The sequence below is a fragment of the Mirounga leonina genome, unplaced genomic scaffold, assembly GCF_011800145.1.
Source record: "Mirounga leonina isolate KUSES-001 unplaced genomic scaffold, KU_Mleo_1.0 Mir_178, whole genome shotgun sequence".
Lineage (NCBI taxonomy): Eukaryota > Metazoa > Chordata > Mammalia > Carnivora > Phocidae > Mirounga > Mirounga leonina.
The window spans coordinates 9,684,319-9,754,849 of NW_023270464.1; the positions used below are offsets into that span (position 1 = coordinate 9,684,319).

The window sequence follows — 70,531 nt, forward strand, 5'->3', positions numbered from 1 at the left end:
TGGGGTCAAGGTGAAGGCCAGCGGGTGGGACTCACCAACCCTACCTCTCACGACTGCCCATCAAAGCAACTCCACTGTTAACTGCTACATATGCTCCAGGTAGGAATTCATGCAGGCCGCTTAAACAAATAAATAACAATATATAAATATGACACATTATGTTTTTCAAAGGGCTGAAGCCCACTAACTCCCATCATGGCAGATGGAAGGACAGGCACCAGTCCTTCACCTCTGTCTGCATCCACAGCCTGGGCGTGGCCTCCTCGTGGATGGAGCTCTTCATCTGCGGGGCCCCCATGTGACTTGCTTTGGCCAAGGGCAACAGCATGCCATTCTGGGCCTCGACCTTAAGAGACCTGGTGTGTTTCTGCTTTCTTCACTTGCATCTCTGCCGCTGGCGGGGGGGGGGGGGGGGGGGTGGAGAATGTCACTGACATTCACGTTTATCACTCTAGCTAACATGCAGTCAGCAGTGACTCCTTAACCTGGAGCCAGAGGTAACAGGTCTGTTCATTGTCCATTGGCCCAGCTCCCAAGGATCTGTAAGACTCGGTGGGGATCCCCGGGCCCCTCAGAAAGCCATCATCTCAGCCTTGCAACTTGGTGGGTAGACCAGAACATCAGCGTGACCTGGGAGCCTATTAGAAACACGGAATCTCGGTGTCCCCGGACCTACACAGTGAGAATCCGCATTTCACCAAGATCCCCAGGGGACTTGAGTATATATTGCAATTTAGGAAGTTCTGTTCTAGGGGACCCAAACATTTTAGACCAGTTGATTCTCAGCCCCAGCTGCACATTAGAATCATGGGAAGGGGGTGGAGAAGTTTTTAAAAATGCCCATGCCTGTCCTTCCCCCAAAATGCTGTTCCAATGGGCCTAGGGGGTGCCTGGCATTGGTAGACATAGACACCCCAGTGTTTCTGGGGGCCAGGGTAGAGACCTACTCATTTAGATCACCAACTCTTGACCAGGAAGGGGACAGGGCAGATCCCCTCTGGGGCCTTTTCATCTGACACAAGCACCCACCCAGTGAGCCCCAACATCGCCATTCTACCCTCATTCCTCAGGATCGCTAAGAGGAGAGACAGGTGGAATAATGGAGCTGGAAAGGACTGGAAAGTAGATGTACTACTCAAAAACTGGATAACATGTTCTACTGCAGGTCACCTTGATCTCAGGCTAATAAGGCAAAGCCTTTCTAATGAGTAATAGAAAACAGACATATGTCTGTTAAGAGAGAAATACCTTTTCGAGAGCTGCAAGTCGAACGTTCTGAGAACGTTTAGTGCTGGGCAATGTCGAGAAATGAATTCTTTTCCCATTTCATAATTTGATTTACGTGCAAAGCAATCTTCCAGAAACATCACTGTAATTAGCTTTGGGACATCTTCAGCGGAGAGAGACACGCAAGTTACTGAACAAAGTGTCTGCTGAGCCAGGTACAACGCTGCGTCGCTAACTTCATGGAGGGTACAAACACCCTGGCCCTCTCAAACACAACATACGGGCCCTCTCAAACCCCACACGATGGCCTAGACTCTATGGGCGAGAATTCTAGAGTGAAGACAGGGTTCAAATAGCAGTTCTGCCATTTACAAATTTTTGACCTTCACCGAGTTTCTACGTATCTTTTACTCTCAAGTTCCTCAGCTATAAAGTGGGGATAAGTGACCATTTTCTAGGTCGTTGTGAGGATTAAATGAGATGATTTCCCAAAGCACTGAATCCAGTGCCTGGTATGCACTCAGGGCTTAACAAATATTTATCGTTAACAACAGTGTCAATGCCAACCTCTTAACTTGTGTTAAAAGTGGTACAACTCTAGCGGAAACCTGCCAATACATAGAAAGAGGCTTAAAAGTGTTCAAACCTAATAATCCCACTTCTATAAATATATTTTATGGAAACAGTCTCAAAACCATGTATAAAAAGATGGGAATGGGATGTTCTCGGTAAGAGTCAGCAACTAGAAGCAACCCGAACATTCCCACACATCCAACAGGGGAGCCAGGACTAGGTCGATCACTTTATACAGTGTTCCCACATAAGATGATCATACAAGCTAGGTGACTGGCAAAGTTAGGAGAAAACAGTAGGATACTAAACTGTATACACACTATAAAATTAAAACAAAATCCCTGAAGCCTAGAGAAGCAGACTGGATGAGAACAGACCAAGCTATTAGCAGTGCTGTGTTTAGGCCACGGGGACTCCTGGAGATTTCTTTTCCCCTACTTCTCTCTCTTTTTCTTTTTCCTTTTTTCAATTTTTCTTTAACAAACATGTATTATTTTTATCATGAGAAAACAAAACCAAATCCCCATTAAAAAATCTTTTTAACCAACATGAAGTAATGCCCTGATTCTTAAGATCTTTGCCTCCATAATAAATTTTGTCCCCCAGCCCCTTGATGTTTAGAATTTAAGTGAGAATCCCAAGATATACTTTATAGTGAGACTTTCACCAAGTAATTGGCATTTTTAACCTTCCGTCAAAAACCCTTTGTCCTGGACTCCCCACAGGACGGCAGGTGATGCCCAGCGTGCCAGGCTGGCCCTGCTCTTACCATTACGGGTCTCCATGGCACGTTCCGGACACACAGCTGAGCCCTCTGGCCCCACACACCAGTACATGCTGGGCAGTCGCCGAGACATGCCAGCCATCGACTCTTGGGTGGCTGCTCTCCAAGTCAGTCCCGGCCGGGGTCACCGCCGCCACCGCTCCCCAGAGGATGGACGAAGGCACAGACACACAGTCATGGCTGAGCAGAAAGCTGTCTCGTTCTGGTGCTGAAAAACATCATAAAATCAGAAAGTGTGTTCTTAATTGTCAAGTCCCTTCCTGTACCCTTGCATACATTTATTATTTATATATTGCACCTCGGTATTCTTCTCCTGGGCAACATTCCTCCTCACATTCCATCTGTCTAGCCACGCCCAGTCTGGTGGGGGCAGTGAAAGGACAGAGCTCCCCCCACCTCACCTTGCACCCCATGGGTCATGTCTACTTAAAAAACAGTCTCGAGGGGTGCCTGGGTAGCTCAGTCAGTTAAGCGTCCGACTCTTAACTCTGGCTCAGGTCATGATCTCAGGGTTGTGAGATCGAGCCCCACACTGGGCTCCGCAGTGGGTATGGAGCCTGCTTAAAATTCTCTTTTCCTCTCCCTCCGCCCCTCGTCCCTGTGCATGCTCCCCTTCTCTCGCTCACTCTCTCTGAAACAAAAACAAAAAACCAGTCTCGAAGCAATCCCAACAATTGCAGACACCCACTGGTAAAGGGTTCATTGTTCAATCAACACATAAACGTTGTCTGTTGCCCAGCGACACCAATACAACTAAATGAGGTTTCTGCTTTCAGAGGCTCACACTCAAAGCTAGGGTGGGGCAGACACACCTAATAACTGATCACGATATAAGGCCTTCCCTTTGCCCAGGACAAAGTCTTCTGGAAGCCCAGAGGCAAGATTATAATCGCAAAGAAGCAAGCAGGCGACCATCCCGAAGAGAAGGGGTCTGGAAGGCGTTGGTACTCGTTATGAAGACAAGTCCGTCTGAGCCCTGGGGGATGACAGGAAGGAGCCCCACACATTCTGCCTGCCTGGGTACATCTGGCCATGGCTGAAGGCATTTCTGGTTGTCACCGCTTGGGGTCTGGGGTTCTACAGGTATCTAGCGGGTAGAGGTCAGGTTCATTACTGAACATCCTACAATACACAGAGCAGCCACCCACAACAGAGAATTATCTGGCCCGAACAGTTCCAATCATCTGGAGAAACTCTGAGTTAGATTAAGATTTATCTCCCCAAACAAACAAGGCTGTGATAACTGCTGAACCAGGGTGTTGCTCTCTTATGCCGGGCTCCCACTGAGCCTGGGGCAGGGGGTCCCCAACACAGGTACCCATCCTGCTATGATGATTAAATTTCCAGAACTGCCTTGAGGGCAAGACCCAGGTCCAGCTCAGGCCTGGCACGGGATAAATCGCACAATGGGAGGGGATTACTATGTGAAATGCATGTGTTTCTACTAGTGTTTGCAGAGAGTCTATACTATAACTAAGTACAGGGTCATTAGCAACTATCCTCTGAGACAGATAACTGAAATGGAGAGTGATACAAAAAAAAAAAAATCAAGGTCATGTAAATCATGCCCAAGACAATACGGAAAGGAAAAAAGCACAGTCTGGACATCAAAGGCTTGGCCTGTCTCTATCACATGTCAGCAGTGTGACCTCAAGCCGAAACTTACGTGTGTCTCAGTTTTCCCATCTGTTAAAAATAGACATGCACCCTCTCACACAGACGACCTCGCAGGGTTGCTGTGTGATTTGAAATAAGGTAAATTTTCCGCAGTCACTTTCTATAATAGGGGCCAGAGGTGGTTCTCACCTACGGTACCAGTGGGAGGCCTGGGAGACTGATTAACAAGCTCAGAGTATCAATGCTGGAGGGCAGACACACTGTCTCCCCACCGAGCAGGTTTTAGAAGGTGCCCTGAACAATGTGGGCACTGAGCAAGCTACAGAATAAGGCTGGGAGAGCACTGGAACTTTCTCATCTTAGATCCTGGAAATCAGGCCCAGGTAGGCTGTACTCCTATAGGCAGGGGAAGGTCAAGGAGCTAGGAAACCCCTCCCCCAGAGGCCATGTCCATTACGACCCCCCACCTTTCTGAACTAAAGAGTGAGAGGTTTCAGCAAACCATACATAGAAAAACCTGTGTTTGGAGTATGGGAGCCTGAACAATCCAAGGAGGAATGATCAATCTGGACAAAATTTAGGAGACCATCAGAGCTCTCTAAATTGTAAAATCTGATTAGGAAAACCAGCTTGAAACAAGTACACGGAAAAGCAGCAAAACCATCTCTGTTTTAAACTAAAGGCTCCAAATCCTACAGTAACATTCAGAAACCAAGGAGCACGGTGGCCATCTGCTTTTAAAACACCTCCTAAAATCAGCTACCACATCTACCTAACAACCCCTTAAAAAAATCCAAATGCTAGTAGACGTTCCTTCTGAAAACAGAAGTGTCTTACCATAGAATGCTTTTTTTTTTTCCCCCAAAAGATTTTATTTATTTATTTGACAGAGAGAGACACAGTGAGAGCAGGATCACAAGCAGGGGGAGAGGGCGAGGGAGAAACAGGCTTCCCGCGGAGCAGGGAGCCCGACGCGGGGCTCGATCCCAGGACCCTGGGATCATGACCTGAGCCAAAGGCAGACGCTTAACGACTGAGCCACCCAGGCGCCCCCCATAGAATGCTTTTAAGTTAAAAAAAAAAAAATCTTTAAAATATTTTAGGCCAACCCTTGCCCAGCACTTTTGTTCCCCTTTTCATTTTCAGTTTCCTTTTGAAAATCTCTTTTACCAATGGAGGATTTTACGACTGGCGCAGTTTTTCAATTGTAATTTGTATGTTGGCTGAGACTCTAAGGTAGAAGTTTTAAAATGAGGTGACTCAACTTTTGCTTAATCTTTGCCCTCCAACGGATCTTTGCTTCCTCGGGCTTCTTTTGGGTTCAGACCAATGCAACAAATCCTGGTTGCAAGTTACATGTCTTGTTTTCATTACGGTGGATACATCCTTAAGAGGACTTCAAGAGGTTTTCTGTCATGATTATTTTAATACCTTTTAAAACCTCACCCATTTTTCGTTTGCCAACTCTGTATACTTGCATTAATGAATAAACCTGAATACTTAATGAAAAATTAAAAAAAAGGGGAACCTGACATTCACTCGCAAATGTTTCTATTGGGCCCCTCCTATGAGGACTGAACTCCACAAGTTCATGAAACTTACAGCTGGTGGGGAAGGCGCAGTTAAGTAAGTGCTTGCTACAAAGTTTCTGACAGAGGAGAAATATAGGAGACCCAGGATCTGCTCACCTCTCTTTTCAAGAGGCTTGGAAGGGATTGCCAGTACCAAAGGGCTGGAAGACGCTTGCAAATGAAGCATGTTAGCCACGCTCATCTTCTCCAGTAATTTTTTGAATGAAAAGCATGGTAGAGATGGTTGATCCACAGTCCTCGATATCCCTTTGGTACTACTAGCTTCCCCTGATCAGGTACTGGCTTGTCTACAAAATGTGTTTAATGGATGCATGGACATCAAAATATCGAGGAGCTGCAGACAAGAGAGATGTGCAGGTCTCAGTCCCAGATGAACACCCAGGGGTCTGGGAACAGAAGCCCTTCACGAGTCTGAAACCAGAAACAAGTTACGACTGTCCATTAGCCATTCTATCCCTGTGCCAGTGTGTACTAGGCACCTCTTAGTTCTGGGAGTGAAGATGCAGCAGTGAGCAATGCTGGTGCCTAGGAATGGTCTCCGGACCCTGGAGCTCCAGTCGAGACTGCGAGGCAATTAAAGGAGAGAGCAAATCAATGAAGAGGGACCATAATACCATTGGAGACTCCAGAAGGAGAGTGAGCGAGGGATGTGAGAAAGAGGCTGGGCTTAGAGGGGGGGTGGCTGGCCATGTGAAGAATCAGGGGTCGGGCGCCTGGGTGGCTCAGTTGGTTGGGCGACTGCCTTCGGCTCAGGTCATGATCCTGGAGTCCCTGGATCGAGTCCCGCATCGGGCTCCCTGCTCGGCAGGGAGTCTGCTTCTCCCTGACCCTCCCCCCTCTCATGTGCTCTCTCTCTCATTCTTTCTCTCAAAAAAAAAAAAAAGAATCAGGGGTCAACACTGCAGAGACCACATGCTGGAGAGCAAGATGGGCCAGGGTGGCCAGTGGCGGGGGTTGGGGGTGGCAGGGGCACTGGCCAGCTGGTTGATGATGCCAGACCCCATATCAACCGAGGGAAAGGAGGTGTCCTGGATTTCATGCCAATCACAAGGAGAAATTATTGCAGAGTTCTAAGCAGAGGACTGACCCATTCTGATTTACCTATTTAAAAAAAAAATCACTCTGGCTGTCAAATAAAGAACTGGAGAGTGGAGAGGGAAGGATTGTAATCATACCGGAAATGGATACTGGTACCTTGGACTAGGATGGAGACTGTGAGAAAGAAGGGTTGGACCCAGACACACAGGTAAACCCAACAGAACTTGTTAACAGACTGAATTCAAGGGATGAGGGTATGGGATAGAGGAAAATTCCCAGCAACTGAGTTGACCATGGGCCTATTCCCTGAGATGTGGAAGCTTGGGGGAAGGAACGTTTCGCTGACCCCAAAACCTCCTTTAGGGACAAGTCAGGTGTGAGGTTTGTATGTTTTTAACTTTTTTTATTCTTCAGGGACAGAAGCAAAAATAAGTAGTCAAATGACAAGAGGCATTTAATGTTAATGTTTTCCAAAATCATGCCTATTTCTAGGTGTCCCTTTAATGTCTGGGCACTTTGTCACAATGCTGAGTGGCTTGCAAACTCTAAAAAGAGGGTATTCAGTGAGAGCCTTGCTAAAAACTTAACTGCAGGCTCCTGTTTTCTCTACCTCTCTGACCCCGGCTGATGTGTCTGGGGAGAAAACTTCCTGGCCTCCAAGTGTGCAGGGACAGGCTGGGCTGGCCAGAGGTCCCCCGATTCTCCCTCACCATCTCCCTCTGGCCTCCAGCCTTCCCAGGCTCCCCTCCTTGCCCCGTCCCGGACCTCACTCATCTCTGCACCCCTGCCAGGCAAGGTGGCAGAGATGGCGGGCTTTACCGGGACCTGGCCAGAGCCGCATCCGGTGGGCAGAAGCCCGGCCCAGGCTTTGCGGGGGTGGGGTGGGGTGGGGTGTGCAGGCGCCCTCGGCACCCCTCAGAAGCAGCCCCCCCACCCCCGCGGAGGCCAGAGATCCCGGGCAGTACCTCCCCAGGCACACACGCACTCACACTCACCCGCACACTGGCGCGCTCACCCTCGGCCCCCTCCGGGCTGAAGGAAACCTGTGGACGCCCTGGTGGATCTTCCCGACTTTTGTTTTTCTCCCCTGCTCCCCCGGCTCCGACCCCGGCCCGCGCGGGGTTTCGGGGGTGGCCCTCTGGGGCCCCGCACCCTCCCCCACTCGGCGGGCCGGGGAGGCCGCGGGGCCGCGAGACGGGGGCCGCCCGCGCCCTCGGTGCTCCCCCCACCCCACCGGGCAAGGGCCACCTCGGGGGAGCACGCGGCCGCCCGGAGCGCGGGCGTGGGCTGCGGGGGGGGGCCGGGGCTCCCCGAGACCTGGCGCTGGAGGCAGCCAGGCCCCCAGGCGGGGCGCGGGCCGGACCGGACGGGCGCTTACCTGCGGCGGCGGCGGCGCAGGGCCCGGGGCGCCTGGGACGCGGGGCCGGGCGCGCGGGGCCGGGCGCGGCGGACTCCAGCGGGCCGGGGCCTGGCCGTCCCCCTGCCCTCCGCCCCCTGCGCCTCCGGCCGCGCGCGCCGGGGCCGGGCCGGGCCCAGCCTCACTTCCTCAATCCTGCGGCCCGCGGGCGGGCGGCGCGGAGAGCGCGCAGGGCGAGGATCGGCCGCGGCTGCTCCGACCGGCGACGGGCGCGGGGAGGGGGGCGGGGATCCCTGTGGTGGCCCGCCTCAGTTTCCCTAGCCGAAAGCCGGAGGTGCCCAGAGGCACCGCGCCCGCCTCGGGGAAGCCGGGGCCCGTGAGCCCTTGTAGCGCGAGGTCTCCCCCAGGTTTGGGTACCCTGCTCTGTCCCCGCGGGGCAGGCGCGGCGACAAGATTGGTCGGTTCTCAGCTCAGCCCAGCTTTCACTGCCCCTCGGCTCTGCTCGGCGGGCAAAATCCAACGATTAACCTCTGACTCGTATTAGGCGTAGACTCGCAGTAAATATTTAAAAATCAGGGAATATTCATTTATGTACGATTCCGTATAGGGCAGTATAGAAACAGATGTTTGTAAAGCTTTCGTATTTTGCAAACTGTGCCCCTCCCGTCACATGAAGTTATTTAATTATGGATGTATATAGAGAGATGTCACTATTTGGTGAATCATCTTAAATTGTGTGGGGTGTTTTGGGCGGGGGAGTAGATAGCCCAGGGCGGAATGTTGGCAATTGATCATGTTTCGACTTCAGGTAAGTACGTTCATCACGCCATTGAGGCCATTATCCGAAGGCAGATCATAGGGACGCACGTCCATGCCGCGGGCAGCCATCAGATCTGGCTCCACGTGCCAACCCCAGAAGAGAAGCCCGCTCAGAAAAAAGCAGATGGTTCTGCAGCCTGGCAGGACCCGCGCACTGGACTCTTCTCACGTAATGTTAGGACTGGAACCTTCCCAGATTTAGCGCAAGACGGAGACAAATGCCCACCACCCTCACTGCCATCTCACAAAGGCCCGGCAGACGCAGGGCCCCCGCACGACCCCCGCACGACCTCGCGGGCGCTCTGAGCAGTGGCCCCTCGGCGAGGGCACCACCGGGCGGCTTTGCTTTGCTCCCAAGAGGCCTCCAGCTCTCCCGCCACGGAACGCCCTTGCAAAAGGGTGGGTGCGGTTTTGCAATCCTGTCCTCAATACTTCGGCCCTAATTCCAGTACTCAAAAGGCAGCAGTGTGATTGCTACCGAAAAGTCCCTAATAATTCGCAGGGCGTGGCGTCGCAGTGCTGAGTGAGCCGGGCAATCGCGGCGCGGCGCGGCGCGGCGCCTCCAGGGAGCGCGGCCGCGCCATCTAGCGGCACCGTGAGGAACAGCAACCCAGTGCCCGGGCGGACGCTGAGCTCCTCTGGCCAATGAGGCTGGGGCAACTCAGCTTCCCTTTTACATGAGTTTGGGAATAGGCTAGGGAATGTCTCCAATGTAAAAAAACAGCCGAGTGGACTGTTTTGAGCTGGTTACATCCCAACATTTAACTCTATTCATTAGGCATTAGTTAATCACAGGTTTGCATGGGAAGGTTATTACAGGTCAGTTAAGATCTCTTCCTGCTGCTTCTTGCCCCCCACTCGCCCCCCCCACCGGCCTCCCCCACCCGTGGTCCTCTAGCTTTTGCTCTGCCTACCCAGGTTCTCAGCATCTCATGTTGGAATGACCCCTTCTAAGGTGGAATCAACTGGAAGCTACCTCCTCAACCTAACATTTCTGCCTTCTGAAGGCCTAGTGGCTGATTGCTACCCTCCCACCCCACGCCCACTGCCTTCTAGTCATTTCTTCAGCTGGGAACTTAGTTTCCTCAGACATTCTTCCCTGACGCTTTATTAAAAAATCCCTTATCATCCACGTTTAAGCTCAAGTCAGATATATGTAGGAGCAAGGACAGTAAAAATTCTTTGTCCATTATAGGGAAAAGCTAAGGCATTCAAAAAGGTCCACTGTTAGAGAATGTGCCCACCTCCTGTGCCCCCCACCACCACAAGCACACAGGTGCACGCGTGCACATGCACATGCATGACAGCCAGTCTGTGTCCCCAGAATGGTTCCCTTCAGAGAGTAAACCAATTGAAGGAAAAGGCCATTTTCCTAGAATGTTCTGCTCACATTTAGATTGAGAAATGAAAGTTTTCTAAATAAATAAGTACATACGTAAGTGCATACATTAAGAGAGATCTGATCCAAGCCTCCTTTACGTGTTCTCTTAAAAGATGGCACCTCGCTGCCCCATAGTCAGAGTGATCATGGATGATTAACATCAAATACACAGGTGCAACTCGATGAACCTAACCAAGTACAAGGGATATTCTTGATCCAACCTCAGCGTCAGCTCACGGCTTGGTGATTGAGGCTTCTTAGAAACTTAAGGTAGGCTAAACCCAAACACCTAGATCCCTGTGACAAAAATGGAAACGTGTGCACACAATAGCAGGATGCAATATTTTCCCTAAAACCCTGTGCAATCCTCCCCACCATTTTCCGGACTCACCCGCTCACTAGTAAAAGGACACTCGGGCAGCTTAGGTGACAGCTTACGCTTCACCAACTAAGATGCGGAGCCTCTGAGGCCGAGCTCCCTGCCTGCTCAACCTTCAAACCAGTGGGTTTCACGCTCAGACTAAATGCTGAATTTGAATCCTCAGCTATCAATACTGCTTTATTACAAGCCATTTTGTACAGAAGCTCTGAGAAAGAGAAAGGTCAGCCACAGAATTACAACGAGTTTCATCGTTAAGTGAAAAAACGTAATGTTTGTCAAATATCCGATTTTATTTTATCATTGTTGTATTGCCAGACGCGATCTGTAGTTGGGGTCAGAATTCCGAGGCCAATAGATTTTTTTTTTGAAACCATACCACAGGAATAAACCTTAAAAGAAGTGAAATCTAATACTATATAGATTTCCATTTCTAAATACAGTATATTACAGAAGGTTAAATATACCACCTCTGTTTACTTACAACTATAAAAAGATACATTAACTATACCAGTTATAAATAATGTAGCATTTCATATTAAAGGCAGCATTGTACAATGAGAGAATAAGAACCCTCTAATGTATTACTATCAAGGTTAATGTCTATAGTTGCTTGAGATAAAATCCCGAAAATTCAGTGTATGAAGTCAACTCCTGACTTAGCCGACAGTTTAAGTGATAAGTGTTAACTGATGTAGAGAAGGTGAATTGCATATTGCCTATTTCTGACAAGAATGACAACCCCATTCCATGTAGGACTTTCTTTCATCCATACACTGGTTTTGATGTTTATTTTATTATTGCCCTCCCCCAATTTAATCCTATAAACATAATTTAATTCCCAAATATAAGCACCATCAGAAAAGTAACTAGTTAATAACAATGAAAGTATCCAAATAACGCAATTACGTTTGGTTTTGTTTTTTAAAAGCGTGATCTGGGGAGCACTTTAAAACTTGGGATTGCACAGCGTTTGCACATATAAAGAGGAAAAGAAAAATTCACAACATGTTAGTGCAGTACTCAGGCCACTTTAGTAGGAGACCCAGTTCTTCCATGGAGTCTGGGTGTTATTTGTTAATTAATCATTGACATCAAAATAGGACTTTAAAAAACCAAGCTGTATTAAAACAACAGCCTTTCCAGTTGCGTATGTTTTGCTAATCTAAAATAGATAACCAAACTGGAGACAAAGAGAGCTACACAGGCTGATCAGAAACCATTAATGCAAGTGGTAGAAATTCATAATTTGTAAAAGCGAATTATGGCTCTGGTTTGTAAAACGCAGTTGCCAAGCTGTTGTCATGTCAGAGTACCGGGTCCTCAGCAGTGATGGAAACACTAGGGATGTTCTCTGCCTGAGAAAGTGCCTTGGTTAAGGTAGACCGTGACATAGTTTTAGATAAGCAAGCTGGCCGTTGATTCGGTCATATTCCAAAAGGAGTTTTGGTTTTAAGCTGAGTCCTGTGGTCAATGTCAAGAAGCAGTCCTTGAAGACCCACGCCCTTTCACACCCAAGTCCTTCAGTACCTTTCCATGGTACTTGCTTCCCCAAAGCTCCCCACACTGGATCCTCACAATCCTGTTTTTGTTTTGTTTTGAACTTAGTCCTGTTTCTTTCCCACTAACTGGTAGGAAGGGCTTGTTCTGTGGGCAGGTAACCCCGAGGAGGCCACAGATGCAGGGCCCTGTTTGCAGAACAAGCCGGGCTTTTTTCCAAGTTCTTATTGGAGTCAGAGTCGGCAAAACATTTTTAAGTGACCGCTGGAGACTTCAAATACCACTTCCTGTTGGCCTCGCCCTGAGCCTCTTCACTGTCCCTGGGGGACCTGGTTGGAAGGGAAAAACGGAAGTGGCCCCTAGCTCCATCCCCAGGCAGGACTTCAATGCCACATACACAACATATTGGTCAATGAAACAGGAGTGTGAGAGGAAAACTCAAATCGTTCAAATCCAGTAGATTTAAAGTCTCCAGAGCAGAGTAACCCGGGGAGGCGGGAAATGCAGGTGTTCTTCGGCAGAGTTCCATCTGCCACATTCAGCTGTCAAAGGTTTGAGGAAGGAGCCCACCTTTCTTCCTTCAGGGGCTCTTGTCATCAAGTTTGATGGTGACAGTTTTCACTTCTGTGTATTCAGCCAACGCATATTCACCACTGCGATCACAGGAAAGAGGAGAATGTAAAACGGGCATGTCACCTCGCCTTTCGTTGCCAACTGTGGTCTAACGCTTGATTGGTCAATTACTCTGTTGGGCAGTTTGGAGTCGGTGCAAAGAGTCAGAATGTGATGACTTAATAAGGGAATAGCCACGAGCATCACACCGTTAGTGCATTTAAGTAACTTCAGTTTAAATATCAAGTGTTTTGATGTGTGATGCTTTGGAAATATTCAGAAGGACTAAGTGTTTGCCTTTAATGGATGAAAGGGATGAGGGGGGCGAGAAAAAGAGGTGGATTCCCTGGGTGGGGAGTAGAGAGTGAGAAGAGGGCCCACGTGGGTGAACAAGGAGGGGAGCAGGGGATGTGGCCAGAGGATCCACAAGGAACAGGGACACGGAGGGCCTGGAGTTGACCTCAGAGCCCACAGCTGGCGACCAGTTGTAAAAGGAGTAAGCCAGCCCAGAGCAGCGAGGGGGGCAGACATTAGCACAGACCGGACACAAGTGGGGGACCACGACCTTTGAGTTCGCCTCTTTGGTATCTGTCCCTTCTTTACATCTTGCAGAGCCCGGTGACCCTTCTCAGGTGTCATGGGCCATCGTCAGGGCAGCTCCCCTTCCCAGAACTGAGATATGGCTTTGGGTATGTTTAAATGCCTCCGTATCGCGGGGAAAAAATAAATAAATAAATAAATGCCTCCACAACACGTGCTCTGCTGTTAAGTAAATAAAAATGTGTCCTTGTTGGGGAAAAGAGGTAGAAATTGAGGTGGCCACTGGAGGGTCTGTAGAGTCCCATGTCATCCCTTCGGTCCGTGGTTCTCAAGTGTGGTCTCAGAGCCTCAGCAACATCTCAGACCTTGCACAAAATGCAGATTCTCAGGCCCCTACCCTGCCCCTGAGGTACTGGGGTTGACAGAATAATGCCTCCTCATCAATCCTCTGAACCGGTTAGGTTACACGGCAAAGGGGGATTAAGGTTGCAGATGGGATTAAAGTTGCCAATTAACTGGCTTTAAAATACGGAGGTTATTCTGGATTATCTGGGTGGGCCTGAAGTATCATAAGGATCCTTAAGAGGGTAAAAGGGAGGCAGAAGAAGAGAGTCAGAGGGAAATTAGACTACAGAAGCAGGTTTGGAGAGCTGGAACAGTGTTGCCTTTGAGCATAGAGGAAGGGACCACCAGCCAAGGAATGTGGGAAGCCTCTAGAAGCTGGAAAAGGCAAGGAAACATATTCCCTCCCTAGAGTCCCCAGAAAGGACTGTAGCCCTGCGCATGCCTTGATTTCAACTTAGTGAGACCGTCAGATTTTTAGCCTACAGAACTGTATTAGGTAATACATTCATGTTGTTTTATAAAAAACTAATACACCTATTGCAGTGGGGCCCAGAAATCTGTGTTTTAACAAGCCAGAGGATTCTGATACAGCTCAAATTGGAGAACCACTGGCTTAGACCTATGTAGGCAGGTCCTTAGCCTTCCCTAAGCCTCCAACTCATGATCTTTAAAATGGGCGTACCATCACCTCCTTGTCGTTATAACGATTGGAGATGATTTATTATAGAGCTGTGTGTACAGGTAAAAAATAAAGAGTAGAAAGTAATATTATTATCTCTTAATTAATATGTCACTGGGATTTTTTTTGGTAGTTCCTTAAAACAAATAGTTCAAGAACCCGTGAGAATGAGTGAAGTATTTTGTAATCTTTTCTAAACATAACACAAAATATAAAAGCCATATGCAGAATGGTGAATTCAACTTCTGTGGAGCGGAAAATCCATTTCAAAACCCCCCCAAAACAAATGAGAAACTAGAAAAAAATTACATTCACAACACTGTGTGAGAAACAGTGCCGTATTCCTTCATATACAAAGAGCTCTTAAAAACCAAGTAAAAAACCCCACAATCAAAAGGAAAAATCAGCAAAGGGCATAAATAGTCAGTTCACAGAAAAACAAACACAGATTACCAGTAAGTGTGAAAAATATGCTCAACACCCTCACGATAAAAGACTTGCAAACCAAAGGAGTGGGAGCTCATTTTTCACCTTCTCTCTTTTTTTATTGTTATGTTAATCCCCATACATTACGTCATTAGTTTTAGATGTAGTGTTCCATGATTCATTGTTTGTGCATAACACCCAGTGGGAGCTCATTTTTCATGCAGCAGATTACCCAATTTTAGGAATTTATTCTGAAAACAATCTCCCACTAGTGCATAAAGATTTATGCACAAGGAAGAATCATGGTTTGTAATAGCAAAAGCCCTTGGAAATAACACAAAAGTCCATCACGGGAGACCCTTAATAAAAAGAATAGAGGCATATCCAAAGCCCATTCTCAAGACCACAAAGTAGTTTGCTCCCATTTCATTTGAAACAGAAAAGAATGCACATACGTACATCCACTGTATGCAAAGAAAATGCCCAGTAATTCTAAAAGTGAGCATCTAGTGTTGCGCTGTTAAAAATTCAAGGTAGTTAATGATTTATCAACTTCCTAAAGAAAAGTAAACCAAATGATGAAAGCATGTTCGGCGAATTAGCCCATTAACTAATACAGTCCAGTCTTAAACCATTCCTGTAAGATGAAGTACACGAATCACCTTATTCTTCCTATTCTTGCAATCACTGCCAAAGTTCAAGTTCTTGCTGCTCTTACTCGACCCACTGCGGTGTCTCCTAATGGGTTTCTTGCCCAGTCATGACGGTCTTGGCGCTCAAGGCCATCCATGAGCCCAGCCCTTCTCCATCCGACCTCACCAGAATGTTGGAAGGGGGAGGGGTGATCACTGCTCTGGGCTCAGAACCCAGCATGTGCCCTAAAGGTCCTCATTAGATATTGGCTAAGTGAACAAATGAACAAAATGGGTGATGGAACAGTGGTTATCTCTAACAAACGGGATTGAGGATCCGTGAAGGGAGGCCTCACTTCCCACACATCTTGTGTGGATTGTGTGGATTTTTGTTGTTGTTTGTTGTCATTGTTACCGCAAAACCAGCAAGAAAAGTGTCCAGGAGGAAGAGAACTTGGAGGCTTCCGCCCGAGACGTGCGCAGGAGCAGATGCCCGGAGGGGCCTGTGGGTGGGCGGCAGAGAGCCAGCCGGGTCCAGGCGGCCTGGGCTGGGGAAAACCATGGAATCCCCCGCACCGTGCTCCAGCATACAAAAGGAGAACTGGATGCGACATGAAGGCATTAATCAGAGACCAGTGAGAATGGAAATTGGTTTTCAAGTCAGTGTCCAGGCTCCGTGTGAATTATGTTAAAGTGCTTTATGAAAAGCCTTGGGGAAATATATGCCAAGGGTAAAAAACAAAAAACACATTGAAAAAAGTCCCGGCTGTGGGGATGAGACCCAGGCTGTGCTCTGCGCCAGGTGGGGGTGCTGAGGCCCTGGAAGGGCTGTCGGGGCGGTCGGGCGGGGAAGGGAGACAGAATGACACAGGTGAGGAAAGCAATAAACCATAGGTGGTGTGAGTCAGTACACACTGGAAGTCAGGCGGGCCCCAAGCACCCTTCCTGCAGCTTGGACCTCCAAGGCCGTCTGTGTGCGGCCCAAAATTCTTGCTGTAGCAGGAGGCCACGCCTGGCCTCTGGGAGGAGGACCGTGTGGGGTTCCGGGTCCCCCTCGAGCGGTCATGACCTGCCTGGTTGAAGGCAGCTGATCAGGAGAGACAAATGACCACGTATGCCCTGGCTGGCTTCAGTCCACGTGGCTTACAGAGGTGACACCCCCGTTTGGCGAGGTGTTATGGTGTGGTGGGTCCAAGGATTCAACCCCACCTCTGTCACTTACTGGCAGTGTGACCCGGGAAAGGCATGGAACCTCCCCGGCACCCCTGGGTTTCCTCACCCAGAAACAAGGGCAGTTAGTGGTAGTAGCCATCTACAATGGACCGAATGTTTGTGTCCACCAAAAATTCATGCACTGAAGCCCTACAACTCTCAATGGGAAGGTATTAAGAGGCAAGGCCTTTGGGAAGTGGTTAGGTTAGGAGAGTTGGAAGCCCTCATGAAAAGGATAAGCGTCCCTATAAAGGAGACCCCCAGAGAGCTCCCTCAGCCCCTCCACCATGCGAGGCCATGGTGAGAACAGCCTGCTGTGAACTAGGAGGGGAGCCCTCGCCAGACCCCACATCTGCTGGCACCTCGACCTCAGGCTTCCAGCCTCCAGAATTGTGAGGAACCAGTGTCTCTTGTTTAAGCCACCCCGTCTGTGGTATTCTGGTGGAGCAAGCAGAACAAAGTAAGACACCGTCTCGTGGACTGTCGTGAGCGTGGCATGAATGGACACATGCAAAGTGCTCACACAGAGCCTGGCAGGGTCTGTGCCCAGCACGTGCCAGTGGTCATGAGTACTACAGCTGTGGGGAGGCTCTGACAGGGACCCAGGTGACCCCAGCCCAGGCCTCATGTCTCTCTCAAGCAGGAGGATGTAAAAAGAAAATGAAGCAGAGGCTTCTAGAACAGAACACAAACAAGCCATCTGGGGATGAAACATGATTTCTGCAAAGGGTTTTCATGGCTGAGAATTTACTGAGGTTCCCTGAAAGGGAAACGAGTCATAGGAATTAGAGGGACACCAATGGACATATTTTACTCAGATGTTCAGATGTTTCTAGCATATTTGCCATGACTCAGGAATGGATTAGAAAGAAAGACCAAGATGGGGGAAGGGACCCCAGTTCCGTGGAGACGGGTCAAAAGCATTTGTTCAGGGAGGGAAGCCAGCCCCATTCTCTCATAACATCTTTATGAAGAATCTGGAAGGGGAGCTGCCCAAGCCGAGGGGAAGCATCTGAGTGCTCCCACTGGACGACATACAAACAAGAACGAGGTAATGCATTTGTATATAAATAACACAAACTGTTTAACTAAGAGTAAGAGCTCGGGGCCCTCTGAGATGTTCCAGGAGCAGTCTGCAGTTGTCACAGATGGTCCTCCTGGGAAGATGGATCCCACAAGCTGTTTGCCACAAAGGCTAATAAAACGCCAAGCACCACCAAGAAGGACGTGGGAGAGAAGGCCTCGTCCAGCTGGAAACTACAGTGTGTCCACTCCCGGAACGCTCTGTCCAGCTCTGTGCCTGGACCTTTTATCTTGGGCCAGACACAAGAAGGCCTGTCCATGAGTCTACGCCTACGGAGTTCATCTTCCCAGCGGGCAAGATAGAAAGCGACCCTTTAGGAGTACGCGGTGGATTTGATGGGGCCACAGAGGACATGGCAGTATGTCTCCCACAGAGGCACTGAGAAGGAGTCAGAGTAGCCCCGAGTCTGTCCGTAGAGCTTCTGCTAGTGGGGCAGCCAGGGCCAGAGCCTGACCTGGGAGAGAGCCCATTTTCCTTGCGGAGGGCTGGGGTTTGTGTGAGCCTAGCAAAAAGTGCACTTTTCCAGTTCCGCCCCTGCCCTCATGTGGGAAGCCTGTGCCAGATGTCTACTGAACACCCCCATGTGTGGTAGCTGCTGGGGAGGACACGGAAGCTGAGGCTAGAAGTTGGTCCTGGGGCCGGAAGGAGCGCGGTGTGAGGATGAGGGTGGAGGGCGGCAGGAGTGGGAAGGCGGGAGGGAGACAGGGGATGAGAGGGATCCCTCGCAGCCCCAGAGGGAAAGGGCCACCCGCCTTCCTGACATGGCCGATCTGGCCTGACAACACAGGGGCGCGGGGCAAGGTCAGTGGCCTGGCGTGAATGCCCCCCGCCCACCCTGCGAACGTAGTGTGTGTTTTGTTCACCTGCCAGCAGGCATGCGGTAACAGATACTTACAGTTCTCTGCCGTTTCCTGACATTTTAAAGCCACCAAAGGGTGCTTGTGCGTAGATGGCATTATAGCAGTTGATCCTAGAGGAAGAACGACAGATGCTCACGATTACCTGGGGAAGACCCACCCGGGTCATGGGTGTCCCGGCTCGCAGGGGCTTGAAGCAGACCCTCGCCTAGAGAATGACTTTTCGTCAAAGTTTTAATAATGCAAACAGCGCGTTTTCAACTTCTGCCTTCTCATTCTTCCCACCAGAAGCTAAAATTTGAATATTCCTAAGCATAAAACTTTTCGCTGGGATAGGAGGGAATGTCAAGGTGAGAAGAAAGGAAAGGGAAACTGCGGCACTGGGGACTAAGATTTAGCTTTGAAATGCACCAGACCTGACCTCAAAGCTCTCCTGCTTCTTGGCTCTAAGGATTCTGGGCTTGCTACTCAGCCTCTCTGAGCCCCGATTTATATTTATCAGCATTATCATCTTTCCAGGGAGGATAATGTCATCTGCAGGATGCCTGGTGAAGCAGGGACTTGGGTCCTCACTTTGAACAAGACCAGGCACTGCTTTTAGAGTCAGAATAAAAAATAAAGGTGGAGGGAGTGGAGTCCAAGGGGCAGCACAACTCTCTGGTCCGGAGCAGGGGTACCAGAGCTGGCCGGCTGGCTCTGGGCTCTGCTCTGCCACGTACTAGCTGTGTGACCCTAAGCCAATCACCCAGTCTCTCTGTGTCCCCATGTCCTCCCCTGTAAAATAGACACAACGATGGTGCTTAGCTCAGAGGTGGTCATGAGGACGGAGCACAGCTCTAAGGCAGCCCTTGGCCCAGATGATGTGACTGGAAGCTGTCCGTAGAAGGGCCATGAGGCTAGCAAGCCAGAAGCTCAGGAGAGCCGAAAGACACACATCTGCTACTCACCAGACAGTTCCGGACTCCAAGGCAGAAGCCAGCTTCAGGGCTTTGTCGAGGTTTTTTGTGAACACGGCTGCCGTGAGTCCATATTCAAGGCTATTTGCCCTCTTTATCACTTCTTCGATATTTTTGAACTTTAGTATTGGCTGCACCGGTCCAAAAATCTACGAAGAATTGCAAGAAGGGCAGTGAGAGGTGCGTCTGAAGGAGGGGCATCCGCTCTGAGCCAGCACCGACTTCGTTTTACCCAGAGTGCTCACACGCGTGAGGAATGAGGACTGGGGACAAAAGAACCTCCAGAGATCTTTTAAGCTACTCGACGGTTGACATCTGAAGGGAAGGATTACGATTAAACCAAACTTAAAATACCAACTGAAAGCACGTTTCAGGCTTCTCTCTCTTAGTGTCATCAGGGCTTCTGAGAAGCCCCAGCCCTCTGACGTGCACACAAGACAAAACTTTGCAAGTTTTCCTTGGAAAGTTATTGCTGAGGGTGTTTGAGGGGCATAGCTGTAGGACCGTGTGCCCCGACCTCTTGGTGGGACGTTTTCCATCAACGAGGATGCCTTAAACTGTCTCCCTAACAACTCCCAGGGGAGGGAGGGAGGGAGACACTGTTCCTTGCTATGTAAAACAAAAATAAAAACCCCATAAAAGTCTCTAGGAGAAAGTCTATAAAATACCCACACAGGAAGTACTCAGCAGTGATTCACTTTCTCTCGAGTCCCAAAAGACCACAGCCCAGCGTCCAACCACCCGGGGCCCTAGGTGGGAACAAGTGTCCATCCGGATTAACGGTGAGATTGAAAGACAGAGTTAGAATCCCACTCTTATGGGGGTCTCCTCAATTTCCACCATTTTCAAGGATGCTCCTGATGGAAAACTTCAAAGAGAATTCCAGCCACAATGTGTTCTTTGAATGAACACACCCGTTGTTTTAGTTCAGTCTAGGGGCCGTGAAGGCAGCCTTGGGCCGTGAATCCACTGGTATAACCCACTGGTGGCAAGAAGCCTCCACGATGGGCCACCCCAAGAATGTGTTAGAAGACAGAAGAGGGACTGTCGCTCCTCAGAGATGCATGGAAAATGGGGGGTTTAGGACAAACTCTGCTATACAGTGCTTGGGGTTCCCAAAGGCAGATAGGCAAGATGGCTTCTCTCAGGACCCCAAAGGAGAGGAAGAAGGCCATAGGAGAAAGGAAAACACTCCCCTCACAAAGACTTCTGGGGTCCCTGAGCCCTAGAGAAGACTTCTGTTTGTGACACCCACTCCTCTCACCCCCCACACCCCACAAGAGTCCCCTTGGGATGAAGCTTTTCCTGCAGCCCCCAGTACCTCCTCTTTGGCAATGCGCATGGTGTCAGTAACTTCTGAGAAGACAGTGGGTTTGATGAAGAGCCCCCTGTCTTCCATGGCTGAACCCCCACATTCTAGCTTGGCTCCCTCCTTCTTCCCACTCTCGATCAGATCAAGGATTTTGTCGAACTGCTTTTGGTCAATCTGCAAAACACAAGGAGAAGTACAGCTTGGGTTCCTTCGGGGCAGTGGCTGCCATCTGATGGGTCCAGTGGGCTTTCCCATGATCAGCTGTCCCGCCCCTAAGTGTTCTTGCCAACTCATAATTCATGGGACAGATGTGCCTTGCATGCAAATATTCCTCCGATGCACAAGTCTAGGCTCTTTGGAGCAGGGGAGAGATGGGGAGATAGGCTCTCCTCATCCTCTCCAGGTGTACGGTCTGTTCATACCACTGCCCTCTTCCATGCTGTTAAGCAAATCCATGAATGAAACAAGAACTGAAGTGGTCACTTTGCTCTCCCAACTCTTTGCATCCTTCCAGGGTTGCCAGATTTAGCAAATAAAACCACAGGGCACCCAGTTAAATTTGCATTTTTGAAAGACAAAGACTTTTTTAGCATAAGCATAGTGTTTGGGATACGCTTATGCTAAAAAGTCTTTCCTTATTTGGGATATGCTTATGCTAAAAAAATCTTCTTTGCTTATTTGAATTCCAATCTACTGAGTGTCACAAAGGTTATCTGGAAACCCTGCTCCCTTCTCATAGGGCACGATGGATGAGGGTGCTAGTTACTGGAATTGTCCATCCATGGTGCAGAGGAGAAGGGAGAAGGAAAGCTGACCATCTTACCCAGCTGCCCTGGAAATAGAGTGGCGTGAGCTTGAAGGTGAGATGGATGAGCTTTCCTTGTTGGTGAGGAGCCAGATCATCAGGAAGGCTCTGCCTTCTGCCATCTTGTCTAGGGATCTCCTGAGCCAGAGTGCACCCTGTACTCCCCCTCCCCCTGCCTAATACTCTGCTTATAGACAAGGCACTCAACCAGCTGTCAAAGGGCACCCTTTTGGGGAGACTGTACTCAAGGGAAGAAGTGCTCTCCCCATCCCCAATGGTCCTTCTTCCTGAATCCATGAGTGCCCTGTTCTTGACCATGACCCTGTTGCTAGTCCCCTCCCTTTGGCTGAGAGAGACAGAGTTTTGATAGGTTTGCTATAACTGAGCTTTTTAGATAAAAAAAAAAAAACTGGTTTCATTAAAACAACTTTAAATAAAATTAAAAACAAACAAACAAACAACCAAGCAAACCCAGTGGTGTATTTGGATGCCTGTCTGTTCCTGAGGGGCAGGCTAGCTTTCTCAGAACCGGTGGGCACAAACCATACAAGTCACTGGACCAGTCATCTCCTGACGTGTGGATCCAGTGTTGAAATTCCAAGTTGGATCCATATCTCACACCTGTACCAGCATAAATTCCAAACAGATCAAAACTTTAACCGTGAAAAATGGAAGTTTTCAAATTCTCTCATGTGGGGAAAAAGCCTCTCTAAACATGGGGTGCTGATGGTCTTTTTATGACGTGAAATCCGGAAACCAAAAAGAAAAGATTGATAAATTTGACTGTGTTGTAAAGAAAAAGGCAAAGGCGTCGTGTAAACAAAGTCAAAGGCAAAAGCACAAACTGGAGAAAACCTGACGAGTCATATCATAGAAAGGGAGCTAATCTCCCTCACGTTTCAAGAGTTCTTGGAAGTGTAAGAAAAATGACCAGCGATACAAGAGAAAAATAGGCACAGCACATGTGCAGTTGATAGACAAGAAACTACCAGTGGCTTTTAAACGTGATACGATGTTTTGCCTTAGTCATCATAAGACATACATGCATTTTTTTTTTTTTTAATTTATTTGACAGAGAGAGACACAGCGAGAGAGGGAACACAAGCAGGGGGAGTGAGAGAGGGAGAAGCAGGCTTCCCGCGAAGCAGGGAGCCCAATGCGGGGCTCGATCCCAGGACCCTGGGATCATGACCTGAGCCGAAGGCAGATGCTTAATGACTGAGCCACCCAGGCGCCCCAAGACATACATGCATATTAAAACCAAGTGATCGGATGGGCATCAGATGGGCATCAGATGGGCAAAATCCATGCTCTGTCAGTATGGCTGGAGAAACAGACAAGCCCATACGAAGCTGGTAGGAACATAGGTTGGTTGATCCTCTTGTAAGGTAATTTGGCAACACTTAGAGAAATTACAAATGGGCTCCCACTCAGGAATCCCACTTGAGGACTGTGTCCCACGGATTTCCTGTGTGTGCAAAATGATGTACTCTGAGACATTGTGCATAACCGCACACACCCACGCGTTTATCAGAACATGTTATCTGAATTCTGGTGAATTCGTAGGGCTGAACTCTGTTTACATATGAAAAAGAATGAGGCAGGTTCTCATGACCTGTGGTATGGAAAGCTCTTCCAAGTTTCTAACGAGGGCACAAAAACCAAGGTGTAAAACAGGATAGATATCACAGTTATCTTTTGGGTAAAAACAGGGGAAATGAGAATACATATTCATATTTGATTATATATCCATAAAGAAGTTTTGGAGGGATACATGAGAAACTACGACCGTGGATACCCATGGAGGGAAGGTTAAGAACCAGGCTTATGAATGGAGGGGGGAGGATGGAAGAAAGCCTTTTCTCGACTGACCTTTCTATGTGTTCTGGGTTTTAACCCCTGTGAATGTACTCCCACCTAAAAAAGTAATTCAAACAACACCACAGATTCTAGTAATATCTCAAGGTTCTCTCAACTTCTCTCTGGGTGAACCAAGTCTTGGGTTAAAAGTTCCAGGACTGCCCTTTCCTCCTCCCTGGAGGCCAAGAGGGCTTGTAGGGCTTCACCAAATACAGGTCCTGAGTGGCTGTGACCATTTTCTACCTGTCTGTCCTGGGGGCAGTGCTGGGTCCCCGTGGAAAGCCTGCATATCCAGACTCCACTCTTCCTGATGAGTCCATGTAAACACATTGTCTCAATCTAATAATCCCCCAAGAAAAGTCAGCTGGTGCCTTCCAGTGCTGGAAGGAGAACCTTCCAGAAGTGAAGGACACGGCTGGGCACACCACCAGGGACAGAGTCAGACAGACCCCAAAGGACAGGTCGGAAGCTGCACTTGGCTCTGCTGAAGAGGGCATCGGATCCTGCCCCCACCCGGTGGCTTGCGCAACGTTTATGCGCCTCATTGCTCAGTTGCCAAATAAACCTGAAAGATTCTGGAGCATTCGGCTGGCGACTGCCTGCAGTGGACACCGATCTAGGTCAGCGAGCTGTTATACAGGCAGGAGACAGACAGGACTATTTAGACAGCTGTAAATCCTCTCTGAGTAAAAATCTTATTACCGTAGATGAAAAAGCACTTTGGGAGAAAAAGACCCAACAGCGTCCTAAAATAATATGCTGAGGTTAGGCGGCTTAAGTGAGCTTTCAAAAGGACTTCTAGCTGCTGCATGAAAAGCACCGATGAAATCAACACCCATTCGGCTTGGATCTGCTCTCTTGGAAGAGAGTTCTGTATCTGGCTTCAAAAGCCAAGCCCGGAGCCTTGGAAAGAAACTTCTGAATAATGATGGGGTGAAAGGTTTCCTTAGTATGCGATCAGCTCGCATATTTCCCACGGAGTCTGGATTAGCTTTACAATCACGGTGGATTTGATAATGGCTTGTGGCCATGTTTGCATTCAGACCGGAAATCCAACCAAGGCCACTAGACAACTTCGTGTCACTGGCCACTGGGTTTGGAGTTGAGGTCTGGCGGGGGGGGAGTTTTGGCCACAAGAGGGGATGCTTCTCTCCACCAGGGTCACGTGGCATCGGAGCCGCAGTGCATGTGGGCTGGGGCAAGGCAAGGATGGGCACGGCGGCCAGAAATGCACCTTTTCCACGTGGTCCTCCCCCTTCCCCAGCCAGGACATCCCCATGGGATGGTTAAGCAAGACCTGATCGACGTGGCCTGAAGTCATGCACATTTTTGGCCACCTGGATCGGGGAGCCTGTCATTGAATGCTCCCCCCTCCCCCGCCTTTAAAAAATAAAGACTTATTAGGTGCCTTGAAATATTCACAATATTTATCCATCACTCCCATTTTCCAGACGAGGAAAGTGAGGTTTGGCAGGAGCTTGGGACTTTCACAAAGTCACAGAGCCAAACTTGCGTGGCTTCCCGTGTAAACATGTGGTGCCAATGCAGCGGGGAAGCAGCGAGCTCCCGAGATGGACACAAGTAGGTGAGTCTGGACATGTGATTTGCAACTTCGTGGCTGGGGCAGGACTTCAGCTCCAAGCAAAGTGGGTTGCTGTCGAGCTCCATTTCAATAATGCGTGGGATGGTCAGGCTGCCCTCTTTTAAATATTTATCCATCCGCTGCACTGCATAATTAGTAAGAAAGTGATACAGGATGTGCCCTTTTAAAGAGGTTATTAAACCCCGCGGTTATAATCATTTTCATCCCGTCGTTAGTTTCGAAATCCAGGCCTCTGGAGAAGTGTTCCTCCTGCCCAGAGATGCAGCCCTGTTCCCTGAGCCCTCCCCACTCCCTCTCCACTGGGATTCTTTGGTTTCTGACGGTCACCTTGTCCTATAGCGCACGTGAGCTCCAGGGAGGGCCTGAAGGCTGAGACTGTGGGCTCGAGGTACTTAGCCTCCGCCTTTACTTCGCTGCCTTTCGGCCAAGGTTACAACCCCTCTTCTGCAAGGAGACTGGCCAGGTAAGACAGCCTCTGCCTGAGTCTCTCTTCTGGGGATCCTAGTGGCTCAGAGACTGGACGGTCCTCTTGGCTGGAGGGTGCAGGCATAGGGCCTTAGGAACTGGGAATGCCTCCCTCCTGCCGAGGCCCCGAGCTTGGCATTATCAGCCGCAAAGAGCAAAGCCTCTGTGTCCACTCCCGCTTCATAACCCCATCGAGACCCAGTGGGACCCGTACCGTTGATGGTGTCTAAACCAAAGCAAGGGGCAAGGCGAGGCAGCCTCCCCTCTGCTTTGAGAGGGACCCCGAAATCAATCGAAAAGCAGCAGAGCTGCAAGGGGCCAGGGCCAGAAGGGCTGCCTGGTTCAGCCCCCTGCGGGTTCTGACACATCAGTAGGTTACCTGCGGCCCCTGTTCCGTTCTGACGTCGAAGGGGTCTCCGACGGGACGCTTCTTGGCGTACTCCACGCTCCGCCTGACAAACTCGGCGTAGATCTGCTCCTCCACGAATACCCTGGAGGCAGCCGTGCAGCACTGACCTTGGTTGAAGAACACCCCCTGATGGGCGCACTCCACTGCCAAGTCCACTGGAGGGAGGGGGCGGCGGGGGCAAGAGGAAGCATGAAGTCGTTAGGGCAGGACTGGTGACGGCCCAAACTCTAACTGCCCGCACCAGCAAACAGGCCCTGGAATGGCCGCGTTTCAGAAGTTCGTTTTATTCCCGGCATTTCCCAACAGAGAGGGTGGGAAAAAGCAGTGTAGGGTGAAATCAGTGCCCCCCAGTGCAGGACTTCTTTACTCTGCTGAGGAGCACAGAGAGTTGCATTCCCGGTTCACCTGCTCCTGGAGCCCTCCCCTCTCCCTTTCTGGAGGACCAACGTTCTATAGAATAAACCTTCTGTAAGCATTGATGAGGCCAACTGGTGAGAGCTATTCCACCTTGAGTTTCCTTCATTATCAAGTCCTATTAAGTCAGCTTCTTTTGCTTATTAAGTCTTATTAAGTAACATTACTCCACGTAGGATGTGGTTAAAAAGGAAGCACCGATTCTGCCCGAGGAGGTCTGGATCTGAACTAGACAGTGGGCATCGAGTTAAAACTAGAAGGGTGCTTAGTAAGGGAAACCTTGGGGGCTGTGCTTCGCAGCGAAGAATGCTCAGTGGGCTATCGCCGACAGCTCACAGTGTGGTTTCTAGTGCTCCGCAGTGAGCTGCTTTTCCTGCACCCCCACCGCCCTCCTACACGCACACGGCAGCTTAAGAAATGCAGCTTTCCTTTGCACGGTGCAAAAAGCATCCCTAGGGGGCATGGGCAGGCGATCCAGACACCCAGCATCGCTTTTGAGCACCTCGGAGGAATGCTGCCCTCCGCTTGGAGGACTGAGACATTGCTTTCGAGCTGGGTCTCCCATAGAAAGTCCCTGTAGTAGTCGATCGCGTCATAAGGATCTTGCCCGCCCTGCACCTGCCCCCCTTCTCTGTGCCAACTTAAAACTGCCCCTTCTCCAAAAGAACTAATTTGTTTCCTGTGCCCTGATGGGAGCCAGCGGTGGTGGCTGCAGTGGTGGGTCGGGGGATGGGGGCACGTTATCACTGACATCATGCATGGATGCCAGTTTTGTCAGAATTGGATTCTGTGGACTGGCGCTGCCCGGAGGAGAAGCAGGACACGGCTCCGCAGGGCGTTTGTGAGCCTTATAAAAACCAGCCCCCAAACAGGAGGGAGTTTTGGGGTTTAGCTGCAGTTTTTTTCACTGGTGGGGGGAGAGGATGAGCTGAGGTGGAGACCGGGCACCCAGACATGGTGGCGCAAGAATGGGAAACGGGTGCTGGCTCTTTAGGACTGGAGTTCAGGACGCCAAATGTGGCAACGCCCAGAACTGCTCTATGTGGTTCCAGAAACCAGTGGCAACACCATCGATGCTTCTACAAGGGAGCACCAGCCCAGGCGACAAAGGAGCAGTCTGTCTTCATGCCCAGCTTCCTTCTCCTTCCCTGAAGCTGGCTTCCTCACCCAGGCCACTCACTCTCCCGTGGAAAGCCAGCTTCAGAGACAGGAAGTGATATCAGTCCTTTACACCTTAGCAAGAAATTGTGTAGGGTTGTTTTTCTCAGGGATATTTGCAGCGCCCGCCTTATCTGAGTGTGGAATGGAAAGCTTTGTTCTCCACGAAAGGGATTTCTGGCACCAGGGGACAGGTGGGGAGGCTGTTCTAGAAGGTGCTTCAGGGTACCTGGGAAGTCACGCCTTTTGGCGGCTGACCCTGTCCGCAGGTGAATGAATGCCCGATGTGGCCCCTTCTTCCTTCTTCTGGACATGGCAGCCAAGAATAGCATACAGTTTCATGAAGCTCTAACAAGACACAAACTGCCCCCAAGCCACTGGGCGGGGGTTGCTTGCCCAGGGAAGAGGTGGTGGAGAGAGAGACAGGACCCAGACTAGGGGGGTATGTTTAAGGGTCCGCTGCCACTGTCCTCTCATTTGTCAGGAAGGAAGGAACATCTCGAGTTTCAGAGAGGCAAAAAGCACTCTAGGAAATACTGACTGGGAGGGGGGAATGATTAATGCTTGTGAGTGGGGAGCACTCGCCCTGCTCCTCCCTCTCCTGGCCGTCTCCCTGCATGGGGGACTCTGGGGAAGGTCTGGATCTGCTCCTCATGGCCCCAGCTCTGCACGGACAGGGAACGCAGACTTAATCTTGAAGGGCAGAGACAGGCAGCCTCTCGGCCCCCACACAGGACGCGTTTATCTCCAAGGCAGCTTTCTATGAGCAATAAGGCTGGTGTCTTGCTCTCCATCTGCCTACTTACGGCTGGACAACCCAAGGTGGGAAAATCATCGTCATTGTGTGTGTGTGTGTGTGTGTGTGTGTCAGTTGGTTCTGAGCTTGCTCAAGGCAGCAGGGAGAGATTTATGGACTGTCTGAGCCCCAGCAACGCCCAGAAGGGGAGAGACTCACGGTCAGCATCAGCACACACGATACAGGGGTTCTTCCCCCCAAGCTCCAGTGTCACCCTCTTCAGATTGCTCCGAGAGGCGGCTTCTTTAACCAACTTTCCAACCTTCAGGATAAAAAACAGACCAGATGAAACCTCAGGTGGGGCCAGACCTGGCCGGGACGTTCTGGACAAGCCTAGGGCTCCCCTGCCTCTTTGCCTAGGTGCCTTACGCCTCTAAGGCTGCCTCCCCACCCCCCGGCCTCCCCTGCATCTCCTCATGGATCGGACCTGGACATCACTGGAATCCTTGGTCCGCGCTGCTCCACTTACAGGGGCGGAGTGGGAGCCCTGGAAGGCTCAGCGATGCGCCCATAGCCACACTGCTGGCTAGTGGCAGAGACTGCTCCTCACTGGTCCCGGTGCCTGTCCCTCCTGGAGGCAGGCTGGCCCAGCTAGTCTGGTAAAGGGCTCAAGGGGATCCAGGGGCGGCTTGGGGGACGTGGTTTCGCATGGCTCTTTGGTATGGCTGAGGGAACCTCCAAAAGTTATGGTAATAGAGGAGCTGACCTTCAGGAGGAGAAGGAGCCAATTCTCCCGTAACAGACTCAAGACTGAGGCTTCCCCAGGGCGAAGGGAGAGGACCGCTACACAGTGCGGGAACAGGACCCCTCACCAACCTCCTTCGCGTACCTGGAGGGTCTCTCCTATCATTCCACGCACTGCCAGAGGCGAGGCCTGGCCCATCACACAGCGGGCCCCACAGACTCAGAGCTGGGGAGAGACTCTCAAGAGACCAACGTGCACACGGACGCTTAGAGCAGACATCTAGCCAGAGGCAGGGCCGGGCTCTTCTCGGGCTGAGGCTGTTTCCCCAAAACTAAGGTGCGAGCGCATTTTAACAATTGGCCAGCTCCCGGGTGATGGACTGAATGACCTTTGGAATAGTTCCACCGTGACAGGGATTGTCCTCAGAGAGCAACAGAAGCAACACCAGTCTGCCACAAGCTGGCGATTCCTTGTGGGGCCGAGGTGTGTTCTCAGGGCTGGATGCAGCAGGGGGACCTAGGGTGGGAAAGCACCCCATCCCCTTCTGGAGATGCCTGCCGGCTGAGCAATCCCTGGGACCACAGAGGCCACTTTCTTGTCCCTGAGGTTGGCTGCCCAGTGAGGGCACCACCCCACTGGACCCATGGGCAGCCCTATGGACACCCAGAGAAGGGGATTCAGGAGTCTCTGCAGAGACGGGATGAGTCGGCTGTTGGGGGAGAAGGCAGCTCGGGCTCCTGGAGGGACTAAATTTGTGGGGAGATGGGGACACTTGCTGCTTGGGAAGCATTTATTCATTTCTTTCTCAAGCACAGAAGATTAGAAATAATTCCACACAGAGCTGTGTGTCAGGGCAGAGGGGGCAAGTGTTCGTCTCCCTTCCCCCTGTGCCCCAGGACCTGCACAGAGGTGGCCACGGGAAGAATTTCTTGGGCATCCTTACAGACCATTTCTATTTCTCTCCACACACACTTTTCCTCGTGGGATCATTCTGTAGCTACTTTCCCGCAGCTTACTTTTTTTGTGAGCTTCAACCACAGATTGTGGGCATTTTCCTTATTGTAATGGCTATAACACCCCGTATAGAATGGATACTGTATACTGGAAGACGGGTCCTGGAGGGCTCGTGAGAACCTCTCTCTGACTAGTTGCTTTGAGATGGAATTTCTGAATCAGAAGTTTGACACTTTCAAATTTGGGATCAGTAATACAATATGGCCCTGCACCTTGGGACTGCTGTGGGTGAGTGGCCCGTTGGTTTCCCACAGCTTCCATTATACCAGCTATCAAGTTTTACCAATCTGGCGGACAAAAGAAGACTCCAACTTTCATTTGAATTTGCATTTCCCTGATGACCAATGAGCTAGGTCAGGCTTACTGGACATCGGGTGTTTCTCTTCTCTGAATTACCCACTGTCCCACCATTCCGTGTGCTCGTTTTTGTTTTTGTTTTTTTTTCTTTTTTCCTTCAATTTTGGGATATTACGGATTTTAAGCCTTGGAGAGCTGCATAAATTCTGACTGTTTTTCTCCCAGCTTGCTATGCATCCTTTAACTTCAATTATGATGTTGTTTGTCCTATGGATGTTTTACATTTTTATTTTATCTTACCTACCAATCTTTTCTTCTAAGGCTTCTGAGTTCTGCTAGATATTTATTTAGTTTGGAAACTGGACCAGTGACTTTATTTACTTTTTTTTTTTTTTTTACTGATTGTTTTGCACTGAAGCGTGGCCATACTTAGGATAAATAAATCATAGTTTAGCTGCTCAAAGGAAAAGTTCCCAGGTCTCGGATCATACAGTGGCTGCCACATTGGCCGACAGCCGTGAGGAGGGTTACCTCTGTGGACCCCGTAAAGGCGATCTTGCTGATCTGAGGGTGAGAAGAAATTGCTGCTCCCACCGTGGGCCCAAATCCTGGCACGATGTTGACCACTCCTGGAGGGAATCCGACCTGGATGGAAATCGAGGTGGCATTCAGAGGAGGAGAAGGGATCACACAGATGTCTACCACAGACCACACTCAGGCCGATAGAGCCAGGGCTGTAGGATGTCCCCCCTCATTGGGAAGCCAGGGCCAGGGTCATTGGGAAGCCAGGGCCCAGGGTGCAGGCTGGGCCAGGGTGAGGCCCAGCTTCCTTCCAGGCAGCACCTCATAACCCAAAGCCTCTGAGCAAAATGGCGGTGAAGCTTCACAGCCCAGCTCCATTCTGCGCATGCATGTGCGTGTGCATGTGTGTGCATGTGCATGAGTGTGTCTGTGTGGATCTATCTACACATATGTATTCTCAGGGAGAAGAGAGATACCTTGGTTACATCCTCCAAGGCTCAGAGGCCCCTGCAAAATATCCTCTCCCTGAGCTTCAGCTCCCATTTTTTAAACCCCTCCCACCAATGTTCCAAATGGCAACGCTCCCTCAAATCTCCACCTGTTGAACGTGGGCCACACCCAGAGCTGGCATATCCTGAAGGTTGGGGACAGTCACCTCTCTCACATTCACGCCTCCTGCTTTGCACCTATGAGTGCTTCTTTATTCACCAAGAACACCACAAATGAAGGCGGTGGCGGGATGCTATTTAGTGAACAATTAATAAATTTACCATCTCATGTGATTAAAACACACTATTTTAAGAAAGGCAGGATTTTAGGACACGGCGTTCGAGTCTTTAGGTTTCCTCGGTGCTGTGCGTTCATGGTTGTGATTTTAGAATCTGTCAGTCTCATTAATATGATGTAATCATGTCCTACCTCCCCAGTCAAAGGAAAGTGGGAAACGGGCCAATTCCTGGTGGTTTCAGCCTGACTTCTGAGCAGTAAGGGTCCTGCTTCCCGATTGTATTAGCCCAGCTGAGAAGTGAAATGAATGGATCCTTCCTCCCATCCCTCTTTCCTTCCTGTTTCTTTTTTAACCTCTTTTACAACACACAAGCTGGACTCAGCAGGGCTGAAGCACATTGCCAGGTGTGTCTGGAAGGAGGTGTTTCTTTGGGCCACGGGTTTCCCAGCACGGTGGCTGTGGGGCAGGGGGGGTGGGGACAGGACAATGGCCCGAGCGTGGAACACTGGTGAGGAGGCTCGGGTGAGTGAGCCCGGCTTGCTGCAGCCCCCTCGGTGGGAGCTTGCAAGATGTCCCCTCCAAGAGAACAACGGGGCCATTTCCTACGCCACAAATGCAAGGCCCAGAGACCCTCCAAATACTTGGCTCCCTCTCAAGTGACCTTCCTGCAAATTCTCCAGACAAAACATTTGCTCCTAAACCATGGGTTTGAACCCATAATAAGAGTTAAGTCTCTCATTAGGATCAGTGGGAGGAATGGAGGTTCTTCTAGCTCAGTGACCACAAGCCGGAGAAAGAGAGCGCACTTGCCAAGTGAAACCCAGGAAGCCATTCCCTTCCCACTCAGCTGTGAGCAGGCTGGCCCTGTCACGCACGGCTCAGCTCGACAGGGCACTTTATCTGGTGATGGTGGCCTGGTTCCTAGGAGTGGGGAGTTATCGATGACACGTAATATTTTCTTTCTTTCTCGGATGCCTTACCTCTTTGATCAGAGAGCCCAGATAAAGGGCAGTGAGGGGGGTCTGCTCGGCCGGCTTCATGACAATGGTATTCCCACAGCAGAGAGCAGGCGCCAGTTTCCACACCAGCATCAGCAGAGGGAAGTTCCACTAGGGACAGAACACAGAGGAGCTTGGGGGACCCCGAGCCACCCCGCCACCCTGTCCCAGAGGCCCAGCAATGTCTCCAAGGAGGATATTTGCTTTGCATGGTCTGGATTTGGGCCGTCAGAGGTAATACAGGAGTGTGCAAAGCTCAGACCTGCATTCCTGCCCTGTGCTTAATGAACTGCATTCTGGGAGATGTTAATAAGTAGTCTTTGCAAAGAGGATTCTGCTGTAGGCGCACTACCTTCTCTTGGAGGATAATAATGCCATCAACGTGTTAAAGGACCTGAAACATACTGCAGGAATGAGGCCCGCCTCTCCTAAACTCAGATGTCACAGGATCTTCTTCTCTTCTTACAAAATACATCCTAAGCCCCCACTGAATTGCCGTTTGGTGAAATTCATGTTGGGAAATGGCGTTTCTTGTCATCTTTCAACTACAGAGGCAAGGATTCAAAATCACTGTGACAAGAAGCCTAACAAGAGGTAACAGCCACTGAGCGTTCACTCCGTTCCAGGTGCTGTTCCAGGCACTTCACAAAAACTTAACTCATTTGATCCCTACCAACCCATATGAGATAGTCCTGTTATCACCTCCATTTACAGATGGGGCACAGAAGGGAGAGGTCACTTGCCCAAGGTCACAAACTAGCAGGTAAAGGCCGGGATTCATAGCCAGCCTCGTGTCCTCTACTACCCTGCGCCTCCGAGTATCATCTCTGATGAGGCAAAATGAAACCAAGCGTCTCCAAGAGAGCAGGTAGCTTGATTCTAGCTGTCCCTCAACCACCTCCATCCCAAAGGAGTCCCTTTGGCTCCTTATGTTCCAAGGACGCCAAACAGAAGAGCTCTCTGCAAAGCTATACCCGCGGGGCTGGCCAAAGGTGGCCACCTTGTGGTCTGGCCACTATGATTTCTCTCCCAGCTCTGCCTGGAATTCCTACCACTAGACAACAAACCTAAGATCCCAGTTCCCAAGGGCCAATATGCTCGGCTAAATTATGGCAGGCATTGTTTTGGGGTGCCCCCTAATGATTGGGATCCCCTCTTCTTCCTGGACCCCCACTCCTTAGCACACAAATACCATCATCTCTCCCTCTGACAAGCAAATGGGCACCTTGCCTTAGCTTCTGCCACTTCCCTTGAAGCTTCTTGGAAGTGCGGTGCCCATATGCCTAGGTCCCCTTCTGTAAGCCCCAGCAAAGGGGTTTCCACTTGGGGTTTTCACCCCAAGCCTCCCACACCACTGTTGGTGAGCAAATCTAACAGCTGTGTTTCTGTCTTTTTTAATTCCTATGAAGGAGAGGACCCTATAGACCATAGTCTTTTTCTGGAAATGTATTCCATTCCTGGGATGCCCCCGATCCTAGCTGCTCAGACTTCTCAGTGGGATCCCCTGATAGTGTATGGGATTTGGCCCAGGCCCTCTTCTTCTCTCACTCTGCACCCCTCTCTGGATGGCCCCCCTCTCAACTTGATGGGCAGAAACACCTCTGTCCTGACCACTGCCCATGGGTAGCTCCAGCCCTCGCCTCTCTCGAGCCCCCCACCCAAATATGCAAATGCCTGATGGGGACCCTTTGCTTGGCTTGTCCACTGGCCCCTCTATGACATCTGCCCAGAATGACCTTCATGTTTCACGGCACTCCACCCTAACCCACTTCTCTCCCAGTCTTCCTCAAATCCCCCAGCAACACCCTCCACCCAGTTCCAGCCAGGACTCACCCCCAACCTCTGATTAGACACTAAACTCCACCAACTCGACCTCCTTAGGAGCTTTCAAATCCATGCTTCTGCTTGGTCTTCAAACAGTTCCTGTCCTAGCATTTTTCTTCGCGGGGCTTCCTTCCTCAGCCTTTTAACTGACCTGCAAGTTCCTCAGGGGCAAAGCCTGGGCATGTCTTCAGTACCTGGGACCCTGGCGCCGTGCCTGCCACACAGCGGGCTCTCAGCGGTTGGTGGAAGGGACACACCTTCCTTGTCTCCACGGAGCGCACTTCCAATCCTCTCCCCACGCTGCCGCCTGTCTGCCCAGCCTCCCACCCCGGTGTTGCAGTGGCCTGGGGCTTTCTCCAACAGATGGGCAGGATCAACGCATTCCCTGGCACCTGCCGGGCTCCCCACTGCCCAGTGAATAAAGTCCAGGCTGCCATGGCTCACCGGGTGCCCAGCCTGGACCACCGGACATGCACTCGTCCTCTTCCTCACTTTGTCCCCATCTAAGTGTGGCCTCACCAGCTGTCTTGCTATTGCGCCCCTCTCCCTACCCCAGTTAGCCCAGGCACCTCGACACCCTCACTGGGGTCATTCCTACTGCTTGGAAGACCCATTTTCCTATTGAAGGATCCTTCCTCATCCTTTAAGGCCCTCTTAAAAGACCCCTGCCCTAGAGAAGCTGGGCATTCCTGAGCCCTCTGGCTGGAATCCCCGGTGCCAGGAGTCGGCCCCCTGAGAGCAGGCATGGGAGCCAAGCCATCCCGGTGACGCTCAAGCACCCAGCCCCAGGCCACAGAGCAAATGCTCTGTTAATGCCGGTGTGATCGAATCAAAACACACCAGAAACTGGTTCTAGAGGCCACAGGGGAGCGGGGCAGGAGTCACACGGATCTATCTAGAAAAGTCACCATACTTACAGGAGTGATGGCCCCACACACACCTATGGGCTCATGCCTCGTGAAGCACACCACGTTGTCATCTGGAAGAGAGGTGACGTGGAGAAGAACACAGTGGGATCAATCTCGGCTGAGGGTTTTATGTCGCAAAAACACAAGAAAGAAACCCAGAAGCCCACAGAAGTGTCAGCTCCAAGTCTCATCTAGTCCACAAAGAAGAGATCTTTAGCTCAATGTTAAAAGCAAAATTCCTTAGGAGAAATCAGCACAGGGCCACTTCCTTTGGCAACAAGGAAGGGGGCCCTGGGGAGGGGGGGCAGGGGTGCTGTGGAGAGGCTACCTGGAACAACGAGAAGACAGAGCCCCCGAAAGCTGCCCCCCCCACCCCGATGAGGCTGCGTTAGCTCACCTGTGGGGATGGTCCTGCCCTGTATTTTGTCAGCCCACCCTGCAAAGTATCTGAGGGTCTTAATACAGCCCTCCAGGTCGATGAAAAAGGCGTGAAGGAACGGCTTCCCCGTGTCCATTGTTTCTAGGGTCTGCAGGAAAAAGACAACATCTGTGTCAGACGCAGTTTCCTTCTTCGACATCAGGGGGTTAAAGCCAGGGGGCAGGGGGTAGAGAGCCCAGTCCTAGGACACTGCGTGTGCCTTGTTCCATGTGTCCCCTCAGAAAGCAAGCCACTGCGTTTCCCATCAGACCTGGCTCAGACTGTCAAGGATTACTCTGCTTTCAAAACAGCTCAGGGGCACCGGGGTGGCTCAGTCGGTTAAGCGTCTGCCTTCGGCTCAGGTCATGATCCCAGGGTCCTGGGATCGAGCCCCGCATCGGGCTCCCTGCTCAGCAGAGAGCCTGCTTCTCCCTCTGCCTCTGTCTGCTGCTCTGCCTACTTGTGCTCTCTCTCTATCTCTGTTAAATAAATAAAAATCTTAAAAAAACAAAAACAAAACAGCTCAGTCGGGGGGCGGGGGGCGTTGGCCAGGGCATGGGCAAGCGTCCCCGTGAAGGACGGCAGATGGAAGTCTGATGTGGAGCCTCCCTGGGAAGGAAGACACGGTGGCATTCGGTCTTCTGTCCAGAGCACAGCTGGGTGACCTGGCCACGAGGGTGTGCGCCCTCTGGGGAAGCTCTCGGGAGGTTAGCTGCCTTCAGGGAGGCTGGAGAGAGGGCTCGCGTCCTCTAACCAAAGGGACGCTGCGGGCTCCTCCTTCCTGCACAGGCTGACCAGCATGGCTGCGGAAAGAGCGACGGAGCCCCGAAGGGGAGAGCCACCAGCACAAAAGGCACCGTCCTCCCCAACCGGGCTGCCCAAGCCGGATGCACAGTGGGAAGGGAGCAGGCTCGCCCTTGGTGGTGAGGGAGGTGATTACCCAGGGCGAGTGGGCAGCCACTCAATGGCAGGGATTCTTCTCTATTTCCAGCCCGGGGTTTAAGAGGACCCCTTTGTCCCTCAGACAAGCGGCCCCAGTGGAGTCTGGCGCTGAAACCGCCTGTCATCCATCTCTGCAGGAAGTGGCCACCCGGACATGTAGCCTGGGGCTGGATTCTCCTTTTAGAGTCCATGTAGTGAGATGGTGACTCACTGGGGAAGAGAGGCCCCTCCGCGTGCACCTGCATCGGCCTCATCTCTGACCTTGACACCTCTGTTGTCACGTCAAGGTGCCCACACCAAGGCTAACAGAGCCGGGTGACACCTAAGGTCACCCAGCGGGGCACTGAATTCGGGGCATCTGACTTCCAGCCAGCACAGTGACCACTCCTTAGGCTGCTGCCCCAGGACATTTGCATCTGGGAAGACTGTAGAATGGCTACACAGGGTGCTCAGGGCGACTCTCAGAACTTTGCTTCAGGGAGGAGCTGAGCATTCCTAAACAGGAGTGACCACTTCCTTCACTGAGCGGCAAGCCCCCAGATCCCTCTCTGACTCAGTTTCCTCATCTGTAAAATGAGAATAATAATAATAAGAGTGGTACTTGCCTCCTGGGGCTGGGGTGAGGGCTAGGACGGGGCCTGCCCACAGGAAGTGCCATGCTAACTGCTTCATGATGACATTAATAACCGGATGACTATGATCATCTCTCTTTTTGGCAGCTTCCTTTTTGGCAATCCTTATTTGGGGACACCGAGGAGACAGGAGTGTGAGTTGCTGAAGAGGACAGGGCCGATCTGGGTCTGGGATGGATCCCACCCCTAGAGGATGCTGCTCAGGGACCAAGTCAGGCCAAGGTAACATCCAGAACACTGTACTTTGGCTCCTGTTGAGTTACATTCCAAGCTGAAACTTTTGTTTTCCCATGGGAAACCCAACTGTTGCAAATCATGCCGAAAGGTCCCGGACTGGGCTACGCTGGACAGCATCTGCAGATCTCTCAGTGGGACCAGTTTATTCTTGGCCCTTTTCTGGGATGGGACAGGAAGAGAAAGGCAGAGGACCTTGGCATAGCATTGTGGGGCAGTCCTGCCTCCAGTCCTGGCTGGATAGCCTTAGGTTACTTAACCTCTCTGGGCCTCAGTGTCCTCATCTCTGAAATGGGATAATAAATGTGCCTACGATAAGCCTGGTCCATGGTGAGCATTCAGCAAGCGTTGGCTATCTTTCATTATTAACTTGGGCAAGTTTGCCTCCCAGAATGACAACATGAATTTGCCAGGTTGGTTCCATGGAAAGCTATCCAAGCAAAACTGGGGTCATACTAGATTTAGGCAGGAAATTCTTTTTAAACACACAAAAAAAGATTCACAGATGAGCGGACAGGGCTGGACGTGAGAAATCAAGTGTTAGCTACTGATGGGGACTTTTAAACAGTTATTGGGGCTGGGCCGGGAATAAACCACAGCTGCTCCCCAGTTTACTTCCCTTGACATTTTACGAGAAAAAATAGGCCTTCTGAAAAATTAACACACTGTAACCTTCAGATAGGAAAGAGTGAAGAAAAGGGCTGAGGGAACCTGCCCCGAGACTCAGTGAGTGTGCCAAAAGCTTAAAACGAGAAGGCCCAGAAATAGGGCTTGGGTTGGAAAGAGAGTAAACAGGGAGGGCCCCAATTTGGGGGCTTCCAGAAAGAGCACCCACAGAGCTAGAGCTGGACCCCAGGTGCCTCAGGAAGGGGGAGAAAGCTGGGGCTGCCGGATCCCCCACATCTGTTTCTAAACATCGAATACAGAAGTAAAGACCTAGCTCTGTCAAAACCACTGAGCCGGCAAGAGAACATGATGGAAAGAAGCACTTCGCTGCAGGAAAATGCAGGAAAACCGTATCAAGGTGGAGGGTGAGGGTGCTTTCCTATCATGTGGTCCTGGTTTGAAAAACCATATTTGCCAGTAATTCTCTTGTTCCTTTCATGATGTGGCAAAGAGCCGGATCTTATTTCTTGTGGGCAGCAAGGTCCTGATGGCGAGAGGCAACTCGCTCCATCTGCGATCGCAACACAGCCCCGCCAGGACCACGGGGCGGGCTCCCACAGATGCAGATGATACTGACACTTGAGGACAGGGTGGGGAGGGGTGCCCAGGGCACATCCTCTCCCGCCTGCTATTAGTCCCCACGGACATTGCAGACTGATGAGCTCATGCTGGGTGAAAACAGAAATGTTTTTGAAAAAGCCAGTCTGGCAGCTTGAGAGTTGAGGCTGGCTTTCGTTGCGGGAAGAAACCAGAGGCTCCGAGGACAGAAACGCTGACCCCGAGAGGGAACCACCCTTGCCCGGGCTGGGGGGCAAACATGCCGGACCTGGCTGGCGGGGTGGGAAGGAAGGAGGGCTGAGCTCTCTGTGCAGACGTACCCTCAGGGCGATGCAGTGAAGAGTGGCACCCCAGACACAGGGTTCCCCCACTCTCCAGCCCCGAAACACACATTCAAGCACAAAAACAATTTCGGCATCCTGGATGATGTGGTCTCCACGAAGGTAGCTACTCTACCGCTCGGTCCAGACATCAGATCAAGAGGGGAAAGAACCATTTGTTCAAATAGGAGGCTGAAAAGGAGATTTAGTCCCCTACCAACCGGGCCTCAAGGTTTGGAGCAACTTCTAAACAGGAGCCGGAGAGCCGTGGGAGGGCGGCGTGTGTAGGCTGGGAAGGACCTCAAGGCAGGAGGTGGCCCTGAGATTTCCTCTGCTCACTCACTGCAAGACCAGAGGAAGGTCTTAGCATCCCTGTAAATCATGCATTTACAACCTATAAATGTCTTCACAGCCCGGTCTGATGGGAGCGACCCCATGTCATGGAGCAGGCTGAATTCACACGCCTATTTTGCCGCAGAGGAACTAAGATGCCTAGAAATTACTGGCCAGGACGGCATGCAGCTGGGCGTGCAGCACTGTTACGAGGATTGCTGTTCCTAATAATAGCTATCATCTACTTAGTGCTTACAGCATGCCAGGCACTCTGCTAAGGATTTTAAGTGGATCATCCTCACACCATTTAAGTATCATTATTATTGGTATCTCCCATAAAGAAATATATGCTCAGAGAAGTAAAGCAACTTGTCCAAAGTCACACAGCTAGTAAGGGGCAGAGCTGGGATTTGAACTGAGGTCTTTCATAGCCTGAGGTGCCCCATAACCAGGTTACCCTGCCCTCACCATCAGTCCGCGCATGCTCACCACTGCCCAGTACAAGGGTGAAACAGGGGTGATTTTTAAGTTCTATGGGAACAGTGTTTTCTATGTTAAGGGGTGGCATCTATTTTAATAAGAATTCGAAAAAAATATACCAGCACACTAAACCTGTAATTTCATGGATCTTGTCACTTAGGATGAAGTGCAATTTAACAGTAAAAGAGATTTCATGTTTAAAAAAAAAAAAAAAGGTTAATTTCGTAGTACAGGTAGGACCAGGATATGGCCTAGCCTCAAAGGACCTGACACATACACCTCCACACAAAACCAGCGCCCTGGGCCTCCCAAGCCCCGCAGGGGCCAGGCGGTCCCACACGTGCCTGCCCATGGGCGTGTACTCACAGCCAGGATGGCGCGGTCCCTCTCCACAAGGTCAGCCAACTGATGCAGGAGCCAGCCACGGCCCAGGGCATCCAGGCGGCGCCAGGGCGAGCCCCTCTGGAAGGCAGCGTGTGCGGCCTCCACTGCCTTGTCCACGTCGGGCTGAGAGGCCAAAAACCAGAAGAGTGTCACCTTTTGTCGCGACTGCGTTTTGGGAGAGCTCAGCCGTCAGTTACAGAGAACGGCAGAGAGCTGCGTCCAGCACGAAGCAGGGGAAGGGGGGTTGGTGGCGGTCAGTTGGAAGGTGGCAGCTAGGTTCGAGACGGCTGGACCACCCCCCCCACCCCGTCTGGGGCTTTCAAGTGACTTTTTCCTTCTTTACATCTTGAGTCTTTTCCAAGATTTCTACAATGGCCAAGTATGAGCTTTCCTTCTGATTATAAAAGTGTTTTAAAATAGTTTATAAGAGTACCAACCTTAATTATTTTTCTTGGTGACCCGAGTAGGAAAAGATTTTCCACTTGCTCGCTCAGTTTGGACACACACACACACTTCCACAGTTCATCAGTTAGGTGGGAAATGTCTGTCTTGGCATTTTATTCAAGCTGAGGACTGTGGTCCCATAGTGAGAATGGGGCAGGAGTGCTTCTCAGGATCTCAGAACTGACCGCATCGGAAAAGTCCACAGACAGGGAGGATCTGGAACTTTTTCTCTGTCTTCAGCCTCACCTCCAACCCCACCCCCCACCTCCACCCACCCCACCCCCTGCCCAGGGGGGCAGAAGTGTGGCGCCATTCCATGGGCAAGGAACTGGATTTTCTGTGCACCCATAGAAGAATTACAATGGAACCTTCTTCTTAAAGGGCAAGAAGTTCGAGCTTTTTAGAGCTGTTTAATGTCACCCATTCTTACTGCAGGAACTTGAGTTCGAGGCTCTGGTTGCTGATGAGCAACGGGTCATCCCCCAGACCCCTCTGAGCCTCACTTCCCTAGGAGAGTACAACAGGCAAGAGCTGCCCGATGCAGTCAAGAGGGACACTCCACCAAGATTCTGTGTCTCCAAAGCTTGGAGGCAAGTGAAAGCTTTGGCAAGGGAGATATTAGCACTTTGAATTCCTTGTCCCAGGCTCTGGGGTGGAGGCCAGGGCCTCTCCAGCTGCAGGGGACAGGATAGCATCTGTTTCCAGGTGCTCAGAGCAGGTCCTCAGACCAAGGGAAAAACCAGAGCCTGGGGCAGGGATCTCATTCTCCTCTTTGATACCTGGGTCCTGCACCTGGGAATCACCCACTGGGAATCCTGCTCCACATCATGTCTCCCACGCCCCAGATGCCCCACATCCTCACGTCATAGAAAGATGAGCTCCTCGATGCTATTACCTTTGCAAACAGAGCTTAGCTTGAGGCACATGCGCACGGGAGGTTCTGGATGGGTAGAACCACTGTGTGTTTCCTGCCTGTCAGAGAACTCTCACTTGTGGGATCCAATTCAAGCCTATTTTAGACATGTCTTCCACCCTGTCCACATTCAACATTACCCCTACATGTACAAGAACATCAGATGATTACTCTAGTGGTGGAGGAGAGGTTTAGATTTCCCTTCTCTCCTTAGAAAAGCTTTACCTTCAAACTTTCCTCTAATGCCACGTATATTTAAAAGCGTCTGCCTTCGGCTCAGGTCATGATCCCACGGTCCTGGGATCGAGCCCCGCATCGGTCTCCCTGCTCGGCAGGAAGACTGCTTCTCCCTCTCCCACTCACCCTGCTTGTGTTCCCTCTCTCGCTGTGTCTCTCTCTGTCAAATAAATAAATAAAATCTTTAAAAAAAAAAATAAAAGATACTTTCCGGCTTTGAAATGTATCAAGGACACAATCAGAAGTCCGTTATATATATATAACTACATATATAGTTATAAAGACTATAGCTTTCCGTGATCATTTCAGGTTCTGGTAGAAAGGAAATCTGGTGATTGCATGATATTATTACCCCTGCATGACTTGGTTAGCAAGTCTTTTTCCCTGAGAGCCTTTCTCTTTCAAGTGTCTCCTGCCAGAATGCTGCATTTGGTGAAACATACCAGCCGGAAATGCTTTCTGGAAAGAGGGTTTCATGCCTCCAGGTTCGAATCATTGATAAAAACCTTTCCTTTAGCCATGTGACGAGGATAGCTGAGGTCATCCTTATAGATGGGGAAACATCTATCAAAGGAGAGTGACTCTCTGCAGTGGATCGCCCCTAATTGATCCCATTCTGGGCCGTGTGTGTGAGAAGCAGCAAACTCAGGTCCTACCCTGAGTATGGGCCAGGTCTGTCTTACAGTTAAGCCAAACGGCCTCCTTATCCTCTAGTTATCTGTAATTTAATTACTTCGGGGGGGGGGGAGTTCGGGGCAGCACTCACCTTATCTCCTTCTTCTACTTCACATATTTTTTCTAGAGTTGAAGGATTATATGTGGCAAACTTTTTTCCACTCTTGGATTCGTGCCATTCATTGTTGATGAATATCTAACCAGGAAAGGAAGTTGTAATGCATTAGGGCTTAAATCAAAATCATATCATTCCAACATGCTGAGGACCTTAGGTAACGTCTTGTCCTCCCCCACCCTCCTCCTCCCCCCTCCCTCACACTCTTTTACAGATGGGACCTGGAGGGGAGATGGAATCACATGCCTAACCAGGAACACACTCAGAATTAGAATCCAAGGCTCCTGAGTTCTAATACATTTACAGAGAACTACTTTTCATCCTAATGAAACTAAAGTCATTTAGAATTTTTCTAAACATCGTGTCCTCTTTTTATTTATTTATTCACTTGACACAGAGAGAGAGCGCGCCAGCGCACAAGCAGGGGGGAGGGGCAGAGGGAGAGGGAGAAGCAGGTTCCTCGAGCCAGACTCGATCCCAGGACCCTGGGATCATGACTTGAGCCGAAGGCAGATGCCTAACCGACTGAGCCATTTGAATCATTAACATGGATTCAAGAAGGAAGAGCCGAGTTAAATAGTTAAAGAGTATAAGTTAAATCCTACACCCTCATTGGGAGGAAGACCAAATAGGTTTATACATATAAAGTGCCAAGGGATCTTCCTGCCCTTGAAGGGTAGGTCAGCAGTGAGCACTCCCTTCTGTCTCCTCCCTGTTGAAGAAACCCCCAGCCAGATTCCCAAGGAACTGGCTTTCTACCAGGATCTTCCTATATTCCTTAATCTTGGTTGGTGTATATCGGTACTCCTCCCACAGTCTATTTAAAATGCCTATTTTCATGCTGGCTTTAATAAAAGCCCGTGTTGGAATATAAAGATAGATATTTGGGCTGGGAAGTGTTCTGGTTGTATGAACAGATGTAGCAAATAACCGTTTATATCTAGAACCAAAGAACCTACAAAAATCACTTCGGAGTCTCAATTATCTAGAACACAGCTGAGAACAAGGACGTTAAAAATAAAAAGACATCATGAGCAAACTAAAAGGAATTCACAGAGTGCCCACGCTGAAAGGTGTGTACTATTTACTCTTAGTTTACTCTAACTGCTAACTGCCTTAAAAAAGTACCGCAAAGAGAGGGCCTTCAGAAAAGAACCAGGAACAGAGGTGACAGATAATACACAAAACACGTTCTGACAACGTGGAGGTCCCGGCTATCCAGATGATCTGCTGCTGAACCGGCATGGGACAGGCTGATCATCACAGCCCTTCATGGTGTCACAGAGACCCCAGTCACAGACACAAGGAAGACACTTTAGAAGCATTTCCATCAAACAAAATGCCACCAATAATTTCTAAGTACACGCCTAGCTCATCGAATTCCATTTCTGTATCTATAGGCATATCTTTTATCTCTCTTTGAGTCATGTAAAAGAATCGTGTCCCTCCGAGGGCTAATTTCAATTACTGTGAATTTTATTCATTTAGAACACTTGACTCCCCAGTGATGATAGACAAGAGGGGAGACATCTCATCCAGAGTGCGGCTTGGTTACGGTCTCTGCCCTGGGCTCTCCTGTAAAAACTCCAAAGCTCACTGGGAGAGAAACTCGCTCTGGGAAGCTACTGGGGGAGACCGTTTTGATCACTCTCCCCAGAAAGCAGGGAAGGCTCAGTAGGGTGGGGACAAAGCACAGAAGGCCAGATCTTGTGGGGCAGGTGGGCAGAGTCACCCTCTCCCGCGTGTGGAATCCAGAGCTGAGAGCATCCCTTGCCTGTAGGATGTGTCCATCCGACTCTGGAAGCTCAGTGCCTTCAACAGGAGGCCAGGCCCCCAGGGAAGCACGTGGAATCGGCCAGGCTACAATTACAGGTTTATTCTTCCAGCTGAAACCAAATCCAAGAGTTCACTCTTGCCATCCAGCAAGCAATCACTCGGTAACAGCGAGAAATTAATAAGTGGAGAAGAGAGGTTCAGTTAGCATGGGGAGGGAAGTGCAGCCAGAGAGAGAGTCCCATTTGTCGGAAGATGAAATTTCGTGGGTTAGAAAATACAGACCATCAGTGAAAACTGCTGATTCGAGATCCTTCCTGGTATCAATTCCAAGGGGGAGGGAAAGTGAGAAGATGGTAGAAGAGAATATAAATAAGGAGGATGGAAACAGATTGCAACGATCAGATGTCTGTTACACTTCACCTCCAAGCATGGTCTTCCAAAAAAAAAAAAAAATTACTTGGTCGGTCATGACATTGATCCGTAGTCCCTCCTAATGAGCGACTTCAAAAAAACAGTCAGACTCCTCAACTCTGACCATATTTTCCCATCGCGAGGTTGCCAATTTAGCAAAAATTTTTTTCTGTATACTACGCTAGTAAGTAATCTTGTAAGTGGTTTCTACTGTTGATTTTCTCTCCGCTAAAAACAAAACAAAAACACAAATAAAGTAGGGGTCAGTAAGTGTGGTCTACCAATTATGCTGTCTATACTGTTTTTAGCCCCAAATCAGGTTAACATGTCCAGAAAAAAACAAAACAAAACTGTTCTCCTCGACTTGTGAATTGGTATCAGATAAACCTTATGGAGGTATAAAAATTAGGTTCCAGGATTCACATTTTACTGAAGGAGTGGAATGGCATGTCATCCGGGCTGAGCTGGAAACCACAGCGGCTCTGAGGAGCCGGGTGCCCCGGGGTGAAGGTGAAGATGGTGGCCACGCAAGTGAGGTCTGTTGATGCCATTTACAGTAACCTCCACTGGACTTCAGCTAAACTCAAAGGAGTTATGTTTTCAGAACAGGAGATCGGAGCGAATTGTAGCTTTTATAAAAGAGATCAGAAAATCGGGTGTTTGAGTGAACCAGAAACTCTTAAAGAGAATCTGTTACTGGAAGGCATTTTCTTTTTCTTTCTTTTTTTTTTTTTAAAGATTTTATTTATTTATTTGAGAGAGAGAATGAGAGACAGAGCACGAGAGGGAAGAGGGTCAGAGGGAGAAGCAGACCCCCCGCTGAGCAGGGAGCCCGATGTGGGACTCGATCCCGGGACTCCAGGATCATGACCTGAGCCAAAGGCAGTCGCTTAACCAACTGAGCCACCCAGGCGCCCCTGGAAGGCATTTTCTAAAGAAAGGAAAGCCCCCCCCCCAAAGTGAAAGAGACTGCTATCCTCTGAGATCTGGTGGAAGGGGGATGCCGAAGGGGATTCCCCCCCTCCACCCCCTATCAGAGTCCCATAGCAGAGCCCAATATGCAAATGTGAGAATAGGGGCACCTGGGTGGCTCAGTCAGTTAAGCGTCTGCCTTTGGCTCAGGTCATGATCTCGGGGTCCTGGGATCCAGCCCCGCTTTGGGCTCCCTGCTCAGTGGGGAGCCTGCTTCTCCCTCTCCCTCTGCCCCCCGCCATGCTTGCTTGCTCTCTCTCTCTCTCATAAATAAATAAAATCTTTTTTTTTTTTAAGATTTTATTTATTTATTTGACAGAGAGAGAGACAGCGAGAGCAGGAGCACAAGCAGGGGGAGTGGGAGAGGGAGAAGCAGGCTTCCCACTGAGCAGGAAGCCCGATGTGGGACTTGATCCCAGGACCCTGGGATCATGACCTGAGCCGAAGGCAGACGCTTAACGACTGAGCCACCCAGGCACCCAATAAATAAAATCTTTTAAAAATGTGAGAACAAATGAAGAAGTTATGACAAGGTCGTCCTTCCGGAAACTGGACTTTTGCTGGGAAATGTTATCCCCAAGGCTGGGGCTCAGACCCACCATTTCCGGCATGTCCTCCATTAGCAAGAAGCTCCATGAGTCAGGTTTGAAAACTAACAGGACTTTAAGGGGCTCTCACACTCCACCCCTCCGCACTGCCTGCCCCACTGCGGGCCCTGGGCCTCGGTTCTGCGGTTCTGGCTCTCCTGCTTCTTTCCTAGGCCCTGTCTGTCGCCGCTCCAGCCAGAGGCTCCCTAGCATTGCTGGCCGGGCTTGCTGTCCCTCGGCCACCACCCTGCTGGCTGCCTGGGCCCCACAGCTGCTGGGGTAGGCCTCTGCGGTGGTCAGCCTGCGGGCCGGGAGCAAGGACAGAGCAGCTGGAGGCCTCACCCTCCACAGGGAAGGAGGGTACAGTGGCCTGGGGTCAGGCCCTAGTAGCCTTCCTGGCCTGGGAGCCCCTGAGCATCTCAACGCCTCTCCCCAGCCTTAATCACACAGCCGGTTCTGCTCCACCAGGAAGAGGGGGCACCCAGCAAGACAACAGACACTGGTCACTCTGTGAATCCGCTAAGATCCTCCTCTCTATCCACTCATGAAGGGCCATAAAGAACTGCAGAGAAAGAAGGAAACTATCCATAGGTGGCTGCATTGCTCTGATAGGATTCAGAAAGGTAGAAAGGCAAAGGACAATAACATAGCAATTTCCTGCTTCTGTAGCATTAAAAAACAAAAACCTTACAAAACAAAAATAAAACCAAACGGCACCACCACCACCACGAGGCCAGCACCAACAGCCTAACGATCTGAAAAGAGGTAGGTACTATTCTGACTGTTCCCAGAATGGGTGATGGAATTTTTGCTCTGAAGCGGATACCACTAGGGAAACTACGGTAAAAATAATCTCCAGCGTTTCTGGTGAAGTGTCTCTGTTGATTAGGGAGCCCTCTGAAAACAGTTAATTTAAATGTCATGTGATCAGAGGCAGAGCCGACATGAAGTGCCAAGAGACCAAGATCTGAAGGCCACACATAGTGGCCTGCAACTTTCTCCGCTTGATTAAAACTATTTGAGAGACATAATTGCTACTTTTGAAAGTAAAATTGATGGGGAAATTTTCTCAGTGCTATGTCAGCTGGAGTTGGGGGGAGGGTATGGATAAGATGCAAATTTTAAAAAAATTAAAAGGAGGGAAAGTTGGGGAAAGAGAAGCCAGCCGAGACTCTCGGCCTGCGACCCTGCCGTGCTCCCCACCCCAGTCCACAGGCTCCGAGTGTCCTCCCACGGGACGCGCTGCCCGCAGCCCTCCTGAGCCTGGGCTCCAGGCCTCGCCATCTTCCTTTCTGCCCTAGGCAGGTGATCTCACCGCTTTGCCAACGCTCCAGCCTCCCAGCCCAGCGCAAAACAGCAGAGACTCCAACGGGGCCGCGGCGCGGTGGGGCCTGGCCACCCGCGGCTTCCCAGGCCGGGTTCGGACACCATCGGGAAGCATTCTCTGTCGGTCAACACCAGGGCCGCGGGCTTCCAGGGCAGTTTCAGCAGTGCTCACCTTCCTACTCCCCCGGGCTCTACTGGAAAGCTAGGTAGGCCAAGCACCGAAGGAACGACGTCTCGCCCTGTGCTCCCGATGACACATGACACGGTTCTGGAGTCTCCAAGTCGCAGCTCCCCAGTGCAGACCGAGCTCTCAGACCAACTCTCGGTGTTCTCGGGCACCCTCTGACCCTCCCGAAGCCCGACCCGCTGAGCCCCCGAAACCGTGCCGCAGGGCCTGCGGGGAGACCAGGGGTACGGCGGCCCGCACCTCGGCTCGCCTTCCAAGCGGGCCCTGCAAGGGCACGTCGGGGCCGCGGCGCGGGCGCTGCGCAGCGTCCCTCTCCAGGCTTGGAGGCTTAGAGCGCTGAGCCCCGCCGCCCGAGAGCCCGGCCCGGAGTGCGGATCGCGGAGTCCCCTTCGGGGTGCGGGTGGACGCGCTCCCGCCGGCAGGTCCTGCGCCGCGGGACGCGGCTTCGAGAGGGCCGGACCCAGGCGGAGAGGCTCCGGTCATGGGAGCGCCGGGCGAACTCGGCTGAGGGCGCGCCGCCCGCAGCGCCCCGCACCCTCGGAGCGGAGCGGCTTCCCCGCCTGCTGGCTCCTCGTCCCCGCCACCCCGGCCGGACCAGCCCAGGGCGGAGCCAGGCGACCGTCGGGTGGGATGGGCGCCCGCCTCACCTTGGTGAACTTGACCTCCAGGTTTCGGACAGGGCGCGGCAGGGCAGGCGGCTTCCTGTCCGGCTGCCCGTTCTCCACGGCCCCGTTGGTGGTGGCCATGGCTCTTCTGCGCTCCCCGGCCCGAGGCGCCCGAGTCTGTGGCGCTGGCTCCCGCCCGGATGGTGCGCAGCCTGCTCGCGGGGTGACAGCTCCGCGCCGCTTTATGGAGCGACCCACGCCTCCCGCCCAAGGGGGCCGTCTAATTGGCTGCAGGACGGGAGGAAGGGAGGGCGGGCGGGAGGGGAGGGGGCCGGCCTGCCTCACCCCACCCCGCCCGCCGCCCCTGCGGGAGCCCGGCCACCGCGCCGCGCGCTCCCCCGCCCCCCGGAGGCTGCCCTTGGAGGAGCTCCCCCGAAGCGCCGCCGGGCCCCGGAAGTGCCAGGGCTCGGGCAGCGGGCCAGGGTAGGGAGCGGGGGCGCCGGGGCCCACGGCGCCCGGCTCTCTCCCCGAAGTCCGGCGAGCTCGCCCCGCCGCACCTGCCGCCCCCTGCCCGCCGCCGCTCCGCGCTCTCGTCTGACTTCGGTCGGCGCGCCGCGCTCCGGGAATGCGCTCCCCCCCCCCGCCGGGGGCCCCCCCGAGCCGCGTCAGGGGTCGCGGCGCCCCGCTGGGCGGCCCCCGCTCCGCAGCCCACGTGCCTGGGGGCCTAGAGTCCCGCCGCCCGGTGCCAGCTCTCAGGACAGACGCCCGCCCAGCGCCCCACTCGGCCCCTGCTGGGACGGCCGCCTGGGCGCGCCTGGCCCAGATGGCCCGACTTTCCCCGTGGCCCTGGGGCTTCACACGCCGAGGGCCCAAAGGCCGGGAAAAGCGTTTGGCCCTTCCTGTGCCGCGCTGGGCCTCTGACCTCAGCAGCCGCAGCCCGCCCTGCTGCCGGGGCCCTGGGTGCAATTCTTTTGACTTTTGAAAACGCATAAATTACACCTCAATTTAACCGAATGAAAAAAACAAAGAAAGCACGTGGGATCTTTGCAGCTTTGTGCTTTAAGAGTGGACGCTTTTGTCCCTCCGGTAGGTTGCTCATCATTTCCCAGGGAAGCAGAGGCCTGTCCAGCGCCTCTCCTTTTGCCCTTTGGGAAACGCTACGCCAACCCCAGGGACTTGCCCCGGGTCCCATCTGAGACATGGAAGTGGCTTCTCATGCTTGTCATACCTCAGGTTTCTGGAACAAGGATGTGGGGCATGAACTCCGCAACAAAAGCAGGGGTTTAATCCCCAGTTAGGCTCAGCCCCTCAGCCTATTTCCTTCTGTGAGTAATCTCAATAGCGAGACGGGAAACGGAGGCACTCCTTACTGTCCCGCTGATCTTTCTGTTGGTTTTGCCGTCCAGGTGCCGTCCCAGTGTCCATCTCTGTCTCCTCTCTCCCTCCTCACTGCAGTGCTGCTGGGTGTCCTTCTAGAGAGTGGAGTAAGTACGCTGTTAAGCTTGTGCAAACCCTTCATCAGATCACCTGCCCGCTGGGGGTGAAAGGGTCCTATGCTGTATGGGTTAGAATGCACAAGTGAGGCAGGGAAAGGGGATAATGGGTGCCCTCCTTCGGTTAGGGACTGACCCGCCTCAGTGAGTCTGCCTTCCATGCCAGGCTCACTAACAGAGCAATGCTGCCTCTTTCTTCCGCTGCTCCTACCAGTGCCTGGGCTCCCTGCCCCGCCTGACCGGCCCTGTGGCCCCCATTCAGCTCTCTTGGAAACACATGGGCACATGTCTCATGTCAGGGCCCCTGGCTGGATGCTGAGCCCCAGTGTCTGGGTGTCTGGGTCCAGAAAGGCCTGCGGGGTCCTGCAGCAGATTCTCCCTGCCCTGAGCGCAGGGCCCCAAGACTGGCGGGGGCACCAAGCATGAACAGGCTGTAACTGGACAAGCTTTCTAAGCTGAACTCCTATTCCAAGAGTTTCTGGGGGATCCTGGATGGTTGAACTTACGTCACTTGTGCCAGGCGTAAAAACAAGTCTGAAGATTTGCGGAGGAAATTCTGTTACCAGCTGCTGGATGGATGGGGAGAGGCAAACAGGGCGGGGACTTAGAACCCTGCTCTCCTAGAGAGCGGAGCCTGTTTGCTCGAAGGTAGACAGCTGCCACCTTGCTCATCATGAAGTAAGGAACAGAGGCCGCCTCAACTCACACCCAAAGACACGCTTGTGACCTGCAGCATCGGGGCTTGGGGGCCAGCGGCAATGACACCGACCAAGTCACCTGCAAATCCTCCTGCTGACAGCCACCTGCACGGTCCTGGGAGCCTGGGATGGGAGCAGGGCCCTCAGCCATAGCAGGGAGCTCCCAGCAACAGGTCAGGAGGATGAGCCGGGTGCCAGACTTGTCTAGACCAGCAGGCTACCACTGCTGCCATGTCTGGCCGCCCAGTGGGAGGGATGAAGGCAAGATGCTCTTCTTCCCATTTTACAGGTGAGTAAACAGAGGCATGCAGATACTTGCCCCAGACGGCAGCAGCTGTGGAGGAAGCAAGGCCAGACTGTGCGGGGGTGGGTGGGGCAGACTGTGGAGGAGGGATTTCTCTCGCCTTCTGCTGTCAGCAAGGTGAGCGCCTGTGTCCCGTGGCCGCATGTCTCTGGAGCAGCGCAGAGCGGAGTGAAGGTACGGGTACAAAATGGTGGCAGCATCCCTGGAGACTGTGCCTTTCTTTTTTTTTTTTTTTTGAGATTTTATTTATTTATTTGAGACAGAGAGAATGAGAGAGAGAGAGCACATGAGAGGGGGGAGGGTCAGAGGGAGAAGCAGACTCCCCGCTGAGCAGGGAGCCCGATGCGGGACTCGATCCAGGGACTCCAGGATCATGACCTGAGCCGAAAGCAGTCGCTTAACCAACTGAGCCACCCAGGCGCCCGAGACTGCGCCTTTCTTAGGGACCAGACCTGAGGTCCTGGCCTCCGAGGTGGTCACCGCCGTTGCTAAGGGAGGAGGAAGGACCCTTTCCTCCCGCAGGCTGCCGCTGGGTGTCTGGGGGCCAGAGAGAGTGCCGGAACACCAAGGCACCAGAGGCCCAGCCCCTTCTGCCCACATCCCCGGTCTAGAGTCCAGCTGTGTGTTCTTGGGCCGGACACTTCATCACTCTGAGCTTCGCTTTCTTTTTCGATAAAATAATCTCCTTCCCACTTCAGTGATTGGGAAAGCTCAAGTGAGAGAATGGTGCAACGGAATGCCTTATAAACTGTAAAGTGCTGTCTAGATGCCCGGTTCTTCATTTCGCCATTCTTCTTGGAGACTGATTTCCTCTCAGCAGACTTTTCTTCTGGGACATCAGTGAGCTCCCCTGGCTTCTCTGACTTGTGGAAACTTCTCTGATCAGCAGTCACTCTGCTAATGTCATTGTGAAAATATTCTTTTTATTTTGTATTCAGCTCTATGGTGCTGCTATTATCTGGCTTCTTGGCATGTCTAATTAGGGGTCCGAGACATTGCATGGTGAGGGCGTGTTTGTTTGATGAACACTCAGTAAAAGTAATCATGAAGAAAAAACTAAGGTAAAATCAAAGTTAGATTACCTCTCCACCCCTCCCCCGGCATTGAAAGCCCCTCCTAATTCCATTGTAAACTCATAAAACATTGTGGGAGATACGGAGAGTCTGTAGCCAATGTAATTAATGACGATGGCGATAGTCATGGATCCCACATTTGTTATACTTTATTTCAAGTCTGGTACCTAAGTCTCAACAGGGTGCCCAGAGATCTCCGGAAGGTCCTCAGCATCCCCACAGCTGGTGGCCAGCTGCAGAACTGCCTCTCGAAGACCACTCACCTCACCCAGCATCTAGAAGTCAGGGCCAGGCTCTGGGGCCCCTGGGTGTTCAGAACACTTTCATGGAAAGCCAGGCTCCTCTGGGGAGGGTGGTTCCCTGAAGTTGGGAAGCAGGGTGCCTCAGGGCAGGCGACTTAACCTCAGTTTTCTTGGCTATAAGATGGGCTGAGAGGTGCCCTCGAAATGAGGGAAGATGAACGTTTCTGCAAGCATCTCCCCGCTGGTGTCGATGAGGTAGATTCCACCTTTCATGTGACTTGTTCAATGTGGCCTAAACTTGACTTGAGTAGGGAGCTACTTGGCTTTCACACTCACTGTAAGTCAAGGTCCATGAAGACCACTCTGTGCTTCTCCATCATTCTGTCCTCAGGGAACATGCGAACCGAGCTGTTTTCCTGTGAGTTGTCATCAGTGATTACGCCAGAGACAGGAGCATCCAGGCCTGAAGAAGAAGAGCTAGTGGACACCCAACCACGTCAAAGCGGAAAGGGCCACGGCACCACTGTCTCAGCCACTTCCTTCTCAGGTCCTTTCTAGACCTGAGGGAAAATCTTCACACACAATATTGGTCTGAGGTAAATCAGGTTCAGACCACGAAGAAGCAGAGAAGCAACTACATAAAAGCAGAGGATCCATCAAAATATTTGTGGGTCAGGCCTTTGGTTAGGCCCTACACACACTCAGTTTGACAGTTTACGGGTGCTGGAACTTTCCCCCTGAGGGTCCATCTTCCATCAGTAACCCCAGGGATTAAGAGTTGTGACAGGGCCAGGAGAGGGCATGGCAGGTAAAGCAGAGACAGCTGGTTGATCACCCAATTCTTTCCTTCCTGCCTGCCAGTAGAACTTCATATTATTGCAGACAGCGCTGTGCTTTGATAAAACATACTTTCCAGTCTCTCTTGCAGACAGGAGTGGTTAATGAGATATAAGCCAAAGTCTTTGGTTTTGGCTCCTGAAGGAGCTCTTTTCATGGGGCTGAGTCAGCTGAGAGGCTCTTCTTCTTTCCTGCTGCCTGGAACATAGATGTGAGGGCTGGGGCTCTTGCAGCTATCTTATGACCATAAAGCAATTCTGAGAATGGAAGTTATATGATAAGGAACTTGGAGCAGACACACAAGAAGAGTCTATGACCCAAGAACCAGGCTTTGTGCCTGGGATTTCCTCCCTTGGATCTCTTTCACGTGAGCACAGGGTAGATCCCTGTCCTATTTCAGCCTGCTTTTTGGGCTTTCTGTTACATGTGGTTGAATCTAATCCTAAGTGATGCAACTGGCTACTTAAATCATGCTATATCAGCAAGACTAAAAGAAACAAACTTCTAAACCCTGGTGGAATAATTATGTTTTCTTTATATGCAATAAGCAGCACATTTGAAATCTTATCACCATCTCTACTTTTCTGGCTTTAATTGAATGTTCTGAATACCTGTGCTCGGGTTTATAGTAAATTAAAAAACAAAGGTGAAACTAACCCTGGGATGGAATAAATGAAGCTAACTCACCCACTCATCCACAGTTTTGATTACCTAAATTGGATGCTGATGTCCTTCCCGGGGAAGAGAATCTTTATAAGGCTGGGCAGGTAGCCCACCATCCTATGGTGCCCATGGGGATTAGCTGTTGGACCTGCACCCTCCAGCCTACTGAGTGAGTAAGGTACCAATGGCTAGAGAACAAATGTGACTGAACAGGTCCCTGGGCCACCCAGATCTGGAAGATGCTTGGCCAGGCCAGCACTCAATCCAGGCAGCAAGAAGTCAGACTTCCGGTTTTAAAGTACACAAAATGTCACTACATGTAATCATTGCATCTCCCTCATAACATTCCACACTTCTCAATATTGCCACCGGACTTTCTCAGTGACACGAAGAAAGTTTGTTGTTCGCCAAATTTGCAACCCTCTTCGAAATTCAGGGATTCTGAGTTTTGAACCAAATTTGAATTATTCGGGGGGTGAGATCAATTTATTCTGGAAAAACACACTTCCTGGTTAGAAGGAAAGGTATTTAAGGGGCTTATAAAAGGGATCTGGAAGATTCTTGGACAAAAAGTGGCTTTTGCTAAACAATTGTGCTGAGTTAAGCCTCAGTGAATCAGAAACATACATATTAAATTTCCCCTGAAATCCACATGGGTATAAAAATGTTGGGAAAGGGGGCTTAGCAAGATGCGGTTTGCCAAACCCGAAATGTTTGAAAACTAATTTGAGTGTGTCAGTTTGGCGAATCACTCTCGGACTCATCTATCCTAGCCCCACAGTGACAAGATTTTCCTCTTGCCTTTCGGCCGTACTCCCTATAAAGGAGCATCAGTTACGGAAGAATCTTCCTTTGGATGTTTGCCATTATTTGAATCCTGGGGTAGAGATGGGGGTGGAGAGTGGAAGAGCTGTTAAAGTCTGTGTTCTCAAGAAATAGCCTGGGGATCCTTTTGTGCCTTTGTGGTGTGAAAGTTACTCAAGCAGTACTCTGGAGGTTCCCCTATAATCAGGAAGTCTCTGTAAAGCACATCAGGTCTTATAATACGTTTAGGCATAACAGATGGGAAGCCTATTTATGTATATTTCCATGTAGTTTTCTTGATAGGGCATTATGGTGATCCTAAAACACTCCACACCCAGGGGAATAGACTAATTAGCCACCTATAGCATTTTCAACTTTATAATGCTTTTCATTATTGAGCATAATGCAAGAATTGAGTTATATTATATTATATTATATTATATTATATTATATTATATTATATTTTAGTATACCATACTATATAATTATAATCATTAAACATAGTTTATCAGTTAAAAGACAATGGGTTGGATAAGGTGTATTTTCCACCAGTGATGGTAAGCAAGCATAAATATTAGAAACAAAAACAAGAATTACAAATTCTACATGGCTTAAATGTGCATTTTATAAATTCCATGGATATTTCGATTGTTGTGAATTTCAGCCCCTCTTTTATCCCGGGAAGTACCAGCATTTGCACCTGCTAGCCAATGTCCAGTGTGGTTCCACTGCATTCCTCCGGGTGGCCACTAGATGTCATGGGACCAAGTTCAGTAGGAAGTTGCCATATAACGTTTTTTCCACTGTGAGAAACAGGAATTCCCCAACTTACAAATAAATGGTGTTGCAAAAGCTTATCGATAGTACCCAAAACGTCACCTGCATCACAGACACGATGCTAGAAATGGGGATTCGTGCCCAGGGGAGCCCACAAAATCCCACTCGCTTCTTCATGAGCCTGAAAAGGGGTCCCAGCTTTGAGATCAGACACGTGTGGGTGGGTGTGACTCTCTGTCCAGGGAGCACTTTGGACCTGGCACATGAGCAAAGCGCTTGGCACCTCTTTGTCCACTTCCTCTTCTGAAAGCGAGAGTAACAATTCCTTCCCAGCAAGGTCATGGGAATAAACAAGAGAGCAGGTGTGACACGCCAAGCACACGGGTGGTAAAACAGACAGGAAGACATCACTGCTGCCCACTTCGGAACTGACTTCACACCAGAGCCCTGTCCTGCCTGCCCTCAGCTCCCAGGCATCACTCCCTTCTGGGTGCTCCCTGATCCTCAGCCTTTCCTGCCCCTCACACAGGCAAGACAGCCAAGGACCCTCTAATGGAAATTGGCCAAGAGACTATAGGAAATAGGTTTTTTTTTTAATGCCAACGGATAAATACATATAAGCCTAAGAGGTTGGCCTTGCAGAGAGACAGACTGGGTAGGATTCCCACTAAGGCACTTATTAAGCAGCATCTTGAAACTTCCTGGATTTCACTGTCCTCGTCTGTCAGAAGGGGATGGTGGGACCCCCCCATACTGGTAGAGAAACCTAAGTGACATCACAAAGATGTGGCAGCATCAGTCTCTGCTTGGGGTATGGTGAATGCTCCATGTATGCCACCTGAGACCCTCATGCTAGTGGGACAGACCCCAGTCCCTTCCTTCAGCCCTGGCCAAGAAACACCCAGCCGGGTGGGCAGATTTCCAGCCCTTCTAGAACCTTCTTCCTAGTTTTCTCTCTGATGGATGTCGTAGGTAGCTTTCAGCGGCTCCAGACACCAGTGGACAGAGCCCCTTCTCTGGCTGACTCCAGGTCTGCTCCCCCTGAAACACATCCCCTTCACATATATTTATGCTTCATCCTGACATTGCAGCCGCTTCCTGGGCTCCTTCTAGAAACATTTGGGTTTGAAAAGCCTAACTTTCCCCTAACTTGTTTTTCTCTCCCCTGTTTCATCAGTCATATGTGAGGGCTGATTCTTCCCAATCTTTCTAGTGCATTCTGGCCCCAAGGTTTCTTTCCCAGACTGACTTTCAGGCAGTACTGTGCAGAGAATGATCTCAACTCATCATCAGTGTGGTGATTGATTAGCCATGTCTGCCGTGGGCACAGCATACACAGAAGCTCTAGAAACCAGCCTTCTCACACTGTACCATGCACAGGAATCACTTGGGGTCTTGTTAATGTACGGACTCGATTCACAGGTCTGAGGTGGGCTCAGGATTCTGCACTACGTACAAGCTACTAACAAGTATCTAAGAAGTGTGCTCTCTAGATTGACAGCGTCAGCATCTCCTGGGAGCTTTTTAGAAATGCCAACTGCCAGGTCCTGCTCTAGACCTGCAGAGATAGAATCTGCATGTTAACCAGAGCTCCAGGAGTTTTGTATGCATAGCATGGCATGAGAAGGGCCACCAAGCTCTGGTGTCTGCTTGGCCAGTACCCGGCCTCTTACGAAAGGCCCCTCCTTCCCCCACCCCAACCTGAAGCCCATCTTGTCAGGATGGCTGAAATGAGTCCTTTTCCTCTCTCTAGTTCTCTGTTTCTTTTCAGAGTGGAGATTCACCTTTAGACTCACATTTCACCATAAGCCTAAGGAAAGTCTGATACCCATCCCAGCCAAGAGCCAACTGCCCCCCACTCTTCAGAGACTCCCTACATCTACCCCCAAAGGAATGGCTTGGCAGAGTTTTAATCAATACAGTTTTACAAGATCAAAGCCCAGAAACACCAGGACAATACTATGAAGAAGAGGTTATATTTTCATTACATGGAATAAAAATTGTTCTTTAGACTGATGTCGAATTCTGGGGCTTGAGGAAGGCAGGTTTAATGGAATGGGATACAGACTCGGGGAAGGTAGGAGCAACTTTAGGGCACTTCAGGGGTTAGGTTCTGTGCCACTGGAGAGGCTGGGATGGAGGCCCACTTTGGGACATGAGACCTCCCTTCCCCCAGGGGACGGCAGGGCATGACAAGGTGATTGCCCAGAATGGTTCAAGTAATGACATCACAGGGACAAGTGTGGACAGTGGACAGTCAGTGCAGGAAGTGAGAGGCCAGAGCAGGGAGATGGCATCAAGCCTCAGTGTCTTTGTAGGTAACATTTGCCATTGTACATATTCCGACTCATGGGGTAGTTACATTATAATAGACGTATGATTTTGTATACGCAAAATTATAATTACACATCTATTTGTGTAGTCATTGATTTGATATTGGTCTTCCTTTTGTTTTACAGATTTATTTTATTTATTTTAGAGACAGAGAAAGTGTGTGCGCGAGCAGCGGGAGGGGCAAGGGGAGAATAAGAAGGAGAGAGGCAGACTCCCCACTGAGCGGGGAGCCCGACGTGGCGCTCCATCCCAAGACCCCGAGATCATGACCTGAGCCAAAATCAAGAGTCAGATGCTTAACCGACTGAGCCACCCAGGCACCCCTTCTTTATGAGACTGAACTCTGAGGGCAGGAACGCCGTCTAGTTTCTCCCCCCATTGTCCAGCCAAGTGGCTAGCATAGTGGATATGCAAAAAAAAAAAAAAAAATCACTCACTAAATTTTGCGTTTGAGTCCATGCATTGCTTCCATCTTATGCTATGGACTTAGGCCAAGTTAGTAGTCTCTAGCATCCTGACACAGCGGTTGTTGGCCGTGTGACCTGAGGTGACCTCTAAACTCCAGCTTCCTACTCTGTAAAGTAGGACAGTTTAGCAGCACACGGTTATGTGGATGGGTGCTACTAAGGTGCTGGGCTGTTCTGGAAATGGGCCTCTCCAGGTGAGGGTGCCCGGTCAGGCTGGGAGTGTGGTTGCTCTCCATCCTCTCAACGAGGGGTTCTCCAACGCCACAGGGCGTGCATTGGCCAAGGGCAGGGTCATTTTGCTCTTAATGGGATGGAATGGAAGGCTGATTAAGGGAAGAGAAATTTTTTCTGAGATACTTAAACAAAGGCTGGAATAGAAAGAAATACTGTCTAAAGTAGAATCGACTGAAGTATGAGGACTGGGCAAGAGAGTGAAGGCCTCCAGCGTAGGAGTGCCACGTCACTGTCCTTTCTGGTTCCCCACCCCTCCCACTCAGAATCAACTCCTCACACCTGACAAGGCCTCTCCTGATCTGTCCTCCATCTTGTGCCTCATCCAGGCTACACTGCGTGCTCGCCCGACACCAGCTGCACAGCCTTTCTGTTCTGAAAACGCATCCATCTCATTTCTACCTCGAGGCCTTCGCAACTGCAGTCGCCTCGGCCTGGAATGCTCTTTTGTGACCTCTTCTGTCCTGACAGTCTCAGCTCAAACACTGCCTCTTCAGAAAGGCCTCCCTGACTAGCTCATACAACACCCTTCCCCCCACAGCATTGCCCTTATAGCACTTACCATCCCTTTCCAAGTTGGCTTATTGTCTGGACTCCTGCTTCTATTTATTTAAAAAAGATTTTATTTATTTATTAGAGAGAGAGAGAGCGAGAGAGCACTCACAGAGGGAGAGGGAGAAGCAGACTCTCTGCTGAGTGGGGAGCCCAATGCGGGGCCCAATCCCAGGACTCTGGGATCATGACCTGAGCCAAAATCAAGAGTCAGATGCTTAACGGACTGAGCCACCCAGGCACCCCCGGACTCCTGCTTCTAGAATCCAATACTTAACCGCAGAGACACGACCCACATCGGCCACCAGGGAGCGTCATTGACCCAGGACAGCTTTGTACTAGATCTCTAAAGGGACCCAAAATACTCAAAATGCAATTGGTCATTTACATATTCGACACTTTCATCAACTGTGAGTTGGAAAACTTATTCATCGGCCTGCAGTGAATGCATCACCATCGATTCTCTTTCTAGAACAAATTAAATGCCTTGAGTTGGGAGTAATACAATTAAGTCCTGCTTGTTTTCCCACCCATTCCAGGGACGTTAATAGATGAAATGCTATTCTCAATGGTTAGCTTATGTTGTAGACCTGATAGAGACCACGGAGATGTCTAAAACCTATTTCTTTACTTCACAGGCAAATCAGCTCTGGACTCGGAGGGCCAGCATTGTCCAGGGGCATGGCATTAGTTGTGACTGAGCCAGGACTAGAAGGCCCAGCCACCTGCCTCCCAGCCGTATGATGACTTCTACACCTGGTGGAAAACCAAGATCTCCTGCATATGCCAAAGTAACCTCCTGGTTTTTATCTTGGAAGAAGTAAAAAGGTCAATCCCGAGTGAAAGATTTTATGCTTTGTTTAAATGCGGGCATGATGACCACAGAAAAATGGGACCCGGTTTTTGCTTTCAAGGAGTTTCTAATTTAGTTGGGAAAATATGTCCACATAGAATAATGCATTATATTCCATCCCGGAGAGATAGAGGTAAGAGATGGTACTCTTGGGTATAGGGAAGGTCATTAAAAAGAGAAATATTCACGATTCTATACTTGGGCTTTTGTGTCGTCACCTCGCTTTGACAAAATACTAGCTGGCCGCATTGGCTCACCTGCATCGAAGGTGCCAGAACCCCAGCTTCACCTCTGCGCAAGGTGTCAGGATCACACTGGGGCCACGGGGCTGGCAAGCCTTGGCCCAACGTCTGGCCTAGGCACCCTGTCATCCTTCAGGCCTGCCATTTCTGCCCGGCTCCCAGCATCCCCCACACAAAGGCATTTCTGGGGTGTGCTTTAAAGACGAACAAGCCGCTCAGGGCATCCCAAGTGGCTGCAAACTCAGAAAGCACCCAAAACAGGCCTGATTTGGGCTGTTACTAGGTAGTAACAGAAATAAAGGCCACCAACTTATAGCAGAGCTTTTTTCCAAACGAGAGGGAGGGAATGCTGCCCACACCCGCAATCCATCTCCCTTCATCCTGAACTCAGGAAGCCGCATCGTCAGGCTGCTTGGCGTGGCCATGTTGGGCTCATGGCATTTGAGATGCTGGTTCTCAAGAGGGAGAACATTTTTCATTGCTATTTCGTAAAACATCACACACAGCTGGGAGCTGTCCCATTTAGCTATTTGGGCTCTACCCCATATTCAGGAACTAGTAGACAAACTTACTTTTTCTCCTCCAGTTATGCCGGATTTACCATCTATTATATACATGAAGTATAAAAAAGCTGGAGTGCAGGGGGTCTGGCATCCTGTTGTCTTTAACAGCTCTTTCTTACCTATAGTCCTCTCTCATCTTTCAAATGATCGAGCAACTTCCTTTGTGCTAACCTCTGTGATTGAAGAAACTTATTTTTGGTAACTTTCCCAACCCACAAAACCAAACCCATTTTAAGGTGGAAAAGTACAGTGTAACAATGGCATTACTGTTTTTTGGTGGGTGACATGAAAATGTTTAAGCCCGACCCGAACACCAGTCACTGTTGAAAGGTACTGCCTTGTACAAAATAACAAACCAGATCCCAAACTGTCTGTTTATGGTCATCACGGTTCACTTCATTAAGCCATAACTCTGATTACATTCTTTCTTCTGCCCTACCCTGAAGGCTGAGCTCTGAGGCCAGGGGGCCTGGCCTACTCTTCCGTGGTAACTGTTTGCCCCAAAGCACATTTGGGCAAAATAGATGCACGGTGGACAAAGGAACCTCTCAGGCTCTGTGGGGACCTTACTTCAGGGGCTCCGGAGTCATGCTTCCGTTCACCACCTCCTGAGCACCCCACCCCGGGAGGCCCCTGGTTCCTGTTGCACCTGCAGAGATTCCTTGGGGAAAATTCCTGGCTGAGAAGGGAGAGGGTGAGGTAGGCAAGGTGCATGGGGGAATATGTTTTAATCTGCAATAACAACGCACAGGCGGAAATCTTAAAAGAACGGGGTGAAGTGGGACAGAGGGAGTCAGTATTTGGAGCATATAGCAGGTGCTCAGCAATAACCACTTTGTTGTTATAAATAAATATAAATAGCTGGTTTTCTCTCTTCTGAGTCCAAATTAGCCCAAATACGGACTTCTCATGGGCTCGGCTCCCAATATCTTGGAATCTTGATTAACTCCATGGAAAGAGCCTCCAAGTATGCCCACCCACGGGCAGAGCCATATTTCAGGGGCCTGTCCTTCAACAAACATGTATAGCGCTGCCGTTATGTGCCAGACTCCCAGGTGAAAGTTCAGAACAGATCATGGTTGACCTCATAGCTCTTACAGGCTGGGGAGAAAACAGGCTCAGAATGAGAAATTGGAAGTGTAAACAGCCATCTGAAGAAGTGCGGAAAGAGGAGGACTTAGTTCGGCTTAGTTCAGCTAGTGACAGAAACTGGAAACCATGGTGACTTAAAGAAGATGGAAGTTGGGGCGCCTGAGTGGCTCAGTCGGTTAAGCATCTGCCTTCGGCTCAGGTCATGATCCCGGGGTCCTGGGATCGAGCCCCGCGTCAGGCTCCCTGCTCCGCGGGGAGCCTGCTTCTCCCTCTCCCACTCCCCCTGCTTGTGTTCCCTCTCTCGCTGTCTCTCTCTGTCAAACAAATAAATAAAATCTTAAAAAAAAAAAAGAAGAAGAAGATGGAAGTTCATTTTCACATAAAAGAAATACAGAGATGAAAAGTCAAGGGCTGATAAGACAGCTCCACGCTCAGTCACTAGAAAGCTTGACAGCTCTGTCTTTCTTTCACCTCAGGCATCTTAGCTTGTTAATTCCATCCTCAGGTTGGTCTCAGAATGGCTGCTGGAGCTCCAACCATCACGGCCACATTCCAAGGAGAAAGGCAAAGAAGAAAGCTGGCTTCCTGGTTTAATATTCCCCCTTTGAAGAACTTTCTCTGAAGGCTCCCTCCGCCCCCAATGTCTTCTGCTTACATCTCCTCAGCCACAGATATCTGCAAACATAGGAAATGCAGGGGGTTTTTTGTTTGTTTCTTTGGGTTTTTTTTTTTTCCAGCTGGCCCCATTGCTGCTCCCAACAACACAGGGGTCTGTTAGTCAAGAAGAAAGGGGAATAGATGTTGGTAGGCAACTAGCAGCTTCTGCTACAGACACACTCGTAATCACAGAAGACCATTCTGGAGAAGTGTGTCATCTTTAAGCAGAAAGAAAATATGAGTCAACTACGCAGAAAGCATTGCAGATGGAGAAAACCAACTTCTGCATAAAGCCTAGAGGTAAGAAATTTCATGGAGCCTTCAAGGAAAGCTCACAGGAGTCTAGTATGGACATTTTGCCCCTAAATATAATTCCCTCATCTGCTTAACAGCTTACTTTAGCTTAGGACCTGCGAGAACATAAGCCTTCCTATCCATCCAAAGAAAAAGTTGGGGTTGCCATCACATTACGGTATAAGCAAGTCTCCATTCTTTACAGAAGAACAGACTTGGGGGATGGGGGAGGCAAGGAGCTAAGGTCCTGAAACATGAATGGGAAAAGAAGAACTCTGAACGCAAGGGGACATGCACCCTTCCCTCTGGCTTCTGGGCTTAGATGGCCTCTGGGGGTAAGGGGCACAGGTGACCCTCCTAAGCAATGGCTGACGAGGTTCCAGCTGTGTGACTCTGGTAACATCCAAGAGGACCCGGCATGCTGTTACCTGTTTGATGGTTTCACATCATAAATGCATCCAACAGTATTTTAAAATTGCAGCCTCCTTAGCTCCGGACCCTATGGCAAGCACTTCTCTAAATTCCTTTTGTTCTGATCTCACACATCATTTCAGCATGTGAGGGGGGCCTGGAGGGAACTGCAGGCTAGACAAATATAAAACATGTTGTTTTTTTTTCTTTTCTAAAAATTTATTTTTATTTATTTATTTATTTATTTTGCCTTTCAACAACTGGGCCCGCCAAGCCCACTTCAAGGAAAGGAGCTGCATTTTAAGTTAGCCCCATTTTCTGGCACTGGTGGGAATGTCTTCATTTTTTTCTTAGCTTTCTGCCTGTGGTCACCTTGCAAGGCTTTGCCGTCCCTCCATGTCTTCTCTCCTGCCGCATCCCCGGCTCCTCCTGGCTTGATTTCCCATCACATCTGCTGTGGGCCAAGTGCCCAATAATTTTCCATGAACGCCTCTGTACAGCGAGGTTCCACAGCTGCACGGCTGGAGGTGCAATACACCGAACGCACATACGCCCTGCCTGCCCCCCGCCTGCCCCCCAGGCTTCCCGGCCAGAGAGTCACTGGACACGTGTGTTTTCTGGGAAGAGCTCTGACTTAGCAACTCAGGGATCACACAGCCCTGGGCCCACACAGCCCCACAGACTCCCCTCCTCCCAGGAGCTTCCTGGCCCTCACGCAGTTGCTGTTGGGGAAAGTGCAGCTCAGGAAGGGAAGTAGAAGGTGGGAGCATCATCATCTGGGAACAAAAGGACACTCGCGTACCTTCCTTCCAGGTCCTGGCTGCTGTACACATTGGGCAAAATGTTTATTGTTGCCTTTGTGATAAGCGAGCTGTAACTCTTCAAATGTGTCCAAGTCATCACTTTTAGGATCTGATTCTCGTCTCTTAGAAGGCATTACATTGCTTTAATATGCAACAGTCTAGGAACATTAAATCATTTTTTAAAGTTTCATCTCGTTGAGCCTGAGCCAAGGTATTCTTGGGTTGGGTTTGCACATCCACCCTTTTTTTATATAGTTAAAAAGAAACACACGACAAAATACCTATCGAGTGACTTCACTCTTGCCAGCATCCAAGAGCGATCTGCATAAGTGGACCCTTTCGGTTTCCAGGGGCCCCACAGTAGGGCTTCACCCCCAGGATCGGCAAGTATTCGCTGAGGGCCCACCACACTCGCTAGACGGCAAAATGAGAGGCGAGGAAGACGCGGTGGGCTGGCCGCAGGCTAGCAAAGTCCCCATTTTCCAGGAATGCCAAAGACTTGGCTGGAGAGACAGGCTAACCCAGGGCTGAGAGTGAAATTAGTGTCCGAGCCCCCTTTATGAGCAATGCTTCAGCAAAGACTGAGCCTCACCTAGCTCCACAAACTCTCTGCAAAATCCCGCGGGGGCCATGAGGCCTGAGTGAGGACAGCCGTCTCGGGAAGGCTCCCTTCCTCCCGCACCAAACCTTCCTCTTTCCTCCTGGTTCAGGCCACCTTCCAAACAGCCCTCAGTAAACCCTGCCTTGGGTTAGGTTTCGCTGTTCACATGTCCATCTCCCGGCTGGTAAGAGAAGGGCTTGTCTTGACCCTAGATCAAGGGCTGTCTTGATCACCCTAGAATCTTGGTGCCTTCCAGAGTTCTCTGCGACCCAGTGAATGTGGCAGAACCCCCCCCCAAACACAGCCGGGAAGATGGGGAGCCGTAGCTTCCATTGCAATGTCCGGCCTCCTAGCCAGCGCTCCGCAGAGACCAGCACCCACACCCTACCCAGGTCCCCCCACTTTTGCACTTCGCCCCGACCCCGGTCTTGCCCCAGGTCCTCCTCAGCCCACGTTGGGGCTCCCCCAGCCCATCTTCTCCCTGCTTGGGTTCTTCGCAACACGCAGCAGGCGGAAGCGAGAAACGTGGGGATATCCGGTGGGTGTGAGAGGAACTTCCGCCCAGTGTGGGCCACTTCCGGGAGCGGGTCCACGCCCCCGGGATGGGCCAGAATTAGAAAGGAGGGGTGGGTACGCGGTGGCCCGGGTGGGTACGCGGTGGCCCAGGTGGCTGCCCAGAGACCCAGCCACATGCTGAGAACCTTCTAGAAAATCCCTGCTCTGTCCTCACCCAGGGCCCGGCCCCTCCACGGGGCTCTTGCCGGGCCCGGCACGGCCTTGGCCTCTGCCCAGATCCGGGGCTGCTTCTAGAGACCCTGAGACGCCTTGAGCCGCCAGGGTCCAGTGTCGCAAGCCCGGCCTCTTCCCAGGGCCGGGAAGACAGTCTCCCTGGGTCTGGCTTCTCCTCCCCAGCCGGCTTGGCCAGTCTGGAAACAATGACTGCGGAGAGAAACTGCTTCTCACGGGGGTTTTGGAAACCGCGGCTGGGCCTCAGCAAACAGCTTTTGCAAAGGGCTGTGGCTCCCGAGTAGATGCTTCCACGCCAGGCGGGTGCAGAGGAAGTGACAGAGACAATAGACAGCATTGTGTCTTCTCCCAGGAAGCTCTGCTCTGCGTTGCTTTCAGGGAAATTGACTCTGGGGCAGCTCGGTCTGTTCCAAAGCAACAGCTTTATGTGATTATGTTAGTCCCAGGCTAGGACGAACCGCCCTTCCTACCTCATTAACAGCAAGGCCAGCAGGGACCGGCCATGCCATGGGGGGCTCTGTGCCCTAATTCGTGGGGCAAGGGCTGAGCGTAGGAAGTCGTAACAACAATGCATCTTGGAGCAGAAGCCGTCTGTGGAGGGAGCCCAGCTTTGATGTGGGGCCCTGTCCTGATTAGGGCTGACGGCTGGGGCCCCAGCAGTGCTCTGGAAGGTGGCGTAAGCCGGGATGGTGTTTGGGATGTGGGCTTTTGCACCTGGGTCTGATGAAGTTTGATGGGGTTTAACACATGCAAACAGCAGCTTTTGTTCTACAGGACAATGTCCCTCCCCAGCCCGGACCCAGCCCGAGACCCCCGTGGCACCCGTTTCCTCCCCGTCACCTCTTGTCACTCTGCTCGTTGCAGTTTAATTAGGACAAGGAGCTTTCACAGGCTCATTTCTCACTCCAGCAACTTTCTAACACTTCCTAACAAGGAGGCCACAGCCTGAGGGGGTGGGGGGAAGGAGAGGAGGTTGTGGGGAAGGAGAGAACGGTTGAGGGGGCTGGGAGGGGCGAGTAGGGGGTGTGTGGAGAAGATCAGAACAGGCACAGAGGAAGCTCAAAACCACACTGGATCCTTGGGGAACTGGGGATTGATCCGGGAAGAAAAGAAAAGAAAACAAATCCTAACTGGCCTTTGTTTTCTGGGTGGCCAGACAGTAACTTCCCCCAAATTCTCCATGGTTCCGGAAAAGAAAGCAAAGGATCAATCAGTGTTGACTTTGTGACTTTCAGAACTGGATCACATGGGCCTTTAACACCTTAAACTCCTCTAACTCACACACAAGCTTTTCCCATTCGCTGGCTTCTGAACTACAGGAGTCATGGTGACTGTGCCCAGCGTCCCAACCCACTCCTGAACCAGGCTCCCACAGGGGAGAGAGTGCTGTTTCCTGTGCAGATGGTAGGAATCCCACACTGAGGGTACAATCCTGCTGACCTCGATGGAGGTGTTGGCAGGAAGAAATGGAGGGTGGAGGGATAGGGGATCCCTGTGTATCCTTGCCTGTGTTAGTATAGTTCCGGTCTTGCTGCGGTAACAAACACCCGAAATGGAGGTGCTTAAAATCTGTGAACATTTTTTTTCTTCATCTGCTACCATGTTCATGTCCATGGTGAGTTGGCTCAAAGCTCTGCACCCCATCACCCCCACTCTGGGCCCTAAGCTGATGAAGCATTGTACCTTTAGGAGCAAAACCGCCCATGGGTTTGGTAGAGGGAGAAAGAGATGAGGACAGGGCCCTGGTTCTTGAGGTGCCTTCACAGAGGTGACCACATCAGTTGTTGACATTTCATTACCAAAGAAAGTGACACATAATATCTAACTTCCAAGGAGAGGAGACATGTCCTTTTTTTTTTTTTTTTTAAGATTTTATTTATTTATTCATGAGAGATAGAGAGAGAGAGGCAGAGGCAAAGGGAGAAGCAGGCTCCCCGCGGAGCAGGGAGCCCGACGCGGGACTCGATCCCAGGACCCCGGGATCATGACCTGAGCCGAAGGCAGACGCTCAACCGACTGAGCCACCCGGGCGTCCCATGTCCTTTTTGTTATGGTTCTAGAAGGTAGACCAGAAATATGTGGTTGGGAGTCTCAATAGCCTTCTATTTTAGTTATGTACTGCTGTGGAACAGATTCCTCCGAAGCTTAGCGGCTTCAACCAACAGATACTTATTTTCTTACTCAGGAATCTGGGAAGAGCTTAGCTGTGAGTCCATCTGGCCCCAGTTCAGCCCCCCTCACTTGTAGCCGGGGCCTCTCCATCTAACCCGGTCCCTCTCCAACTGGGAGGAGGGTGAGAGGAGAGGAGTGCAAGCCTTTCAGGGGTCTCCTGGTGAAGACTGACAAAGAGAGAGAAAGAAAGGAAATACTTAAGTCCCTGAAGTTGCCCTAACCGCTTCCCTGGCTGACGCCATCCCTGCTCTGCCACTGGTGGGTATGGCCTGTTGGAGTCAGGGGTCTCTGTCCAGGCAGACTGAGATGCTCCTTGTGCAGAAGGTGAACAGACAGCCGGACCCCCTCACTAGCTAAGTATATACTAGGTACATAAGCTTCCCAGGGCCTGGGTTCAAGTCTGTGCTACAGAGAAATGACAGAACACTGTGTGTGTAACCCTTTGAGTTATGAGTGCAACTTCAAGGCCCAGGGCCTGTGGAACATCTAGGCCCCTGTGAAACTCCCAGCGGAGATTTCAACCAATCAGGGCTCCAGACAAGAGGAAAGAGCAGAAGCTTTGAGAGGAAACCCAGTGGGAAGTCAGCAAACGGAGCGATGGAGGCGGGGAGTGAGGCGGGCAAGATGTGCCCAGCTACGGGCCTAGACCCAGAGACCCTGACCTCCAGTGGTAGGAGGGCCTCGCAAGTCACCCTTTGACAACCCACACAGCTCCTGTCAGAGGGGGATTCTCAATTTGGAGAGGGAATGGCAGGAGTATTAAACTTTTAAAATGACATCATGGGGGCGCCTGGGTGGCTCAGACGGTTAGGTGTCTGCCTTCGACTCGGGTCGTGATCCCAGGGTCCTGGGATCGAGCCCCGCATCAGGCTCCCTGCTCAGCAGGGAGCCTGCTTCTCTCTCTCTCCCTCTGTGGCTGCTCACCCTGCTTGTGCTCTCTCTCTCTCTGTCAAATAAAAAATAAAATCTTAAAAAAAAAAAAAAATGACATCATGGTGCCTGTTTGGAAAAGTTGTCAGTAGGGGCAATGGCCTCTTGTGAACCTCCATCTCCTTTATTTCTAGAATCGCTTGGGGGTGGTGGTTAGGATTCTCACCTCCCCTGGGATTCTGGGCTACTCAGAGCTCAGAGCCTGAAGTCACCCTTCTGGGGAGGGTCTGTGTGTAAGTGGAGACGATGAGGTGTTGTCCCCAGAAGGCAGATGGGACCCAGAGAAGGCAGCAGGGCCCCTGTGGGTTGGGGTATTACTGGCCTCAAGGACTATTCCTTAGACAGTCCATTCCGTCTTTGGTCAGTCATTAGAAAGAGTACTGGAAAAAGAGAACACAAGGAATTTGGTCCAGATGAGAAAGACTCAGGTAACTCACAGGGTTGAGTAGGCATCTGGCGTGAGTGTCCCTCTTCAGGGCTGGGAACCAGGCTGGCTGGGGCTACAGGCAGCCTCATACTGAGAAAGTCTTATTTGTCCAGGAAGAGCCTTGGCCGTGTGCATGTGGCCAAAAGCCCTGAGGATGTGAGCTGCCTGACCAGTGCCACAGGACCCCAATGTCCCACCAGCGTGGGTGGGAAATGGCTCACCCAGAGAGGCCCTAGGACCCGGGCCAGAGCCCACATAGCCCGGGCCAACTTCCTCCCTGGGGAGTAGCTTTCATTTTGTGAATTGTTTTTTCCTTCTCTCTTGTTGCTCACTCCCAGTGGACTCCCTTTAGGACTTCCCTTCAGAGACGACTTGGGACTTTGATTTCCATGGTGAGACCTTACCCCTGTTGCCATTCCAAAAGGGCTCAGCGGGCACCCGGTGGGAGGGATGACTGATAAAACCTCCTTGGAAAGCGGTTGGGCACAATTTCCCGACGTTGTACATCCTCGAAGCCCCAGGATTTCCGCTCCTCCCCAAGGGAAACAAGTGTTTATCCTCACTGAAAGACATGGCCAATGTTCATAGCAGTTTTCTTGCTGGGAACCGGGACACCCCCCAAATGTCTGTGACAGGTAGAATCAATAACGTGTGCATATCCACACGAAGAAAACACCACCCTGCAATGAAAATGCACAAAGCCAACGTATACAGAACCATGGGGCTGAATCTGATACATAACGGAAGGAAAGAAACCAGACAGAAAGGGTCTATGCTTCACGGCTCCATTTATGTGAAATCCAGGGATAGGCAAAACCATTCTGGGGGATAGGAATCAGAGTGAATGGGGGCTCCCTTGAGGGATGGGTATTGACAGGAAGGGGTTGAGAGCCTTCAGGGGCTGGATATGTTCCAATTGTTGACTGTGGTGGTAGTTACTCAGGTGTATCATGGAAAATGAAAAAATTCATCAAGATACACTTTTTTTTTAATTTTTTTATTTTTTTTTATTTTATTCTTATGTTAATTCCCATACATTACATCATTAGTTTTAGATGAAGTGTTCCATGATTCATTGTTTGTGCATAACACCCAGTGCTCCATGCAGAATGTGCCCTCCTCAATACCCACCACCAGGCTAACCCATCCTCCCACCCCCCTCCCCTCTAGAACCCTCAGTTTGTTTTTCAGAGTCTATCGTCTCTCATGGTTCGTCTACCCCTCCGATTTCCCCCGCTTCATTCTTCCCCTCCTGCTACCTTCTTCTTCTTCTTTTTTTTTTCTTAACATATATTGCATTATTTGTTTCAGAGGTACAGATCTGAGATTCAACAGTCTTGCACAATTCACAGTGCTTACCAGAGCACACACCCTCCCCAGTGTCCATCACCCAGTCACCCCATCCTTCCCACCCCACCCCCCACTCCAACAACACTCAGTTTGTTTCCTGCGATTAAGAATTCCTCATATCAGTGAGATCATATGATACATGTCTTTCTCTGTTTGACTTATTTCACTCAACATAATACCCTCCAGTTCCATCCACATCATTGCAAATGGCAAGATCTCATTCCTTTTGATGACTTCATAATATTCCATTGTATATATATACCACATCTTCTTTATCCATTCATCTGTCGAT

At 50.8% G+C, this 70,531-nt stretch overlaps 2 protein-coding genes across 7 annotated transcripts in view; both read right to left on the bottom strand.

Moving 5' to 3' along the window:
• The window catches only part of LRRK1 (leucine rich repeat kinase 1), a 121,706-nt gene extending 113,482 nt beyond the window's left edge, over positions 1–8,224 (bottom strand). For 3 of the 5 annotated variants that reach the window (XM_035024004.1, XM_035024000.1, XM_035024006.1), the window contains exon 1: positions 2,570–3,069. In XM_035024004.1, coding sequence (XP_034879895.1) covers positions 2,570–2,666 — 97 coding nt within the window. In that variant the 5' untranslated portion in view covers positions 2,667–3,069. Of the gene's footprint in view, positions 1–2,569; positions 3,070–5,889; positions 5,909–8,209 lie in introns of those variants that run through there. The other 2 variants (XM_035024001.1, XM_035024003.1) reach the window with 2 other exon arrangements.
• A 2,817-nt stretch (positions 8,225–11,041) lies between these two features.
• ALDH1A3 (aldehyde dehydrogenase 1 family member A3) lies at positions 11,042–48,849 on the bottom strand. Of its 2 annotated transcripts, XM_035024007.1 has the most exons (13): positions 48,665–48,849; positions 42,735–42,839; positions 40,357–40,497; positions 35,805–35,934; positions 35,417–35,478; positions 32,658–32,786; positions 30,960–31,073; positions 28,592–28,694; positions 26,035–26,219; positions 20,932–21,096; positions 19,602–19,759; positions 18,693–18,767; positions 11,042–12,920 (listed from the first exon to the last, which is right to left on the bottom strand). In XM_035024007.1, exons 1-13 carry the CDS (start codon positions 48,761–48,763, stop codon positions 12,848–12,850), a joined length of 1,539 nt encoding a protein of 512 aa, XP_034879898.1. In that variant the 5' UTR covers positions 48,764–48,849; the 3' UTR covers positions 11,042–12,847. The 2 variants fall into 2 exon arrangements, with proteins under 2 accessions (XP_034879898.1, XP_034879899.1); XM_035024008.1 differs by lacking the exon at positions 42,735–42,839.
• Between the last annotated feature and the right edge of the window lie 21,682 nt (positions 48,850–70,531).

What these genes read in the sequence shown, in the direction of transcription:
- ALDH1A3 (XM_035024007.1), bottom strand. Translation starts at nt 48,763, where the DNA reads ATGGCCACCACCAACGGGGCCGTGGAGAACGGGCAGCCGGACAGGAAG. An exon ending in GGGACCGCGCCATCCTGGCT is followed by an intron (nt 35,935 to 40,356) that starts GTGAGTACACGC and finishes TTTTTCCTGCAG; the next exon opens with ACCCTAGAAACAATGGACAC. An exon ending in GGGCAGGACCATCCCCACAG is followed by an intron (nt 35,479 to 35,804) that starts GTGAGCTAACGC and finishes CCTCTCTTCCAG; the next exon opens with ATGACAACGTGGTGTGCTTC.